Source organism: Pinus tabuliformis, chromosome 2_2, assembly GCF_031772625.1.
Source record: "Pinus tabuliformis cultivar Carrire ecotype Pingquan chromosome 2_2, CPIR1, whole genome shotgun sequence".
Lineage (NCBI taxonomy): Eukaryota > Viridiplantae > Streptophyta > Pinopsida > Pinales > Pinaceae > Pinus > Pinus tabuliformis.
Genome location: NC_142300.1, coordinates 704,068,724 through 704,140,812, shown reverse-complemented (window position 1 = coordinate 704,140,812; position 72,089 = coordinate 704,068,724). Strand labels below are relative to the sequence as shown.

At 38.1% G+C, this 72,089-nt stretch overlaps 2 pseudogenes; both read left to right on the top strand.

Moving 5' to 3' along the window:
• Positions 1-40,065: 40,065 nt before the first annotated feature.
• LOC149194619 (phenylalanine aminomutase (L-beta-phenylalanine forming) pseudogene) lies at positions 40,066-42,179 on the top strand (annotated as a pseudogene).
• An 876-nt stretch (positions 42,180-43,055) lies between these two features.
• LOC149194618 (phenylalanine aminomutase (L-beta-phenylalanine forming) pseudogene) lies at positions 43,056-46,375 on the top strand (annotated as a pseudogene).
• The last annotated feature ends 25,714 nt before the right edge of the window (positions 46,376-72,089 follow it).

Sequence of the window (72,089 nt, the reverse complement as noted above, 5' to 3'; positions counted from 1 at the left end):
AGATTCAAAAGAAGATTGTGAAGGATTGTCAAGTGCCATATGGAAATTTGAACCTTTAGATTCTAACGAGATATAGGAATTTTCAGCCCATGCAAGGATAATAATGAACCATGAGATAACAGTCATGTTGGTGCAAGGAAAGTCATAAATATTGAGAGGAAAGACATGGATCATGTTGGAAAATTCATGCTACATGCTAGGACAATCATGTACCATGCAAGATAAAACTTGGCCAAGTACAAAGAAGTCTTGGCACATCTGAGGACAAATATGGATACATAAGGAAAGTCATGAGTCATGCGAGGGTGGTCATAAGAATGCAAGGGAATTCATGGAGATGGAAGTGTGAAATACCTTCCTGAATAAGAGGGGGTGTTGGAATTTTGGGTAGCTATGAAGGTATTTCCGATAAGGATACCCACCAAAAGTGGTTGGTTGAGAAATTTACCCAAAAGTGGAGTTTTGGACCCAAAGTGTGGGTTTAGGACCAAAAGAGAAGAATTACTATTCTAATGGGTCAAGAGGCTAAAGCCCTAAGTATATAGGTTTCCTAAGTAACCCAAGGAAAAGGATAATAGAGGAGAGCCAAGGAGAGGCTCAATGTGTGCAAGATAGATGTGACCGCTCTTATGCAAGGAGTGCCCTACGAGGGCCAATTTCTTCCCATGGAGGCCAAGTAATTTTGGGAGAAGGTGAGATTTATTGTTATGAGGGGGTTGAGTCAAAGAATCAGTAAGAGGAGCAAAGTATTAAAGGGATAGAGATCAAACTAAGTAGGGTTAGGGCCTAATTTAGGCTAAGAAATAAGATCCATCCAATATGCTGAAGGGGATCAAGTGTAAACAAATATTTGTGGAAAGCCAAGGGAAATGGTTTCCACATGGGAAAATGGATCTACAACATTATAAATGATCCTATGAAGATTAATAACCCTAGCCGCAGATATGAGGGAGGATGGGTCTACTAAATGAATGGTTATATTGAAGAGAAAAGGGCGTGTTATGATTTTTGTCTAGGTTGAGATCATTCTATGCTTTGGGAGCGGACCAAAGCCCTATTTATGTGTGAACTAGGAGGATATAAGTTTGTGAATTTGATTGAAAGAGGGTCGATCTCCCCCAAACCATACACAAAGGTAAAACTGGGTTACAGGCTAAGGTTAAGAGGTCGCAAAAGGGTTGTTATAGAGCTGAGAGGCCTCAAAATTTTCGTGGAAGAGGGTTAAGTATCCTTAGGCATAAGTAAAAGCCAAGGAAGGGTGTTAGGGCTATTAATTTGTTGAAGGTGTCTGTAGAGGAGTAATATGAGAAGTATTTTCAACAATGGATCATTGGAAAACTAGCATTAGAGGCTGATATACACTGAATTTAAAAGGTTAATTCACAATGAGTGATGAAGTAGTTTTTGGTTGATTATACAATGATTGTAACAAATATCTTTGTGAGTTGTTGATATTTAAGGGATTATGTGTAGTGATTTAGAAGGTTTGGAACACTCTAAGTAGCTGGTGTGTTTCTAGGGATGATATGTAGTGTATTTGATGGATCAAGCCATTGTGAGTAGTTGTGTGTGATAGAGGATAATGTGGACTGAAAGGCTGAAGGAGAAGAGATTCTCCAATAAGTAAGTCAAATTATTTATCCTTGTATCTTTTGGGTATATTTCATATTAGAAGAAGCAAATCATAATCCCTAGTTTTGTATACTATGTATACTAGCCATACCAGTGATCGAGGGCCATGATCCCTGTTACAAGATCCTCGTGATCCTTTTATTCATGTATTAATAAAATAATCAAGCTTTGGGCTGAAATCTATGTGTACTTAATTGATTTCACTATTGAAGATTTTCGCTATTCAAAGTGTTTGTTAGTTGAAGATTCCTAGTGTGTTTTTGTGCGTGATTATCATCAGACCAGATGTAGGGCCTAACGAAAATTTAACACATTGAAACTTATATTATTGGTAGTGCACTATGAATCATGCTCTCTCTCAGTAATTTATCAAGTTCACGATACCTGCACAATCGAGAGAACACGAAGAAGTGAGTGCATGCACAAACACCAATACTCTCAATTGTGTGCATAAGGGAATTTTTTTATATTCCTCTACATGTAGGGCTTAATATACATGGACACACTGAACATAAATAGATCATAGGAAACCCTCTATCTCATGGAGGCTTGCCACTTGCCTAAAGCTCAAAACATTGATATGAAGAATTGAAAAATGATGAAAATTTTAAGGTTTTGATTTAACTGGAATTGAATAAACTAAAATTTGATATTCAACCCCCTTCCCCCTTTTCCCCCCAAAAAAAAAGAAAATTAACATTTGAATGGTGAGGGCATAAAATGCGCAAATGCACATTAAATGGTAAAATGGTAGAAATGGTTCAGTTTTACTCATATTTACTAGTTTTTACCATATCTTTAATGTATATGCTATTTTTTCCCTCCATTTTCTTCCTAGATTTTGACCTTACTTTCTTTTTTGTCAAGATTGATCCTTGAAATGTCTATTTGTAGTTTTGTAGGATATAATTACTATTATTTGGGTCTTTTTCAAGTGTAAGCCTTTTTTTTCCTTTGAGATAAATGATTATGATCTATAATATAGTGGTATGACTCTTACTAGTCAATTTTTTTCACTATTATCCTTCTTCTACTTCATTATTCCTTAGGGTCAACCCCCTAAGTTGTGAAACTTAGCCCACTTCCATCTATAGTTTGTTTTAACTTGTATGCTAAAGCCTACCTGTCATGGGCTACCTTAATTAGCACTTTGCTTGCCATTTGGTTCCCATGTCATTTATTTCTCACAGGATAAGTATCCCAATTAGCCCAACATTTAATCTAAGCAAAATTCACATTATTCTCTCTCATTATTTTTTGGTTAATTTATGAGTGGGCTCCATTTTTTTCTTATTTTCATTTGTATTTATAATTGCAACTTATGTTTGATTCCTAATTTTCTATTTATAGTTTTCTTTCCCATGGTTATAACAATTGCATTTTCATATATTTTCAATCCTTTTTCATCAATTTCTCATGCATTTATACCTTATTTCTTATGAGTGTCTGCATCCTCCACATCCCCTTTTGTTTTTATTCGCATAATTTCATTCCATGCGCTTGGAATGTCATTTGCTTACCTTGTGACACTCAACTCCTCCATTATATTATGACATTATTTGTTCCTTTATAATTATATATATATATATATATATATATATATAGAGAGAGAGAGAGAGAGAGAGAGAGAGAGGGAGAGAGAGAGAGGGAGAGAGAGAGAGAGAGAGAGAGAGAGAGAGAGAGAGAGGGAGGGAGAGAGAGAGGGAGAGAGAGAGGGAGAGATATTCTTATTAAAAAAGAAAAGGGGTAAAGAATCAAGATCTTTATGTTCATATCTTAATGTGGAATAATTAGCATCATCCATAAACAAGGTACGTATTTTGACTTTTAATTTCTATAATTGGGTGTAATATTGCCTTAGGATTTATACCATGATTTTGAGTTCATATTTGGACTCCTATAGTTGATTATTATTCCAATTTTTAAGGAGCATGCATTAATTCCTCCTAATTTGTTGGTTCATATCATTGGTATCTTTTGGCATCAATTGTTCCTTGACTTAGCATTATTCCATGGTAATGTTCAAGGGAAGTTATGAGTTGATAACCTTATCTTGGCCATTACTTAACTATCTTGATCATACATGTCCACCTTTCATATTTCAAGTTACTCATAATATGTAATCATGTTTGGTGTTTTTACTTGTACAAATGCAAAATAGTTTATGATTTTCTTCTCATTGGTAGATCTTTCCCGATCGATGATAATACATTTCTCTATGAGATAGAATTAGAGTTGGTAGCACCCTAGGACTTAGTTTCATCATTGGTAGGTTGGATTCTACTTAGCAGATGACATTCGTCATCAATTGTTGTTCAATGGCAAGACCCTTTTTCACACTTTGAGATTTGTGATGTACCTTAGATTCAATTTTCATCAATGGTGGAATGTCTCACCTTTGGAAATGATTTTCATTAATTGTTGCTACTAAAATGGTCTTTTCCATGAGATATTTTATTTTATTGCATTTGAAGGTCATACTTGGTGTTATGTTCTCTTTAGTTATGGTCCAAGAAATCGAATCAAATCATGTCCCTATTACATCTCATATTGATTGATGGTAGATGCCTGAATACACTCCTTCTAACCAATCCCATCCTATTGACTTGGACTCATTGAATTTTGATTGAGATTTAGGTACATTTGTAGTACTTGGGTCATATCATGCAATATGATTTACTGGATTGAAATGCATCATGGAATGAGAAAGGTTTTGATGTTGCCATGTGCTCATATGTAACAGAAGAGATGCAAGGATATATTAGAGAACATATGTGGGGAAATGTAAGAGAAAACATATGTGGATAAATATTAGAGAAAACATATGGGGTGGAATGTTAGAGAAAACAAATATGTTTTCTCTAATATTCCCCCCCACCCCCTATTTGTTTTCTCTAATATTTTCCCAACCCCCATCCTATTTTTCTTTTGTTTATTTCTTTTTTCCTTATTTTTCCCAGAAGGTGGCTATAACTATAATTTATTTAGTTAGTTTTTGATATTTTATTTTCAATTTGTTTTCTCTAGTATTTCCCCCACACCCATACTCATATGTATGAGCATATGTTTTCTCTAATATTTCCCCACCACCTACACCCTCATTGTCACAAAATAATATTGGCGATGAAGACTTTTTCTTGAACATAGTTAGTCAGTACAATCAAACTTTAACCAAAATTACCAAGTTCTTATTTTCTATTCTCTTGCATTTCTATTTATCGTGCATTAACACAAGGGAAAGTAAGACAATGTTCTATTTAACTATATGTCAGAGACATTCCCGACCCACTCTCTATGGGTTTGAATCCATTATGGTTAATTGACCCCAAATAATTTCCCCTTCACATATTTTTTATTCTCTAATTGTTGATTCCATGCTCACTTCACATAACATGAAGTGGCAAATTACCAACTATGTAGTGACATTTCAGGATCTTCTTAAATCAAAATTTTAGTAGAGATGAAAGACCACACTTGTTATCATATTGATAAGAAAAAAAGTAGGTATACCATTGTCCTTCATTGAGGATGTTGATATTGATATATTTACAAAATTACATCAAACCTAAAGTATATTAAATTTGGCCATCTTTCTTGAAAGTCTTGATTTCTACATGTAAATGATCAAAAAATTCCATATAAATATCATTTCTTGAACCCAAATGTAGTTATGGAACCTATGTTTCTCATTATATTAGTTTAACCATTAACAATATAATACTTAGTTATTTTGTAGATTCAATGAACCTTAATCCTTTGCTTGAGATTAGCTACAATGAGTGAAAAAGCATTGGCTAGAAAAGCAATATTGATTACAATGAGAATGACTCAACTCCTCCCTAATAGGAGAACCAATAGTGTTACCCAAAAGCAAACAGAAACTAAACCCCCAAAAATATCCATTTAGCCCCCATACTATACCATGCCTCCATCTAAACATGGTTAATTTTATCTCCAAAAAATGCAATACATATCCAACACTCACTTCCCTAAAGAGGTCTTTAATGTTCCTTATGACAAAAATATGGACGAACCCTCCTTTTCCTTTAACATTCTTTAAACAAGCAAGGAAAACTTTTGGGTCTAAATTTCGCTGATATATGAATTTTCATACTTTTTCCCCAATAAAAGTTTGCTAATTCATTGTTTGTGTGTTTGTTTTTTTAAATATTCATTCAAATTATCTAGGATAGAATTATTTTATCATAAAATTCCCAAAACTTTATAAAAGAGATAAAAAATTTAGATTTTAAATATTTTACAAAATTATCACCAAATATTTTAATTTACATATTAAAAATTAATAACAAACCACATTATTACCCTCCACATAAATTTGCATCTTTATAATTTTCTATCATTAAAATAAATAATTTATTTACAATTACATCCACATATATATATATATATATATATATATATATATATATATATATATAAGATAAAAATGAGAAGACAAACTAGAAATGAAACTCGCAGCTCACAAGTGAGACAAGCTACACCTGGAGACTTCCCAAGTAGTATTTCTCTCACTCTATTGCATTATTCATCAAATCCAAAATAAATAAGATCACATTCAATTTAGGGAGATCAAAACTATCTCCTAGAAAATAGGAACTAAATCTAAACTAAGACACACACACACAACCGTGAAACAAACTTTCTCCATTAATTTAAAGTCCCCCCTTAATGGAGAAAGGACTTACATGCACACCTAACATCTGCCTAAATAAATCAAATTTGATCTTCCCAAGAGGCTTCGTGAAGATATCAGCTGCATTTTCACAAGTGTTACAAAATTCAAGAAAAATCTCTTTGGATTGGACCTTTTCTCTAATAAAATGAAATTGAATATCTATATGTTTTGTGTTTTTATCAAAAATAGGATTATTTGCTAGCTTGTTTGAACTTTGGTTGTCACATTTAATCCCCTTAGCATCCTTTTGTTCTTCTCCTGCATCTTGAAGAAGTCTTCTCAACCAAATTGCTTCACAAGTGGCTGCACATACAACTTGATACTCTGCTTCTGTTGATGATAAAGATATAATACTCTGCTTTTTACTGCTCCAAGAAATGACCCCGAACCCAATATTAAAAGCATACCCAGTTATAGATCTTCTATCGTCCATATTTCCAGCCCAATCTGAATTTGAATAGCCTGTCAGTTTAACATCAAAAGAATCAATGTATTTAATGCCGAAATTTATGGTTCCTTTAAGATACATTAGGACACCTTTTGTTGCCATCTAATGATTTTCAAGAGGTTTTGTCATAAACTGACTCAAAACACTAATTGAATATGCTAAGTCAGGTATGAGTTTTGTCAAATAAATCAAACTTCTAACCAATTGTCTGTACAATGTAGCATCCACCTCTTTAGAACCATCATCACTTTGAATTTTAACATTCTGTTGTATAGGTACTGAAGCAGCTTTACACTGATCCATTTTAAATTTCTTCAACAATTCCCTAACATACTTTCCTTGAGTAACAAAAGTTTGGCCAACATCCCTCCAGACTTCAAGACCTAAACAATAATGTAGTTCTCCAAGGTCCTTCATTTCAAATACCTGTGACATCTTCACTTTAATTTCTTCAACCAATTCATCAAAATTTCCAGTAAAAATTAAATCATCAACATATAAGGAAATCAACACAATCTGCCCCTTTGAATCAAATGTGGTATACATATTTAGATCATTTTTCCTTCTCTTATAACCATGTTGAAAGAAGAAAGAGTCTATTTTCTCATACCAAGATCTGGGATCCTATTTCAACCCATACAATGCCATTTTAATTTATAGACCAAGTGTTCCTACCCATTTTTAATCAACCCTTCAGGTTGTGTTAGATATACTTCTTCCTTCAAATGTCCATTTAGAAAAACATATTTTACATCTAGATGGTGTAAACTCCAATGGTACTTTGTAGCTAAAGTTATTAACATCCTAATAGTATTTAACTTAGCTACAAGAGAAAAAGTCTCCTCATAATCAATTCCTACTTTCTGTGAGTACCCTTTAGCCACCAATATAGCTTTATACTTGTCCACACTACCATCTACTTTAAGATTAGGTTTATATAGCCATTTACAACCTATGGGCTCTTTTCCTTTTGGCAGTTCAACTAATTCCCAAGTTTTATTTTTAATTATAGACTCATACTCTTCTTTCATGGCTGAGCTTCATTCTTCATACTGATTTGCTTCATTATAATTCATGGGATCAACAACATTTAAAATAGTAGTCATAAGAGCATAATATTTGTACCTTTCTGGTAAGTGAGTCTGTCGTCCTAATCTCCTTGGTAGCGGACTTCCCTCAATTCTGTTTTGTGTGATTTCTTGCTCACCTCTGAGTGGACTTCGACTGCTGAATGTGTCTCCATCACTAGATTCCTATTTTTGTTGTTGCTATTGTAAATGACTATCTTTGGCTTCATCATTACTATCATGAATCACTAAAGGCATGTGCCACTCTTCATAACTTCTATCCTTATTCCCTTCATCAAAATGTACATGGAAGATAACATCTCTACTTGCAAATACCTTGTGAGTAGATGGATTAAACATCTTATATGCTGTGAAATTAGAACAATACCCTACAAATATGCATGTTATAGCTTTAGTATCCAATTTCTTCCTATTTTCCTTAGGAATGTGTGCAAACGCTCTAGAACCAAATACTCTCAAGTGATGGATTACAGGTTTAAAACCATACAAAGCCTCAAATGGAGTCTTGAGGTCAAGACACCTAGTTGGACTTCTATTCTTTAAGTAAATTGTAGTATGTTGATAGTGCTGGACCCACCAACATGTCAGGGGATCTCCCCAGTAAGAAGTCGCAATTAAACCTCAGATCGTTTGGTGTAGGAGTCCTAGCAGTGGGTCGTACGGTATCGCCTTGACCATGGTTTCACACAAAGGCAAGTAAGATGTCCCTATTGGTAGCAAGGATCTGACATATGTGGCAAGTCAAGGAAGGTGCATGAGCGGTTCTAACACACGGAGGGTGAGGTGAGTGTGCCCCTTGGAAACATGTGATAGCATGGAGTTAAGAACAGAACACACGAGCAAAGATGCACCACAACATGGAAGGAAAGTTAGCTAGAAATCCAAAGTGATGGTTAAACCAACAACACGTTCCGGTAAGATTCATACATACAAATATAGAAAATAGCTACACATGCATGCGTAAGCAAACAGATAGCTGAAATACAATATGACATATGCATGAAACGTGATGGCTCTGTTATATTAATAAGTTTAAGTTCTAGTCATACAATCCAACCATGACCAACCACTAGTTCCAATAGTGGAACATTACAGTCACGGTCGCCTGCTCCTCCAAAGAGATATACTAGCTCTGCACAGTGGAGAAGCCAAGGCTCATTACAATATTGTCCAAGCTTTCTCTAAGATACTCCTATCGGAAGCTTAGCTAACCAAAAGCCTATCAAATGAGTTATGAGGGGCTATATATAGCAAAGGGTGGGGTGGCCCTTGACATTCTCCTTTGTGACAGTTCAACTACCCTCATGACTCTTCATCTACCCTATGACTATTACATCCAACTATCGACATTTGAACTTACACTTAACAACACATTACATACAATCTTCACATGTTCCCATGTGAGACAAAATAGGCTTGAGCAAGCCATGCAAGACATCACTATAACTTAGACAAGTATTGGAAGACCATGTCTTTGACATCCTCATGGTGGTTGACAGCAGCGAACTAATGTCAAGCTCGGTAGTCCGTGATGGTGTCCGTGTACTCTAAGGTGACATCTTTCTGGAAACGAACTCTTGCCTCCACAACATCTGGGTACACTGCTTGGGCTTCTTTGTCCAACTCGTCTGATAGCATGAACATCATTGTCTTGAATGCGGACAGACCAGAAACATACTTGTGCATGGTGTCTGCACTAATCAACAAGTCTAGGCTATTGGCTATGCGCATCAACTTGTCAAAGTACGAGTCAAGTTCCATTCAGACCTGTGCATTTGTCTTCGCCTGGGTGAGTGTCCCAATCGATGGGATCATATGTGCACCCACAACAACATCCATACTATTGAATACTCGTGCATGGGAAGCCTGTAGACTAGTAATGAGCTGCAGGAGATCTTCATAGTTTCGGATCTGACTCCGGATGTGTGCCTTCAGCTCGACCACTCTAGACTTCATCATCTTAGGCAAGTGTAGCGGGGCTCCCTTATATATCATTTTCCATGTTTGCATGTAATCAATAGCAACATGCATGTTCGACAAGATATGTGCTCTCCTAGCACATCGTTGCTGGCAACCGTTGAGATGGACAACTGCCTTATGAAACATACCAAACTTGGAATACAACGCCCGCATGACTATGTCAAGGGACAATACTTCATCCAGTATTACCTTCTTCAACTCTGCTCGGGTGCATGTTGTAACCAATTCTCCTCCTTGCTTGGTCATCTGTAACTCTTTAGCCATTCACTCGTTCTCATCTATCAAGAAGTGAACACTCGAGCTAGTGGCTTTGACATATGCTCTAGTAGCATCGGCCAATGTTGTTGGATGTTTGTGCATGCCTGACACGATCACTCATTCCTCAATTAGTACAAGAGATGTATGATCATCCGAAGTCGACACTCTGCAAGATTTCACAACTCTATGTTGGGACTCATTGAATGAGATGTTGTGCATCTCTCCCTCTGAATTGTCTCCAAGGATTTCAGTGTCTCCTTGGTCGCTTGGGACTTGCTCCTCTTCTGGATGTGGTGAAGTTGGTCGGTCGACCTCTTGGTGGTGAGGCATGATGTTGATATCTTACTCTAACTCCTATTTCTCCATAACCGTATCCATTTGTTCAAGTGCTTGCTCTATCTCCTGAGTGAAGTCCTGCTCCTGCGATGGTTCACCTTGTCTGCTTGGTGCCAGCTGTTTTGATGAGTATACTACCTGTACGGATGTAGTTTCATCTATTTGTGCATGTTGTGCCCCCTGATGTACATGTTCCTGTTGTGCCTCCTTCTCCTATCTGCGCAACTCATGTTCCTTTCGGAGCTGCTCCTTCAACTCATGCAACTCCTTCTCTATTTCCTCCATTCCCTCTTGTCGCATTGTTGCCTCTTCACCTCAATTCCCAACGCTACTTTCTGGAAAATTAGCCCTGCTCGAAACTTGCATCTTTTCTTTTCCTTCATGTTGTTGAAAATCTTCCTCTTTCCCTTGTCGTGCACTGGTATGTTTACCTCTGCTGCTGTTGCTGCTTCTGGTGCTCTCCAGGATGCTTCTTCATGCTACTTCACTACCCATTCCACAGTGAGGCTGACGGGTTCATTGGGTTTGGAGAAACTGTAACAATATCTCCATGTGTCTTCTTCCACCCAATGACATGCCCCGTGGATCTAATTAAACTATACTCTCATGCAGTGGTATTTCACAAGACAATGCGGGTCATACGGGTTGTAACTTCAAGCATTGAATGGATATTTCTTCATCTCCTCTGCTTCGACATCTGCATGATTGAAACTCTGTATCTTGTATAACTTGATGCATAATGGAAGAGCAGGCCAAGGTACCTTCTTCTTCCGGTGCAACCTAGCTAATAATCCTGTCGAGATGTGATATGATACTTCCTGCATGACGAGTTTGTCCAAGGCAAACTTCGGTAGAACATGCAGAGGCTTCTCTACGTTGTACATCCATATGAAGGTGTCGGACGATGAGGCATACCAATATGCTATGTTGATCAATGCCTCCATTGTTGCCCTCGACATGCAGGGTGGATCCTGTTCAAATATCATCTTGTACACTAGGGTGACAAAATGATCAGACAGTTGTGTGATAACTCCTCTGAAGTTGCATTTGTACAACATGTTACAATAAGTGTTCACTGAGGTCTTCGCTGATGTCCATGCCCACTTCAAGCCCGGGAACTCCCGACGGGCACAAATTGCATCCAAGATGTAGGCAGACATGTAGATTTATGATTTCATACCTTTAGGCGACTGTCGAGCTCTTGTTACCTATTCCTTCAGTTGGTGATCCAACATGTCAAACCAGTTGTATGCTTCTCCTCCTCTGACAAGTTGTCACACGGAATTGGTCAAGGGTGCGGACACAGCTGACCTTCCTAGAAGTCTAAGACATTCTAATGACAAACAAGACAAAATGGAGTGATCTTTCTCTAAATACACCTTTTACAACATGAAAACTACAAGTGTTTAGGCTTACCTTATTCCAAAACGCTGTTGTTGAAGTCCGTTCTTGACGATCCGGATGAGCTCCTCCTTCAAGTCAATTCCTGCAACCACAAACAATCAAACAATTACCAAGCACTTGCATTTCATATAATAAAACATATATTCAACATGCAGACCAAGGAACACATGAAATAACTCATTAACACAAGCTATTGAGAAAAATAAACCAGTTTGTATTAATAACGAAACAAAGAAACTCTTACAACCTGGCCTTGGTGTTGTGCAAGTTCCTCCCAGGGTCCATCAAGGGTTTTCCTCTACTTTGACAAAGCTCACCCTCTTCCAAGTAGAATCAAGTGAAGACAATCTCTCCTCACAAAGGCTCTAATGGAAGACCTAAATCCTGCAGCATTTACCCAAAGAAAATGTATAGCTCCAACCTCCTCTCCCTCTGGCTCAATGCCTTTATTTATAGTGCTGTAAAGAGGTTATTCAGGTCCACTATCAATGGGATCATCCCCCTCTTTGGGTGGGATAGCTCCCTTATTGATGGGATAAGTTCCCCCTTAATAGAGATACATGAACCAACTGGAGGCGCATCCATTTCATCAAACCGACCTCTAGAATGTTCTAGAAGTAACCACAAGTAACTTTTTCAAGATAAAACTCGCGCATTTTGCCTTTTACAGAGGGACGCACCTGTCCCTTAACATACAGAGCGTCCATGGACGCAGATTTTGTGAACATGGTCAGCGTCCCCGCAGGTAAGGCTAGAGAGAACCTGCGACCCCAGAGATAAACATAGTTTTTACAAGACTTTCTCTCTTCTTTGAGTTTGAGATGGATAACAGAGGCATGAGACTTGCCTAAGAGGGTAGCATGACTGTTGATTTGAGCCATACTAACTGTAAGTAGTCAAGGTGACATTTTTTAGTGTAACAGATTGCCCCCTAAAGTGCGAAGCCTGGAATAGAATAGGGTTTTGTAATTCTAGGAAGGGTGAAGCGCTTTATCATTTCAAGGATTGTCTTGTGGATGGCCTGGTTGGAACCTGCAATTTTCAACACAAAATACATGGATAAGATTATATCATCACTGAGGTAGGCATTCCCATACTCAGATTCAAAACTTTAACTAATGGACTAACTATTCTGATACAGGAATGATCTTGCAGTACATCATTTTTATAGACTTTTGTAGACACAGTATGGACGCAGCCATCTGTTTATGATTAGTCTACATAGATAATGAATACAAAACTCCTCGCAGCCTGGATGGTAGAAACTAGATCCAGGGTCTTCACTTCTACTTCCCGAATTGGTACGATTCTAGCCATGTGATTAAATGATTCGATGTCGAACATGTTAGAAACCACTTGATTACCAGTCGATGATGTAAACTGTTAACAAGCGTGAGAGAAACCACCAGTAATGTCAATGGTTCTCAAAGTACCAAGCACAACCCGTGAAATGTGAATAGATGTTTTGATGTCGAACACTTCACGGAATCCTTTGATCGAAAGTCAATGATGTAAACTGACGTCAAAGGCGAGAAACCTGCCATTGATGCATGCAGACTTCAAGGTACTGTCGATTCCTAAGTCATCTTTCTAGATAATGTGTCGATGTCGATAGAAAGCGACCCGTTGCAGGCAAGCCCGCAACACGAAATCATTGTTCAAGTTGAAGAAATGTTGCTGTAAGGACTGACTCAGGGATGGTCAAATGGATGACAAGTATTTTGCAGATGAAAGTTTTGCTTGCAGACCTCTTGAACACATAACGACACAACAGATGGCTTGGTGACGAATAACTCAAAGTTAATCCCCGAACCCGGTTAAAGACTTTCAAAGTGGTTTGGTCAACTGTGAGGTAAAAGATTTCCCAACCCAGGTGAATGAAAAGTGTCGTGTTCAAGAGTGGTAATAAAGTTTCTTCTGAGACAAAAGGTGACAAACAGGTTCATTCTTCTCTCTTTTCCCCCACCATTTCTGGCAAGTACCTCTTTATTTTTAACAAGCTTGAGGAGGATAACATATGCTTGATTATAAGCTCATCCTTCGGACGAGTCCAACCTAGTTTAAATTCGAACCCTAGGAAGGAGTGGTTCGTTCCTGTTTGTAATTGAACAGGTCCTCTACTGTAAAAGTTTAACGAGCCCAGTATAGGAGAAACTCGGCGTTTTTCAATTTTAGAGAGTCTGAAAAAACTAAAGGAGACTCCACGTTGAACTTTTTCGTATATTTGTGTCCCTCAAGCCCGAAAAAGTATAAAATAATACCTGGGGGAACCGCTTGATCTTGCGACCAAGGAGTACTTTCATAATAGTGTCGTTGACCTGAAAAGTAAAAAGCGATCAAGGACACGTCGTTTTATTTCCTTATCGAGTTCGAAACGACAAAAACCCGGCAATCTTTTCCTGATTTTGCGGTCAGAAAAGAGCTAAAAGGGGACCGTCTTTTAATTCCGTTTTAACGAGTGAAAAAGAAACACTCGGCGATCTTTTCATGTTTTAGGAGTCAGAAAAGGGCTTAAAAGATGACTCTGATATTTTTGTTTGTGAAAAATTACAATTTCCCTCGAAATCCCTTTGTCCTGCACAAAAGCAACACATTACTCATACCTGTTTAAAATAGGCAAAAATACATTCAAAAACATCTTTTCATGGTAAAAAATGAACTAATTCATCCAAAAAACCTATAAAAAGACCTTTTACCATGTCATTTTTACCGTTTCACTGTTGAGGTTGAAAAAGGAGCTTTTGACAAGAAACTTCCCGTGGTCGCTGCGGAAAATCTGACCGTCGGAATCGAACGCCGTCTCATCCAGGTATTTTACACATCCTACTCTGCATTTCTATCCGTTTAGAATTAATTTTTAGGTCTTAGTTTCATTTTTTGGGGGGTTTTGGTTTTGGAATGCGCCTCTCGGCGGACGCAGGTGCCCTTCGGGTGACCTGCGTCCCCCGACTTTTTCTCATACGGGAAAACGGTCGGAAGACGCAGCCCGCCTTCAGGCCAGCTGCGTCCGGGCGCCCTGTGCTACAAAGCCGGGGTGCGTCTTCCGAGAAACGCGCATTTCAAAACCCCAACTCTCTCAAAAAACCACCAAAAATTCCCAAATCAATTTCTAATTGCTATTTTTGATATGCAGGGCATTAATCATGTTAGACTGGAGAGAAAGAGAGCATGTAGAGGAAGATGAAGCTGCAATAAATCATCAACCTTCCCTGGATGCCCTAAGAGCATGCGGATTATACAAATATTGGACCATACCGGGCATGAGGGGCCAGGTAAGATTCTTGGAATGGCTGGTTGAGCGATGGAACGTTCAAGAACAATGCTTTTACATAGGAGGGCACCAGCTCGAGATAGAGCCCTCGGATGTATACTTTCTCACTGGCTTGCCAAACAGAGGTGAGCAACTCAGTCTTGCGGGGACTAGGCCGGGTGGCCAATCCCTTGATAGTCTCCGCGAGGATTGGTGCACACGTGGGGCTCACCATTCAAAAGGCATAGAGATAAAACACATCACTCTACCGGAACTCAAAGTCATAGCGTTCACGGTTACCAGAATTTGCGGCGCGGCCGCTTTACACATTGCTTCCGGATCCCAAATGCGGATGGCAATTGACTGTTACCAAGGCACCATTTTCAACTGGTGTGAAGCTGTGTCGGCTCATATGAAGAGCCAACTGACCAAGGCAAAGAACGGACGACTAAAGACTTTTGGATATGGGCCTATAGTCGTGAGCTTTGCCTTGGAGAGAATTCCAATGCTGATCCCTCAGCAACTCACTGTTGATATCTTGGGTCCTCGGCAGCCAAAGCTGATACGATGGGTTGCGGTGATGGCCCGGCATCCTGACGAGGGCGCGACAGTAGTTCGATTCTCAGATAGTTATTTTGACTGGTTAGAGGGCCAGCTTTTTGTGATACAGGACTTTCCGTATGCCGGAATGGATTTCAGAGGTGATCCGGACATGGTTCTTCCACAGGGAGAACAATGGGACGACAGAGGTACTTTTATTTTCACAAGTTTTCTAGTTATGTATTTTTTGTATTTTTTATATATATCGTCTCAAAACTAATAGTAAAACTTTTAAAATGAAGATGTTGGTCCACAGCGTCCAGCCAACCTCCGGCCTTATGATAGACTACATCCAGCTGCACCGGTACCGGCCCCACAGGATGCGACAGCAGAAGTACTAGCTGAGTTGGAGCATGATCTAGAGCGTCTCACGGCAGATATACCTGAGACTACTATGGACGACATTCCTATCAGGCTTCAGCGCTTCGTAGTCGCGGTCCCTGGACCGTTTAGGAGATTTTTGCGTAAGGTAGCCCGCGCAGTGGTGTCGTACAGAGAGCACCACCAGTGATTGACTAGTCACTTTTGTAGTCACATGTGACATTTTTGACTTTTTGTACTATCATTTTGCCGATCATAAGGTGTTTTCAACCTATGATCGAAGACGATGTATATATTTTTTGACACACTTCTATCTATATATATCACTATTACCGGCTTATCTTGTTTAACATGTATGATGAAATGTTTTTAAATTTACTTGCATGATTATTATAAATGTCTGTCCAACACTCGAGAAGCAATTGCATCTGCTAATGTATTCAAAGACCTTGGAATATGTTGATATTCAATGTAATCAAATTCACGTTCCAAGAGACGCACTCTCAAAAACAACCTTAATAACACAGGATTTCTAATGGCATAAACTCTATTAAGCTGTAATACAACAAGTTCAGAATCTAACCTCACTATCAAACGTCGAATTCCAAATGAAATAGATTCGGATAATAATTCAACCACTGCACTGTATTCTGCAATGTTATTCGTTGTTTGACCGAGGCTTACCCCATGCATAGAAACTAACTCGTCAGAGGGCGAATAGATAACCCAAGCTGCGGAAGAGATATTCCGTGTATTACGACAAGCACCATCAGCAAATCCAATGTATGTTTGGAGAGGCGTCGACATCTACAATATCAAGAGTAAAACCAAGATAAGCCAGAATAATGACGAAAAACCACACTCGCTAAGCTAAGCACACTGACTAAACTAACACACTTGCTAGCTAGAAAGGAAATCTAACCTATCTAAAAATTTCTCCATACCCATCATTTTAAGCATAATACCTCTTTAGGTAAAGTCCATTTCTGGGTTTACCCAAAGAGTCCCCATCAAAATCAACTAACTCATAAGCCCCTTTTGCTAGCTTTCGCTTTACAATGTAGGGCCCATGCCACATGGGAACGAATTTTCCGGCACCTAGCTTATCGTTAGCTTGATCATATAATAGTACTAGGTCTCCTTCCGAAAAACTTCGAGGGGTTACATTTTTATCGTACTGAGCTTTCATTCGTTTCGCGTGAGTCTCGATAGCTAAAGTAGCGTCACGTCGAGTCTCATCTAATTTAGCCAAGTATAATAACCGTTTCTCCTCTTCGGAAGTAGCTGGAAGTAATTCGACAGCCATTTGAAGTGATGGGATTTCGCATTCAATAGGTAACACAGCTTCTAAGCCATAAACTAGCTGGAAAGGGGTGAAACCTGTTGAATTTTTCACTGAAGTTCGATATGCCCATAGCGCCGAAAATAACATGTTATGCCAATTCGTTCGATGGATACCAATGATCCGTCGAATCATGATGACTAGAACTTTGTTGATTGACTCAACCAAACCGTTGGCTTGCGGATAATAAGGAGTAGAGCTATCGTGGCGCAAACCAAGCTGGCTTGTAAGCTCAGTCATCATGACGTTTCGAAAATGGCTCCCATGGTCAGTAATGATTGCTTGTGGGACACCAAACCTAGTTATGATATGATTGAATACGAAAACTGCAGCTGTCTTGCCGCTTGCGTCGAATGTAGGCATCGCCTCGGCCCATTTTGTAAAATAATCAACCGCGAGGATGATATGACGCATCGCCGTCCATCCAACCGCGAGGATGATATACGCATGCCCCCCGGCCGAGTGAGGGTTACAAGTAATAAAGTCAATGCCCCATTTGGCGAATGGACCAGCGGCAATTATAGGGTGGAGAGGAGCAGGTGGAGCGCGCATCTTTCGATCAAACACTTGACAGTTGTGGCATTTTCTGACGGCAAGGATACAATCTTTAAACATAGACGGCCAGAAATAGCCAGCGCGCAACACCTTCTGAGCTGTGGCATACCCAGACATATGACCGCCACATGCTCCAGAGTGACAATCATTCAAAACTCTCTCAGCCTCTTCGTGAGTTAAACAACGTCGAAAAACTAAGTCTGCCCCCCGGCGATAAAGTGTATCTCCAATAATTCTGTATTGCTGGGATCGAAACCGAATTTTTCGACGGTCTTCCTTGGAAGCTTCAGGCCGAAAGGTTTGGGTTTGGAGATAGATGATTATATCCCCATACCACGGATCTAAAGTGCTAATAAGAAACAAAGATTCGTCCGCAATGGACTCCTCTGCCACAGTCTCTGTGTCAGCACTCGGGAAATCACACATCAATTCCGCAAAAACTAAAGATTTCTTAGACTTGGACTTCTCGAACTCCAAGTCGAACTCTTGCAGGATAACAATCCATTTAGAGTACTTGCCCCCTAGCAGTTGTTTTGTCAAAATATAAATCATAGGGTTGCAATCCGAAATAACTGTAGTTTTGCGGAGAAGAATGTAGTGACGAAAACGCTGGACAGCTTGAACGGCTGCCAGGGCCAATTTCTCCACATGCGAATATTTTAACTCAGTGGGATTTAAGGTTCTACTAAGATAATATATCACATGCTCTGCTTTGAATTCATCTTCTTGAACTAACACCATTCCAATGGTGGAATGCGAAGCTGCGAGGTATAAGAAGTAGTCCTGGTTGTAGTTGGGAGGATGCAATAACGGTGCATGGGTCAACGCGTGTTTAAGTGCATCAAAAGATTGTTGGGCAATCTCGTCCCAAAAGAATTGTGCGTTCTGTTTCAACAACCGTGTAAAACCTTTAGTGACCTCGGCGTAGTTTGGGATGAATCGGCGTAAAAAGTTCGCTTTCCCTTGCAAACTTTGGAGTTGGCGCAAACTCGAAGGAGGAGGCAATTTGATGATAGCCTCGACTTTCGAGGGATCGACGCGAATGCCGGCTTTTGAAACAACAAATCCCAGCAATCGACCTGTTTCTATACAGAAAACACACTTGTGGGGATTCAACCGAATTCGATAATGCCTACACCTCATAAAGATTGCTCGTAGGTGGACAAGGTGATCAGCTCGATGTAAAGAATGAGCAGGCAAATCATCGAGATAGGGTTGCACAATGTGCTTGATGTCATGAAATGCATAAGACATCGCCCGTTGAAAAGTGGCCCCGGCATTCTTAAGCCCAAAAGGTAATTTGCAATAAGCAAATGTCCCCCATGGACAAATGAATGCCGTTTTTGGTTGGTCGGCAGGTAGAATATTGATTTGATTATAGCCTGAGAAACCATCCATGAAGGAAAACATCTCACTTCCGGCACAATCATCAATAATTTGATCGATATAAGGCGTAGGATAGTTGTCTTTTGGACAAGCTCGATTGATATCCCTATAGTCGATACAGATTCTTATTGTTCCTTGTTTTTTATTGACGGGAACAATATTCGATACCCAATCCGTTAACGGGATCGGATAAATGAAACCTGCTTTCAACAGCTTTTCGACTTCTGCTTTAATCGCAGCCGCTTTTCGAGGGTGAATCTGACGCAACCGTTGCCGAATGGGTTTAGCATCCGGGTAGGTTTTGATTTCATGAACAACAATGGCAGGATCAATTCCTGGCATTTCCTCGTAAGACCAGGCAAACACGTCGCGGAATTCTTGGAATAGGGCCTTGTAAGTTTGGATTTCTTCTTCAGTACATGCGGCACCTATATGAATGTTCTCCTCGATTCCGGGCTTCACTGAAATATCAATGGGAATAGTACGAGAAATATTCCCTAAATTCAGCTCTGAATCAGAATGTTTCGTTGGATCCTGAGCGTCTTTGACATATTCAGCGGTAAAGATAGATGAAAAATCATTTTCAAATGCATCATCCTTAGGTAAAAACGAAGATCTGTGATGGAGATCTTCCCATGGTAGATCATCTACACTTAGGATTTCGCGAAGTTGTTCGTCAGATGACACTTCTTCGGGAAACGTTATCCGTTCTAAGGGTGAGGTGAAAAGTGACTCTTCACTGACCACATTCATTTGGTCGGTTTCGGTTGAATGAAAGTCGGTAAAAGACATAAGAGCTTCATAAGCAATCTCATACGGACTCAACGGCATAACATCACCGAGTGAGTCTAGCTCAGAGTCAGATGGAACATACCAAGGATCATCATAAATAATGTTTTCTGACGTGATCATATGAATTGTTGCAAACGAAGGGTCTGCATTGAGTGGAGGGAGAGGAAAAGTTCCCAGTAAACCGGAATCCTTAACTAAACCTACACCAATGTCCCTATAAGGGATTGTCGTTTTACCAACATGCTGGATAGTTTCTGAAGAGGTTGGGTCGGATGAAAAGTATGTCAGCTGATCAATAGTCACGATCTTACCGTTATGTGGAAACTTAATGACTCTGAAGACCGATGAAACGACCGCTGTCATAGCATATGACCAACTTCGACCCAAAAGAAGGTTGTAGTCTAGAGGGGCATCAACCACTTCCACATCCAGACTAACGGTTTTACCTTCGACCCCTATAGGCAATTCTTGTAGAATACCAAACGGACGGAACCCACGGCCATCAAAGGCCTTAAGGATGGTGGGGGATTGGTTCAACGAAGGAGAACCAAGCGATCTCCAACATTGAATCGACATAATACACGTAGAAGCTCCCTCATCAATCACAGTCCGATGAATAGGCCTGTTTTTGACTATCACTGGAATTTGGAAAGCCATTTGATGGGGGAGACGCGGTGTACTATTTTCTAGATCAAAGATCATTAGGTTCGGGTCCTGAACATCGACAGCTCCAATAGCCGACAAAAGCAATTTTCGTTGCGCTGGACATGATTGCAGCACTTCGAGTGCCGACATTGCTGAAGGTGAAACAGCTAAGTCTTCAACAATGTTGTAATTCTGGGCTGCTCTCGCATGTGGATTGAAAGCAGACCTTCGAAGTACACCCTTGGCGGGCGGCTTAATCACTAAGTCTGGGTTAGGTTTTTCGATCTGTAGTGGATCGGAACCAGGAGCTGAGGTTGATGGGTTAGAGTGAGAAGATTCTGCTTCCTTACCATCAACAGGAGCCTTACTACCATAATCTTGCGATCGAGTCGCAATCCTGACATGAGACATCATCAAAATGGGTTCTTCACTGGCATTCGAAGAAGAACCTATCATCTTATTCTCCTGCTCTGGAAATGGATTTTTTAACACAGCAGGAGTGGGAGAACCTTTGACTATTTTCACTACCTCGGCCCGATGAGGGCAGTCTCTCGTAAAATGATCTTCTTCACAAATGAGACAAGGATATCGAGGTTTGCGCTTTTCGTCATTGGTTTCCGACTTTTCCGTTTTCTCCTTTGGAGCCTTGTCTGCTTTAGCCTTCTTCTTTCCTTTCTTCTTTCCACCGTTTTTTGGTTTGGCCGTAGATGACTCTACAGCGTGAATGTCGGCGGTAAGTTCAGGAGAAGACTCTCCTGTCGGAGAATCAGGCAAAGTGATAATTGGAGTATTGAAGCCTTGGAAGACTTCTTCTTACTCTTCGTAGTCACGATACCAATCATACCATCAGCGGCATGAGATCCCGAAGGAGCAGCAGCGATTTGGTTTGACTTTGGAAGATCCGGAATTTTCTCGTGTAACGTACCCGACTGAGTGTAAACTAAGTCAAGGTATTGTGCCTGAGCAATGACTTGCTCCTCAGTAACTACTCCGGCCTTAGCTACATCTTCAGTAATTCTTGGTAATAATGATTTGACAAACCATTCAGCTAAGATTTGGTCCGGGATAAAAACTTTCACTAATCTTCTTCGACGTCTCCACTCATGGATGTGATCAGAAATGTACGTGGATGTCGATTGTTTTAGCGAAGTTAATAATTCTGTACCATTATCGTATCTGACTGGTAACTGAAAATGAGTTAAGAACGAGGTAGCTAACTGGCTAAAGTTGTAAAAAGAGGCCCGTGGTAACTCAATGTACCACTTGGCTGCGAGACCAATGAGTGTACGCTGGAAAAGACGTAAGCGGATGGAATCATCTGAGATGGAATTTGATGCACACCAGAGGTGGTAAGTCATCACGTGATTAGACGGATCCTCTCCAGACTTACCTTCGAACTTGGGTATATCGCTGGGCAACTTATTTGGCATTGGCGGCCAGAACTGAAGATATTGAATTGGATCGTTCGTTAGGCGCGTCAAGTCGGGTAAATCTAAAGTCGCAATAAACGGTAACTGCCGGTTAGGATCTCTAAAACTCTGAGTCACAATACCAGCCCCAGGAGGAGGATATCCAGGATAACTAGGAACAGGAGTCGCATTTGGGATATTATATCCTCCTGGAAAACCAGGATTAACCGGACCGTACTGGGGTTGCTGAGGTTGTTGATAAGTGTACCCAGGATACGGTTGATACTGGTAAACCGGTTGTTGGGCAGCTTGCCCAGGTTGATACTGTCCCTGGTACGGAGGTTGAACAAATTGAGGTTGAGTAGTAACAACCGTACTTGTACCAGGTTGGCCTGCAGGCATCTGGACTGTGGTTTGAACCGTAGGTCCAGACAACGGTACAGATGTCTGAGGAGTGGTTACAGGGACAGTAGAAACCGGAGCTGCCGATACTCCAGAAGTAAGCATGGTAGATGAAGCGGTAGTTGCTGCAGCCGTGTGAGGTGGAGTACCAGGTGCAATTGGCGGCTGAGTAACTACGGAAGTTACAGGGGTCTGAACACTTGACTGGACAGGTTGCGGTTGCTGGGGTGGACCAGGAACTGCAGGTTGTCCTGCTTGAGGTACCGACTGTATACTTGGTTGCGACATCTGTTGACCCTGTGACGGATCCCATGTTAACATTCCAGGGTATTGACTCGTAACAGGTTGAGGATACTGAGATCCATAGCCGTATTGAGGATAGGGTTGATAACTGTAAGGTGCAGTCCCATATGATTGCCCTTGAGGTGGTTGATAACCTTGACCAGGGTATTGACCCGTAGGTTGATAACCTTGAGGTAAATACGAATACTGGGGTTGACCTTGACCTTGAGGTTGGTATCCTTGAGGTTGATACCCTTGGGGTTGATACCCTTGGGGTTGCCATCCTTGAGGTTGCCATCCTTGAGGTTGATATTGATACTGAGGTTGACTTTGGGGTACATATTGAGGCTGGGGTTGATACCCTTGGGGTTGATACCCTTGAGGTTGCCCCCCAGTCACGAATGAAGTACCTTGAGGTTGCCCCCCAGGCGGTAATTGGCCACCTTGAGGTTGGTTAATGGGAGTTGAACCTGACATCATATAAACGTCACCTATACTCAATGGTACATTACCACTGTTTCCAACTAATAACCCATGATCAATGGGTTGAGGAGATGCTCCCGCAAAGGTACCAGAAAGTGATTGATACCCAGTAGGAACAGAAGGACCGCCATGTAAAAATGATTCAGGACTTTGTGAAAACACAGATGACTGACCAGACATATTTACAGGAGAATGAATTCCTCTAGGTGGAAAAGGAGTACGAGGTGTAGAAAAACCTACTGAGTTGTCTAAAAAATTGGTTAATGCAAGGTACCAAGATTCACTTCTAGGAGGACTGTAAAAGATGGATTCACGCTCCCTTAGATCAAGGGTAATTAGATCTTCAGAATCAGAAACGCCTATTTCTTCCTCTGGAACAAGTTCTTCTATAGCAATTAATCCAACAGGAAGATTTTCGGTGATAATTCTTTCTATTCTTGGTGAATCAGGAACACTAGGAGTTGGAGTAACAGGTTCGGAAATTTCAGGTTCTTCGCCTGTTTCACTGGCAGATGAAAAACTACCAGCAAGCTCGGAAACTGTAACAGCTTCGGGATTGTAACCTGTTTCTAAACTTTGGTAATCTGGATGGACTACCAAGGAAGATTCTCCTTCTTCAGGTGAACCTACTCTACTGCCACTAGGAGGAGTTACAAGGACCTTTAACCCTTCTAAATTACCTGGGTCGTCTCGAGGAGGGGATCCCCTAAGTCTACGGGATCTTCTCAACAATTCGGCCACAGAAACAACTTCAGGAGACTGGCCCGCAATTCGACGGGACCTTCTCGGTAATTCCGCCACAATTAAAGATTTTTAACTACAACACACGAAAACAAAGTAAAAAATTTCAAATCAAACCACCTAAAGTCTTCTAAAGAACCAAACAAATTTGAAGCACACGCCTAAATAATCTAGAGCGTCAAACCACACACAAACAGTAGTCTTCCGGACCAAAAGCGCTAGTTGGTGATTAGGCCCAACCTCGCAGGATTCAGTACAGAAATGGCGGGTGGAACAGTTACCCCGGCAACCTGCTTAATGAATAGACTGGACAAGTTCCTCCACTTTAACCGTCTCGAAGTGAAGCGAACCCCCCAGAAAATCCAAGTGAGTATAACCGACGTCTGCTCCAGGTACAGTGGGACCTTCCCTCCACCGTCACCTTGGGTAGAATCCTAGATATTATGGCCACTAAGGTTACCAATCACAACAATTACACCTGGGGGAACAGTCTAAACTCCGACAGCACGCAAGGGCAGAGTAACAAGCTCCAATCCCCTTACCGGCTCCTTGACAACAATCCAAGGTTTACCGATAAGTGACCCCTGGCTCCTCGACAATGGTTAATCCGAGGTTTACCGTTTGTAATACGTACTGCCTGGCGTCGTTCCCAACGAGGGAGGAATGATCCCCTCACTGGTTCGGACACGAGCTCGTGCTTCTCCTTTAAGAGGAGCTTTCCCAGAATGTAACTGAAACAATTGGATTTGTTCTACTCAAGATAGACTATCTGTTTGGTTTTGTAGTCTTGGAGAGTTAAGTACTCACCTACTCCAAGACCCTAGCCTAAGCTATGTTGGTGCTTCAGAGCCCTAGAAAAATAAAGATTACTAGATTGATTTTAATTTAAGCGTTACTTTTAAGGTTGTTTCTTAAGTCAAAAGGTGATGGAAGTGAAACCAGTGGTGTGTTGACTCGACTCGAAACCACTACAAAATGCACCTAGAATGATTTATCCACTACTTTACTTTTTCGATGAATTGCTTAACTAAAAAGTTGAGAGAATGCAATCTTTATAAAAGCAACTTCTTAATTGAAGACAATCAAAGAAACAATTCGTTTTTCTTTTCCAAGCATAAAAACATAACCTCTCTTTACATGCACGAAAAAACTCTTTTCTTCTTTCAAAAACAAAAAGCTACTTGAAACAAGACTTTTTAAAGAAGATGTTTTTGTATTTTTCTTTTAATAAAGCAAATAAATCTAATATAACCAAAAATCAATCTTAACAACTATTAAAATCTATGAAAATCCACTCATAAGCAAACTAAAGGCAAATTTATTCTAAGCAATCTTAACGAGGCCAAAACTAACAATGATTATTTCTAAGGTGTTTTACTTGATCACAATCAAATCAAGGACTAGCTTATTGCAGAACCAAAAACTAGCCAAAACAAAACTCTAATCTTTTTGTTCTTTTTGTAAAATGGAAATCAATACTTTATAAACAAGCAATTCGAAATTTGACCCAAAACAACTTAAATGGCAAGTTGCTCACACAAGGAGACTTTACGACAGGCCCGACTTCTAAGAAGGTTGACTAACCAGAGAGATCTAAGGCTGGACAACTTTCTACTATCAAAGTCACTACAAAACCTATCCAAAAATCAAACCCTAGGTCTAAACTTCGTTGAAAACCACTAAAACACTCAAAGCTCACAAAACAAGTTCAGGTGAAAATTTTTGACAGGGTACTAAAGGATCTGGGCAGAAAACACTAAGGAAAATCAAAATCTAAAAGCAATTTAAAGCAAAAATGGAATTTTCTTAAAGTTTACAGGAAGACGCAGGCAACCCGTTGTCACAGGTGCGGGCCCGCTCTGTGCAAACGGCAACAGCGCGTCCAAAGACGCACTGTGCAGTACTCAGAGGGTGCGTCCTTCTGGAAAAAGGAAGAAAAACCAAATCTAACTAAATCTAAAGCTAAGCCACCCAAATACTAATTCTCACAGTCAAAAACCAGAAAATAAAAATGATTTTCTCAAAGCAAAGTTCATATAAAGGAAAAGACTCTCTCATTAATGGATTCCCCAGCGGAGTCGCCAATTTGTCACACGGAATTGGTCAAGGGTGCGGACACACTGACCTTCCTAGAAGTCTAAGACATTCTAATGACAAACAAGACAAAATGGAGTGATCTTTCTCTAAATACACCTTTTACAACATGAAAACTACAAGTGTTTAGGCTTACCTTATTCCAAAACGCTGTTGTTGAAGTCCGTTCTTGACGATCCGGATGAGCTCCTCCTTCAAGTCAATTCCTGCAACCACAAACAATCAAACAATTACCAAGCACTTGCATTTCATATAATAAAACATATATTCAACATGCAGACCAAGGAACACATGAAATAACTCATTAACACAAGCTATTGAGAAAAATAAACCAGTTTGTATTAATAACGAAACAAAGAAACTCTTACAACCTGGCCTTGGTGTTGTGCAAGTTCCTCCCAGGGTCCATCAAGGGTTTTCCTCTACTTTGACAAAGCTCACCCTCTTCCAAGTAGAATCAAGTAAAGACAATCTCTCCTCACAAAGGCTCTAATGGAAGACCTAAATCCTGCAGCATTTACCCAAAGAAAATGTATAGCTCCAACCTCCTCTCCCTCTGGCTCAATGTCTTTATTTATAGTGCTGTAAAGAGGTTATTCAGGTCCACTATCAATGGGATCATCCCCCTCTTTGGGTGGGATAGCTCCCTTATTGATGGGATAAGTTCCCCCTTAATAGAGATACATGAACCAACTGGAGGCGCATCCATTTCATCAAACCGACCTCTAGAATGTTCTAGAAGTAACCACAAGTAACTTTTTCAAGATAAAACTCGCGCATTTTGCCTTTTACAGAGGGACGCACCTGTCCCTTAACATACAGAGCGTCCATGGACGCAGATTTTGTGAACATGGTCAGCGTCCCCGCAGGTAAGGCTAGAGAGAACCTGCGACCCCAGAGATAAACATAGTTTTTACAAGACTTTCTCTCTTCTTTGAGTTTGAGATGGATAACAGAGGCATGAGACTTGCCTAAGAGGGTAGCATGACTGTTGATTTGAGCCATACTAACTGTAAGTAGTCAAGGTGACATTTTTTAGTGTAACACAAGTTGGTACAACGCAATCACCCAACTTTGCTTTCTGTGCTTTCTTCACCATACAGACGACATGAAAATATGACCAAGTATTAATACGCCTTCCGCAGTATCTTCGTCTTGTAGACCTGGTTGGGTGTCATCTCCTTCACCCAGTTCTTCAAGATATCTTTGGAGTTGGCATTATTGTTGGGTATGCTGAAGGGAGTCTCCATGGTGATCATGGGCTTCGACATATGATACATCTATTCATAATCATGTGCCCTGAAGGTAGCAATCTCCATCCCATTGACACTTCTCAATGTCATCATCTTATGATCAGTGTGCGAGACGACCCAATGTATCATGTCTGCACATGGGAGCATGAGATACCTGCATGAAATCTGGTACAAGTCGGACTTCTGGATGTTCACATAGACTTGGCGGTCTTCGAGGTCTTCTACAAATGCATCATTTACCTCTTGCCATTTCAGCTTGATGTCCTTGTCTACAATCAGCTTGGTATCTTCATAGATCGGAAAACTTGTGGACACTCGCTCAATTATTGCTCTAGTTTCACTTCTGTAAGTGTCCTTTCATCCTGCTCTCTTGGAGGCCATTGATCTTGAACTGATAAGAGGCGGATGAACACCTGCTAGATCTAGAGACATAGCAACATGCATGGAAAAAAATATTTTAGCTAAAACCAAAGCAAACTTGAGGAACAACATGCAACATATCTGGGGATTGGCTAGAAAGGATTACGAATTTCTCTTGGGAGGCTGGGAGACTGGCTGCCAGAACTGCACAAAAGGTAGTCTGGGTTGTTAGGGAGGCTGGCTAGCTGCTAGAATTGTGCAATGCGCAATCCAGGCTGGCCTGCTGGCTGCTAGAATTGCACAATGCACAATTTCAACTGGTAATGGTTGCAGGCCCAATGTCTGCATTGCGCAATTTTCTGGGCCAACAGTCACTGTCCCTCAGAATTTCACAATGAAAGACTGGAGGACATTCACTTGGAAGAAATGTGCATTTTCTGAGAGGAAGACAGAGCCTTCCCTCTCAGGATTGCGCAATGTTGTTATGGTGAGGCTGAGTCCGAGCCAAGGCTGCCCAGACCCGCCGACGGGAAACTGAAAGCAAATTTGAATGTGAATGCATGGAAATATGGAGTGTAAGTAGGAGTGAATGGTCTTGCATGAAAACAATGAATGAAAGATTCAGAAAATGGAACAACCTGCATGTGGGTGAAGCGAGTCGCTGAATCAGCGATCGTTCATGCAAAAGAGTTTCATGCATTCGACAATAGTGAGATGCTAACAAAAACTGAAACAGTGCTAGTACAAGCTATTATGCATGTAAACACCAACAATGGTTCACATAAATCAAGCAAACAACACTCACACAAGCGAAACAAAAAAGTGATAAAAATGCTGCAAAAGACAAGTTAAGCCGACTTACCTGGAAATAGCTGAGTTGGATGTGTCGAAGACTCCTGGATGTGTTGTGGGATGTCAGAGCTCCAAGATCAATGTGAAGAAATGATCTCTGAAGTGTCGAATAAATAAGTTTGAGGCTCATGACGCGCATGCCACAAATCTAGGAAAAAGCGACACTTCGAGGAAAGATTCTAAAATGATCTTTGCATGTTACCTCCAGCTACAAAAAATAGCTCCCTAAAATCTAGGGATGTTTTTTGCATGTTTCTTCTTGCTATTTCAGGAAAAATAACCCCATCCATGCAAGTCAAGTTTTCTCGACCCCAAGTGGAACCGATCAACTTAGTGGCACATGAAACAACTTGCTTGACTGAGGGGAAAATTTGTGCATTTCTGGGAGGGATTTGGGCTGGATGCCCAAAGGGATTGCGCAATTTCTGCGCTGAGCAGCTGATTGCTACCCAAAATTGTGCAATTTCTGGGCTGGATTGCACAGTTTTTCCAGTGAAGGTTGACAGGCAGGATTGCGTAATTCTGGAGCCCAGCAAGATGCTTGACAGGATTGCGCAATTTCTGGAGGGAAGGCTGGTTCCCATCTCGAATTGTGAAATTTATTGAGGGAGCTGCTTAGCCTGCAACTAGACCGTGTCTAGAGAAACAACCTGTGAGGGGGATGCAACAAGCTATCATGCATGGGCTGGCAATCTGCTAGGAAACCACTGAAGCTTATGTACTTGACAGTGCAAGACATGCTGTTGAGGATGGCTGGTAGGGAGGCTTCAAAAAAAAGCTAGGGCAAAATTTTGGAGGGTCGTTGTAGCCGCTACAACACAGTACTAATAGCTTCTACCCAAAATCCATTGGATAGGTTCTTACCTTTCATCATGCTATGTGCACACTCCACCAAAGTTTTGTTCTTTCTTTCTGCAACCTCATTATGTTATGGAGTGTGGGGTTGATCTGGATATAAATAGGAATGCAACAAATTATAGATATAACCATAAAGATAGAGATGCAGCAGAAATAACACTTCATTTAATTAATATCAAACACTGAAATATGCTTACAAACAGAATGGAAATAAGACTAGCTCGGGTAATGATAGCTTATCTCTGAGAAGAGATGTGACGACTACATGCCTATGAACTATTTTACAATGAGGCTCAAAGGCCTATTTATTATTGAGAAACAATGGAAAACCATAAACATCCAAACACCTAACCCTAGGAGATGAAGCGCAAAACTATGGGCCCCGTTTGGGTAAATTGGTACATCAACTTCCTGGGGTCATAACTTTGGCATACAATCTTTGTTTGATGCGCAGAATACCTTGTTAGAAATATCTATCTGAGGAATACAAATTTTGAATGGTCAACATTGGTCATGAAGTCATGTTGGCACCGGTTTCCCCAAAAAAACGTCGTTTAGGGCCTCAAAATGGCTCCGAAAGTTCAGGACCCGAAAAACTGCCAAAAATAGTAAATTGTGCTACAAATAAGGAAACTGAAAAACTGAAGGAAACCATTGGGGGGGGGGGTCAAAGTGGAATAGGTGGGTGGCCAACAATATCGACATAGATTATTCCTCCCCCCTTAGGAAGCGATGGTCCCAATTGCGTTGAGTTCCTCCATGAGATAAGGAAACTTCTGCTAGTGTGAGATGTTCTGCAATGTCTGATGTGTCCAGCAATGGTGGGAAGCATGTTCGAAGACGGTCCACATTGAACACTGGGTGCAGGCCAAGGAATGGGGGAATGTTGCGCTCTAAAGCATTGTCTCCCACAACTTTCGTAATGGTGTAAGGAACATATCAGAGTGGTATGAGCTTCCGATGGGCTCCAGTAAGACCTTCTTTTTGCAAGTGCAACCAAAATTTATCACCCACCTGAAACTTGTGTGGCACCTGATGCTAATCATGTCATTGCTTGTACTTGGCATTTTCCATAGTGGACTGACAGTATATCATCCTGTTGGGTAGGGGTGCTCCGGGAGTCTGATCAAACGAATGCTTGACCTGACACTGTAACAATACCCCTGTGGTCAAGGAGAAGATGTCCCTGTGTTCTTCCACAATCGTATCCACCTTCTTCTGTTGCGTGGAGGAACCCTTCCTAGGGGCCTTGGATGTGGCTACGATCATCCCCTTGCTTTGAGATCGAACCAGAAAGAAAATAAATTTCCTAGTCCAGGAGATGATCTTATTGCATTTCTTAGCAGAGATCAAAGAGGTGGTAGTAGGTGGGGCTACCTCTGGTGTTCTATATAATGTATTACCTAAAGAAATAAGCATAGAGCAAGGTCTAGATTCATATACAACATGTCTCTTCCACAAGTATGTTTGTCCTAATAATACATCACAAACGTCGAGAGGAGCAACATAACACAATACCTCATCTATGAAGGGCTTGATGATGTAGGGAAGGTGACACTATTGGCTGACTCAAAGATCTCATCCTTGGTGAAGCCACTTGAGGTTGTACGGATGTGGGTGTGGTATGGTCAGTAGGCCCAGCCACTTCACGACCTCTGTTGAAATGAGGTTCTTTTAGCAGCCACTATTGACAATGAATTGCAGCAATGAACTCTTCACCCACATTTGTGAGTGGAAAAGATGCTCCCCCTCCTTTGGATCTTCGGGATCATTCTTCTGGATCTTGGCAGTGGCAACGGTGGCGCTGGGCTCCACATTAATAATATGCTTCCCTTTGTCATTCCTTTTGTCGGGTTCTAACTCAGGGTCGGAACATGCATTTGATTCTGAAGCCTTCAACTTGGCCAACAGCGACTACTTGGCTCAACACTCACTGATGTTGTGAGTGGGGCTTTTATGGAATTCACACTACTTTCCTGTGTCCTTCTTTGACTTCATGGTGGTTTTCTTTTCTTGCAGCTTCGATGGGTTGTCTTGGGTCACCCCACCTTGGCTTTGTCCTTTGTTCTTCGGATTCACAAATCTAAAATCTCGCTTCTTCTATTTAAACTTCTTCTCAATCTTGACATAATATCGTTACGTCATGTCGAGCGAGAGATGTCCAGGAACTCCATCTTGTCCTAGATGTACCTGTGTAGGCAGCCGCAGTACTTGAGTACCAAATGTTTCTCAGAATCCTTGATACCCAACTTCGTGCGAAGGGTATGAAAAACATTGGTAAATTCTAGCACATCTTGGTCCCTTCCCTGCTGCAGCATGGTCCACTTTATGTATTAATCCTCATAGCTTCTGACAGGGTAGTATTGTTCCTTGATCACATCCCGTAATGAATTCCAAGTGGGTGCGGCTGAAAATAGTGAGGTCGTACTTTCATCCTTCTGCTTGCAGTAGGTTTCCCACTAGTCCTTGACGTGGGGGGCAGCTTTGATAAGTGCAAAAGTGAACTTTTCCCGACTGGAAAAATCATGAACAGAAAAATATCCTTCTAGCAAATTTAACCATTTATTTAAGAAATCTACATTTATCTGACCCTCAAATATGGGAATGTCAAAGTTAACTTGTACCTTAAACGTTGTGGCACTTCCAGAGTGTCTATTGGAAGTAGATGCATCGCCCTTGGGTAGCCGCTGAAGGATCTAGATGCAGTTGTTCATCATCGCATTCCTTTGTTTCTCGAGGGCTTCTTCGAGCAAGATTTTGATAAGATCTCCTACCCCCTCGTCTTTCTTTTCATCTGCCATGGGAGGCCGTCGGGATTTGCATGGCTGGTCTTGCAAAGGTTCAACCAGTTCAAGCCCTAACTCCTTATATCTCGACCTTGTTGGGGACATGCAAAGAAAAACAAAGAAAGAGCAGACCACTCTGATACCACTGATTCATATTTAAATAGGAACACAACAAATTACAGATATAACCATAAATAGATATATGCAACAGAAATAACACTTCATTTCATTAATATCAAATACTGAAATATGCTTACAAACAAAATGGAAATAAGACTAGCTCGGGCAATGGTAGCTTATCTCTGAGAAGAGATGTGGAGGCTACATGCCTCTGAACTGTGTTACAATGATGCTCAAAGGCCTATTTATTATTGAGAAACAGTGGAAAACCATAAACATCCAAAAACCTAACCCTAGGAGATGAAGCGCCAAACTATGGGCCCCATTTGTGTAAATTGGTACATCAACTTCCTAGGGTCATAACTTTGGCATACGATCTCTGTTTGATGCGCACAATACCTCGTTAGAAATATCTATATGACGAATACAACTTTTGAATGGACAAAATTGATTAACAACCCATGTTGGCCCGGTTTCCCAAAAAAAAATCATTTAGGGACTCAAAATGACTCTGAAAGTTCAGGACCCAAACAACTGCCAAAATTAGTAAATTGTGCTACAAATAAGGAAACTGAAAAAACTGAAGGAAATAATGGTGGGGGTCCAAGTGGAATAGGCGGGTGGCCACCAATATCCACGTGGATTAGGGGTACTGTTAACTGTTGTACTATTCCATGATCTCTGCAATATTTGATGAAGTTTCCAAGCCTGTATTCTCCCCCTTGATCTGAGTGGAGGATTTTAATGGATTTCCGTGTCTTCTTTTCAACCATGTTTCTAAATTTTTTAAAGTACTCAAAAGCATCACTTTTCCTTCTAAGAAAGTATACCTGGGTATACCTTGTGCAGTCATCAATAAATAGAAAGAAATAGTAAGCTCCACCTAAGGACCTTATCTGCATAGGTCCACAAATATCAGTATGCACAAGTTCAAGTATATATTTCTTTCTCCTATTTAAGTTAGATTGAAATTCATCCCTGTGCATTTTTCTATGTGCACAACCTTCACAATCAATATGTTCATTTCTTAAAATAGGAAGTCCATCAACCATACCTTGTTTCTGTAGCAACAATAAATCATGAAGGTTGATGTGACCAAACCTTTGACACCAAATATTCTCTATTGTCATCGTTGTTGAAGCTAAATATTGATGTGGCATGCTTGTAACATTCAACTTATATAGGCCTCCAACTCTTACTTTTGATGCAACTGGCTTCTGATGATCCAACAAATCCTTTACAACACAGTAAGTTTTGAAAACTTCTACCTTTAAATTATGATCTATAATCATGGATACAAAGATCAAATTATTTTTAATTCCAGGAACATACGTGACATTCTGAATGCGCCCGATATTACCATTAGGCAGTATCATAGGAATGTCTCCATACCCTTTAATTTGATATGCTTTTTCATCTCCCACATAGATGTTAGCACCATTACTGGTCTCCTTAAAATTTTCATACCATTGTTTATTACATGTCATATAAGTGGATGCTTCAGATTCCACAAACCAAGTTCTGGCCTCATCAGTCTTAGCATAAAGAGAAACATCAGACACAAATAATTTAAGATCATGATTCATATCTTCACCAGGAAAATGCTCTATATGCCTCTTGTGTCTATGTATGTTTTCATCTTTCTTTTTCTTATAGCGGTCTCTAGCAATATGACCAATTCTGCCACAGTAAAAACACTTAATTCCTAAATAATTTTTGGCGGATGACATACCTTGAAATAGATTTTTTGAGATGGAACACCGCTTTTATGTCCTCCTCCTAGTTTCCCTTTGAAGAACTTCTTCTTTTGCACCAATGCCATATATGCATTCTGAGGCTTTAGATTCTTACGTCTCTCTTCTTCTTGCATCAAAATCCTTGTCAACTCTTCAAAGGAGGGAGCTTTCTCCCTTGCTACAAGCCCTGTAATGAACATTTGATAAAACTTTGTCATGCCATTTAAGGTATTCGTGACAAGATCAGTGTTGGATACTTTCTCCACTATGTCACCTAACTTGTCTTTCAGTTCTTTAATCCGTGAGATGAATGCAACAACAAATTGATTCTCTTCCATTCTAATGGAGAGAATCTTACTCTTCACAAACAACACATGATTTCTATTTTTTGTTTCATACAAATCCTTGAGTGTCATCCAAATCTCATTAAAAGTTTTGTAGTCTAGGATATGAGGGATTATGCTATCTTTTACTGACATCTTAAACAACACCTTCACTTTATTTTCCCTCTTTTCTGAATCTTGAACTGATGCGGTTATGGCACCTCCGGCTGCAATCGTCTTTGCTTCATATTCGTTTATAATTTTCCACGCACTAGAACCCTCGAGCAACCTCTGCAACTTGAACTTCCAGTTGGCATAATTTGACACATTGAGCTTATTTCTCTTCTTAAGTTATGTCTCTGCAATGTTATTATTCATTGTGACAAAACAATTTCAACAACGCCCTGCTTTTTTAACTCACGAGCACCACTAGTAACTCGTATGATCAATAGATCCACTGATCCAATCAATAAATCTAGTGATCCAACAACAAATCTATGGATCCAACACCAGGTCCTCCAATAACCGATCTACAGATCCAACTCTAGATCCTCTAACAACTGATCTACGGATGCAACACCAAATCTTCTGATCCACTGATCCAACAACTGATCTACGGATTCATTCAACCCATCCAGACAAGAGTTTAAAAAAAAAAAAAAAAAAATTCACAGAAATAGTCATCTGCGCAATCTTACTTCAGACACAACATGCAGGAGGAAGTTTTTGTTGGTTTATGTTATATTCTTTCCATGACTAGCCCACGTAGTTAACCGGGGGGTTGGAGGGGGGGGTACAGCCCCCCTTCGTTGTGCTGATTGTGTAGCAGGGGGGCATCACAGGGGGTTTGAGGTGTATCTGTAACCCCACTTTATGGGGTCTGGGGCAGCTCTCCAGAAAATTTTGGTTTTGGTCCCTATGTTAGGTTGGGCGGATCCACCTATGGTTTTGTGCATGATTTTCGCACATGTTTTTTGGACGCGATGGTTTTCAGTCCATGGTATTGGACGCGATGGTTTTCAGTCCATGGTATTGGATGCTTCGGCATGTATAAATATGTATTATAACATTGAAAGGCACATAATGAAAAATCAAGCTGGTAGTCTCGGTTTTGGGATCCAGGAGAAATCTTTGTGTATATGTGTTTTATGTGTTATGCTCTCGCATTGTTTATTTTCTGTGTTTTAGAATTCGTATGCAGGTAATTTCTGTACGGGGTTAAAACCTACATTTTTTAACTGACGAGCACCACTAGTAACTCGTATGGTTAATAGATCCACTGATCCAATCAATAAATCTAGTGATCTAACAACAAATCTATGGATCCAACACCAGATCCTCCAACAACCGATCTACGGATCCAACTCTAGATCCTCCAACAACTGATCTACGAATGCAACACCGGATCCTCTGATCCAGTGATCGAACAAATGATCTATGGATGCAACACCGGATCCTCTGATCCAGTGATCGAACAACTGATCTACAGATTCATTCAACCCATCCAAGCAAGAGTTAAAAAATAAAAAATAAAAAAAAAATTCACAGAAATAGTCATCAGCGCAATCTTACTTCAAACACAACACGCAGGAGGAAGTTTTCTCTAAGTCTCCCTGATCGCCACAGTTTTTCTTCTTACTGCCTGCGCAATTTTCCTTCGATAAAACTGCGCAGTTCTGCTCAATTTTCCCTCAATGAAACTGCACAGTCTCCTTCTCTACACTCTGAAGCAAACCCTATAGCTTTTGCCTGAAAAAAGATCCTCGACTTAACTTGTTCTATTGATTCGCCACTCCACTTGTTCTTTGATGGAGCCTCCTCCGATCCATGCTAAAATTCACTATTACACAACTTTGCAAACAAGATCTACACACCTGCATTCACTAGCAAAGGAGACTTACTCACTCTCTAATCTCAGCCACTAGGGCTCTCAACCACAAAGGCTCAACTCACCACAGAGCCAAGTCACACAGAGCTCCTTCTCTGCCCTCTGGCGCTCTAATACCAAGATAAAAATGGGAAGACAAATTAGAAATGAAACTTGCAGCAGGTGAGAGAAGCTACACCTGGAGACTACCCAAGCAGTATTTCTCTCTCTCTATTGCATTATTCATCAAATCCAAAATAAATAAAACTAGCATTTGCACCAGATGTTGCAAAGGAAACGCCGTAAGGCATAAATTGAGGAACAATCATGACACGGGAATGGGAAAAATGGGAAAATCTAAATAAGATGCAGAGATGGTTAACGTTTTTTTGTGTTTCCTCATACTGTTGATGATGCTGGCAATTTTTTTGACATGATGAATATATTGGGCTTTGATAATAAAGCATCTGAGCTATTTAGGGTGTCATTGGTCTGGAGTATGCAGATGGTAAGAGTTGTAAACAAAACAAGGTACAAAGGCTAGCCAGTCTCCCACAGACAACCAAGTTACTGTTCTTGGTGAAAATTTGCATGCCACTTTAGAAAGTAGGGTTACAAACGGAAATCAAGTCGGAAATCAAGTCGGAAATCGCAGATGGACAGAATCATAAAAGAAAAGCAGGTACAGAGGCTAGCCAAGCTCTCGCAGACAACCAAGTCACTATTCTTGGAGAAAATCTGCCTACTACATTGGATAATGGAGTCAAAAATAAACAGCATGTCAGATATGCCCAGAATAATGTTGTCTTGCTCATGAATGCACACCAACATCATATAAAGAATGTGAAATCTAAGCATGTCCAAGTAGAAAGAAACACCTTCCCACCAACTAATCTTCCCCTTCTTCCAAATGATGCTTTAAGAAGAAATCTGGACATTGATCTAGAGATCGCAGATGTACAAAATTATAATAGGGAATTTTTGCGGAATTTTGCATTGCCACCGAATTTAAGTACAACAAGTGTTAATATAGCTGAATCTTGTGACTATGATATCACAAGCCATTGTTCTCACTTTACCTCGTTGACTAACAAGATTATTCACAAATTAAATTAAATTTAATTTGATTATAGATTCTAAAATATTCTGGAAATCAGATAAATCCTGAAATATTCTCGGAATAAGATAAATAGAAATTATGGTTGAGTCCAAAATATTCTGAAATCTGCCATCTAAAAAAATGAGTTACCCAGATTAATATCATCTCAAATCAATGAAACAATTCCTTTTCCTCTCCTTCAGATGGAAGATTTGTTCTTCATAGGTTTGATCAATCAAGGTACAAAAAAATGTGGATTTGGACTGAGGTGAAAAAATAGGCCTCTAGAGGCTAACAGAAGAATCTTTCACTGCCATCATATCCCCCTCATGGAACTTGGATGCATTCTCCTCTGATAGAATTAAGGAGAATATTAATGGGGAACCAAATCCCAATTGGGAGATACCACTGTACTAGTAAGACTTGCAACATTGTGGACATCACCACGGAAGAGGCAACCTTTCTCTCTACCTAGTTCATTGAAATGGGATAACATGGACATTCCTTAACAACAGCATATTTGGCAAGATAAACCATCCCTCATTCAGTCCAAATTCAAAAGGTTTGATCTTTAGTATGAAGTTTTAGACTATGCAGGGGTTTAAGTAGGGCCTATTGTGGTTCTTAGCCAATTTGGATCCTACGGCGAAATATTCATAGCTGAAGTTGATGGGTTTTCTCTCTACTAGTTAATTCAAATGGGACAACAGGGGGCATTCCTTAACTGCGACACAGTTGGCTAGGTAAATCATCCCTAGTTCAGTCCACATTCAAACGGCCTGATCTTTACTATAAAGTTTAGACTATGCAGGGGTTTAAGTAGTGCCTATTTAGGTGCCTGGCCAATTTGGATCATAGGGTGAGATATTCACAACTGAAGTTGATGACTTTGATTTTCCAAGGCTTATAAGATATAATAATAAAACACAGGTTTTTGTGGTTATCCTTATTACATTATGTCATACATTCAGAGAAGAATTGAAATTAATTATCCCAACCAGCTTCTAAAAGTTCAACTAATGAGGCAGTGAAAGACTCTGAGATTAAAGAGTCCTAGTTAGCAAATCAGAACCTAGTTGATGTTATGGACTCTAAAAACTGTGTTAGAAACAAAAATCAAGTCAGATATGGCCAAAATAATGCTATCTTTTTTATGAATGCTAAACAAACTGATGGTTTGAGCCAAAATATGAAAACTGGTCTGGAGTATGCAGATGGACATATTTGTAAAAGGAAACAGGATACAGAGGCTAGCCAGCCTCCCACAGACAACCAAGTTACTGTTCTTGGTGAAAATTTGCATGCTACTTTGGAAAGTAGGGTTACAAACGAAAAGCAAGTTGAATATGACCAGAATAATGATGTCTTGCCAGTAAACACAGTTCAACATCAGATGAAGAATATGGAAGCTAAGGAGGTCCAGAAAGGCAACAACATCTTTCTGCCAATTACTCGCACTCTTATTGAAACTGATGGTTTGAGCCAAAATCTGAACATTGGTCTAGAGATCGCAGATGGACAGAATCATAAAAGAAAAGCGGGTACAAAGGTTAGCGAGGCTCTCGCAGACAGCCAAGTCACTGTTCTTGGAGAAAATCTGCCTACTACATTAGAGAATGGAGTCAAAAATTAAAAGAACGTCAGATATGCCCAGAATAATGTTGTCTTGCTCATGAATGCACACCAATATCATATAAAGAATGTGAAAGCTAAGCAGGTCCAAGCAGAAAGCAACACCTTTCCACCAATTATTCTTCCCCTTCTTCAAAATGATGCTTTAAGAAGAAATTTGGACACCGATTTGGAGATTGCAGATGTACAGAATTATAATAGGGAATTTTTGCGGAAATTTGCATTGCCACCGAATTTCAGAACAACAAGGGTCAATATAGCTGAATCTTGTGACTATGATATCACAAGCCATTGTTCTGACTTTACCTCGTTGACTAACAAGATTATTCACAAATTTAATTTAATTTGATTATAGATTCTAAAATATTCTGGAAATCAGATAAATCTTGAAATATTCTAGGAATAAGATAAATAGAAATTATGGTTGTGTCCAAAACATTCAGAAATCTACCCTCTAAAAAAATGAGTTACCCAGATTAATATCATTTCCTTAAATACAAAATCTTCGTTCAAGAAACTTGCAAATCAATGAAACGATTCCTTTCCCTCTCCTTTAAATGGAAGATTTGTTCTTCACAGGTCTGATCAATCAAGGTACAGAAAAACGTGGATTTGGATTGAAGTGAAAAAATACCTAGAGATAGAAACATTTCTTCAAGTTTCACATTCAATAAAAATTTGCATAATAAAAAATGTAGATTTAAAAACTGAGTAACTCTAAATTTAAATAAATTTATATTGATTTATTAAAATGATTATATTAATAAATGTAAATATAGTTGATATAAGTCGAAAATGAAAACGTAATACTAATATTAAAAATAATAATAATATTTTGAATAATAAAATTAATTCGATTTTCCAACCATGGCTGGGTTCCCTAATCCATGGGATACAATTTGAATTTTGTGTATCTTGGTGCAATTAACAGCACCATGATGGTTATAAAGCCATGGTGCTGTCTGTGAGAATTCCATGGTATGCTTTCAGGATTCTGAATTTTGCGTCAGTCTGTAATCTTTGAGCTAGTCTGCAATGGAGTACTTCCAATTAAATAGTAACAGTTGTATAACTGCCCGTTCTCGTTCTTGTCACGTGGAGGACATCATCCTTCTTATCAAGACGTTCAACGAAACCAACTGCATCAATGTCGATGGCTCCCGCATCAGCGTTGCCCATGTCACAGCCCTGGGCCGGAGGCCCCAAGTGAAAGTGACACTAGATAATCATGTCGGGAATTGCAGAGAACGGGCTGAGAGGTGTTCATTGTGGGTGCAAGAGAAAGCGAAAGGAGGAGCTGATATCTATGGCGTGACCACTGGATTCGGCGCCTGTTCAAGCAAGAGGACCAACCAACTGAGCGAGTTGCAAGAAGCCCTAATTCGATGTCTGCTAGCTGGAGTATTCACCGGCCCTTCTTTGTCACCGGGGGAGCTCTCCCCCATCACCACTCCATGCGCCATGTTTCTGAGAATGAGTAGCTTCATCTATGGCTGCTCTGGGATTCGATGGGCGATCATGGAAGCGCTACAACAACTTATCAATTCTCATATCACGCCCAAATGCCCCTTGCGAGGCTCTGTAAGCGCTTCAGGTGACCTAATTCCCTTGGCCTACATAGCAGGTCTGCTAATTGGGAATCCCCAAGTCAGGGCTCGAATTGGGGCTCATGGTGAAGAACAAGAAGTGCCTGCACCAGAGGGCTCTGGTGAAAGCAGGTCTGCAGCCCTTCAAGCTCCAGGCCAAAGAGGGCTTGGCTCTGGTCAATGGCACTTCGTTTGCCACTGCCCTCGCTGCCACCGTCATGTATGATGCCAATGTTCTGCTCTTGCTCGTGGAAATGCTCTGTGGAATGTTCTGCGAAGTCATCTTCGGGCGGGAAGAATTCGCGCATTCGCTGATCCACGAGATGAAGCCGCACCCCGGCCAGAGAGAGTCTGCGGCACTTCTTGAATGGCTTCTCAGAGACAGCCCCTTCCAGGAGCTTTCAAGAGAGTATTACAGCATCAATTCTCTGAAAAAGCCCAGACAGGACCGCTATGCTCTGCGTTCGAGACCCCAGTGGCTGGCCCCTCTGGTGCAGACCATAAGAGAAGCCACGGCCACAATTGAGACAGAGATCAACTCTGCCAACGACAATCCCATCATCGACCCTGTCAACGGCAAGGCCCTCCATAGCGCCAATTTCCAGGGCAGCGCAGTGGGATTCTACATGGATTATGTTCGTGTAGCTCTGGCTGGACTGGGGAAACTCATCTTTGCACAGTTCACAGAGCTCATGATCGAATTCTACAGCAATGGGCTCCCGGGCAACCTTTCCCTGGGTCCCGACTTGAGCTTGGACTATGGCTTCAAGGGAATCGACATAGCCATGGCTGCTTACAGTTCGGAGCTTCAATTCCTGGCTAACCCAGTCACTACCCACGTTCACAGCGCCGAGCAGCACAACCAGGACATCAATTCTCTGGTCCTCATATCTGCCAGGAAGACTGAAGAAGCTCTGGATATCTTAAAACTTATGCTGGCATCGCACTTATACGCTCTCTGCCAGGCAATAGATCTGCGACAACTGGAACAAATTCTTCTAAATATTGTGTTAGGAATCATCTCAAGCGTTTCAGACGAATGCCATCTCCCGGAATCCATTAAAGAACAGCTTATTAGTGTTGACAGGGGTATTCCAGTGTACACATTTAGAATCCCCCTGCAACCCTTCCCTCCCACTTGTCTCTGCCCTCAAACAAACAATTCTTGACACCATTGTTACATTCCACGATATTAAAATTGTAGAGCAGATAAGAGAGTTCGAATCCCACCTCAAGCAGCGCCTTGAAGAGGAGATAACAGCAATCGTGCTTTCATCTGAGGAGCGCACCAACAATCACATGCTGGAAGGCTCCTGTTGCAGAACGTTAATCCATGGCTCTAAATTCTTTCCTCTGTATGCATTTATCCGGGAGGAACTCAACGCGATAATGATAATTCCGAGGACAGACCACACGTCCCAAGAGGGCACCCAGAAGGTATTTGATGCAATTGTTGATGGCCGAATCACTGCATCGCACGAAATACCGTCTCAGTCCCTCGCGCATGCCGAGGTTTCTGCCAGTCGAACGATCAATCATTGCCGCAATTCCACGACTCTTTAAAAATGTGAACCTGAGAAATAGTAAACTTGTACACTTGACGCAGGATATGCAAAACTAACCTGTGTCGCTTTAGACCTCAGGGCGAGCGACTCTTCTGTGTCGCTTCAGACCTCAGGGCGAGCGACTCTTCACTGACCAGAACGTTTTTCACCGATGATCTAATGGCTGGAGATGATTTAATCGTCTAACAATTCATTTAACGGCCCACGTTGAGACACGGTGGCATGGAGGGGAGTTCGTCTCAGAGGGAACGCCTTACGGCGTAAAAATTGAAATACATAAACATAAAATTACTCTTAAAAACCCTTTTCTAATATAATAATTTTAAAAGAATATATTAAAATAGAGTAGTAAGGAAGGTATCATTGAGGGGAGTGTTGTTTTTCTCCTCCTTGCATGATCTGAGGAGGATGACAAGTGGAAAAGTGGTTCTCTGCATAAATATAATTGTAAGGAAGTTCTTCCAATTTTGAGTGTAGTTGTCTAAGTAAATTTAATAGATGTAAAATTAAACTATTAATAACAAAAATATTGTGTAAGTAAATAGACATTAAATGTGAATGTAAGATAATATAATCATTTTTGAGAAGCCATTAAACAAAATATAACTTTTTTTTAATAAATTAAAATAATTCATAAAATTAGGAAAAAATGACCTGAAAGTTTTTTTTATTTTTTACTTTCAAAAAATTTTACAATATAAAAAATAGTTTAAAATAGTCTCTAAAATGTGGTTTAACATTTAGGTGAGGAAATTTAGTCCCCACAGATTTTGTAATCCAACTATGAACAAAATTATGTATACCTGAAAATTGTTCCAGGCACAATTTCTACAATTGAAATAAAAAAACGTGATACTTCAGATAAGATAAACGGATGGAGGGCTATGGACAGCGTTATCAGGTTTTCTAACGTGATACTTCAAATAAGATAAACGGATGGAGGGCTATGGACAGCGTTATCAGGTTTTGATAAGAATATCAGGGTGAGAGAATTGGGCTAACGATGGATGTAACAAAATTTATAATAGGTGAAATATATTTTACAGGGGAAAAACAAATTTTATCTGGGCGGAAGCAATAAGCGCTAAATAATTGAAACAACAAAAGTCTTATTAAACCGAAATGCCATGGAACAGGGACAACCTCTCTACAGAGTGAGGAACGAATTAACATGACCCGACCTACCCCGTCGTTCACTTCTTCTCAAACTCATTAATTAGTGTTGATTATTTCGAGAATTAGACGTCCCTGTTAAAATAAAATTATTCTTAAAAAAATTCATAGACACTTGAATATGACAGCTATATTAAAACTCAATTATCTTTTTCATCTTTAAATTTTAAATCTAGGCAACCAATGAGTAATACGAATCACTCTAACACTGAATGGGAAATGGTACACACCTGGAAAATGTTGAACCTAATCTCTTCCTTTGCATTATCTCCATACAAGGGTTTATGTTGTTTTTAATGGAAGAGATGAATGCCGGAGTCGAATCTCCTTATGAAACAGTAATTAGACCAAATCTAATTGCTTATGTGGAATTTTTCTTCGATATATTGTTGTCTGTCCCTATAATAAATGCCATAAACAAATTCCTCAAACTCTAAAATCTCGCTGGCATAAAACTGAATCAGATTTCATGGCACACTTCTCAATTCTCGTAGAATCCGCTCTCATAATAATTATCATTCAAGCAACTGACTTTTTTTTTCTTTAACCTAAGAAATCATCATGTTTGGAGCAACTATCAATGCTACTCATTATTGGACCACAAAATCTATGGGACCAAAACTCCTCCTCTAAGCACATTTTCTCAACTTCTGATCTACCTAGTTGACACTACTACAGCAAGGACATTTCAAGAGATTTTTTTAGACAAAAAAAATCTTTTATTTTAAAAAATCACTTTCTGTTTTACTTTTTAATATCAATTGAATTATCTTAAATATAAAACTTGACACAAAACAGTTTGAGACAAAAATATTTTAAGACAATTTTATATTTAAGACAAAAAAATTAAGACAACTTTAAATTTAAAACAAAAACAGTTTGAAACAAAAATATTTTAAGAAAAAACATGACAAAAATGGTTTAAGATAAAAATATTTTAAGACAGACAAAAACAATTTGAGACAAAACTATTTTAAGACAAAACTTTATATTTAAGACAAAATCAGTTGAAAGCAAATTTAGTTTAAGTCAAATTTATTTTAAGACAAAATTTTATATCTAGAACAAAAATAGTTTGAGACAAATTTTACAATTAAGACAATAACCACTTAAAATGAAACTCATTTAAGACAATTAACAATTAAGACAAAATATATCAAGTTAAGAAGATATTCTCGAACAAGTTCATCTTCTCCTTATACCGATGCTGTTATTTTACTTACCATTCACATTATGTTATATAAAAACAAAGATGTGTCATACTCTTCGTTTTGCGGAGTAGCCAACTCTAAAAAACTTTGACAACTTTTCCCAACAAAATCTTTTGCACATCGATTCTTATTCTCTCCCTTCCATCTCTACTTATACATTTAGAGACAATTTGTGTATAGTTGCATTCAATGATAATATAAATATTCGAACAAACTACCTATCTAACTTACAAATAATATTAAGGCAATTTTTAATTACTACAAATTATTCTAACAAGCTGCAAGATTGCAATGCAAGGTAAATACAATGTAGAGGTTTAGTAATTACCCAATTTGATGAAAAGCTTAATCAGGTCGCCTGATGGAAGCTGTGAGGTCGATCATTGTCTGAAAACATTGACGGAAGAATACGGGAGGCTAACATTGATGGTTAGCTATTCGAAAACGGGAGGCTCTGCACATTTCAGTAATGTGAAAGGAGGAGACTGAAAAAAAAAATCTAAATAAAGAACCGATGGTGGAACACAATCGCTCACGCATTCAAACAACTTTCAAATTTCTTTATTCACGAAGCCACTCTGCTTTATATCGAACGCAGCCTTTTTGCTTTATATTGAACGGTTATACGCTTTTTTCAACGGCATAATATCTAAATGAACGGCTAATTTTCAAATTTTACCTGCCAACTCACAGGACCGCTATGCTCTGCGTTCGAGACCCCAGTGGCTGGCCCCTCTGGTGCAGACCATAAGAGAAGCCACGGCCACAATTGAGACAGAGATCAACTCTGCCAACGACAATCCCATCATCGACCCTGTCAACGGCAAGGCCCTCCATAGCGCCAATTTCCAGGGCAGCGCAGTGGGATTCTACATGGATTATGTTCGTGTAGCTCTGGCTGGACTGGGGAAACTCATCTTTGCACAGTTCACAGAGCTCATGATCGAATTCTACAGCAATGGGCTCCCGGGCAACCTTTCCCTGGGTCCCGACTTGAGCTTGGACTATGGCTTCAAGGGAATCGACATAGCCATGGCTGCTTACAGTTCGGAGCTTCAATTCCTGGCTAACCCAGTCACTACCCACGTTCACAGCGCCGAGCAGCACAACCAGGACATCAATTCTCTAGTCCTCATATCTGCCAGGAAGACTGAAGAAGCTCTGGATATCTTAAAACTTATGCTGGCATCGCACTTATACGTTCTCTGCCAGGCAATAGATCTGCGACAACTGGAACAAATTCTTCTAAATATTGTGTTAGGAATCATCTCAAGCGTTTCAGACGAATGCCATCTCCCGGAATCCATTAAAGAACAGCTTATTAGCGTTGCCAGGGGTATTCCAATGTACACATTTAGAATCCCCCTGCAACCCTTCCCTCCCACTTGTCTCTGCCCTCAAACAAACAATTCTTGACACCATTGTTACATTCCACGATATTAAAATTGTAGAGCAGATAACAGAGTTCGAATCCCACCTCAAGCAGCGCCTTGAAGAGGAGATAACAGCAATCGTGCTTTCATCCGAGGAGCGCACCAACAGTCACATGCTGGAAGGCTCCTGTTGCAGAACGTTAATCCATGGCTCTAAATTCTTTCCTCTGTATGCATTTATCCGGGAGGAACTCAACGCGATAATGATAATTCCGAGGACAGACCACACGCCCCAAGAGGGCACCCAGAAGGTATTTGATGCAATTGTTGATGGCCGAATCACTGCATCGCACGAAATACCGTCTCAGTCCCTCGCGCATGCCGAGGTTTCTGCCAGTCGAACGATCAATCATTGCCGCAATTCCACGACTCTTTAAAAATGTGAACCTGAGAAACAGGAAACTTGTACACTTGACGCAGGATATGCAAAACTAACCTGTGTCGCTTCAGACCTCAGGGCGAGCGACTCTTCTGTGTCGCTTCAGACCTCAGGGCGAGCGACTCTTCACTGACCAGAACGTTTTTCACCGATGATCTAATGGCTGGAGATGATTTAATCGTCTAACAATCTATTTAACGGCCCACGTTGAGACACGGTGGCATGGAGGGGAGTTCGTCTCAGAGGGAACGCCTTACGGCGTAATTACATTCAATTTACAGAGATCAAAACTATCTCTTAGAAAAGAAGAACTAAATTTAAACTAAAACACGCACAACCATAAAACAATTTTTTTCCATTAATTTCAAGTATATATATAATTTTCCATCTAAATCATTAAAATTCTTCCTTATTATACAATTCCACTTATATGATACCATGAAATGACATAACCATGAATGCAAACTATTACAATCACTATTATTATAATTTGTCTCACACTTCCCAAGTCACGACAATAGATGCCTTTTCTGAAGCTCAATTGTTTTGGTTATGGTTACTTAGCCTAAAATCCAAACAATGTTAATCTTTGATTTATTTCCGTGATATTGTACTCGCGAATACTAAAGTTCACTTGAGAACTCATTTGAGAGTTGAAAAACAACAATTTATATCATGAACTTTAACTCATTTTAGAGTTGAAAAACAACAACAATTTATAACTAAATGATAGTAAATAAATAAACAAACAAATTGAAGATAGTTATGAGTTTTACGTCCAATGAAACAAAAATTATGATCTCGAGGGCTATTGTATGGTATGGGAGGGAACATTCTGGGAGTCAAAGAAAACTTATGATTTCACAAGGGCTATTATGTGGGAGGGAAAATTCTGAGAGTCAGAATAAATGAATGAATTAATAGGCTTTAATATAAAGGAGGGCTGCAACGCAGCAAGTCCCTGCTTTGAGCGGATTGATTGGGTGAAGTGTGTGAAGGTTGACTAGGTGAAGCCTGTGAATTTTGACACCGATGTTCTATTCCCTTAACCTTGGCTCATTCGAATAAGGGTTGATTAGAAATGTATAGATCGTGCTACAGAGATGACCATCATTGTTATCCTAGCCACACAGAAAAAAAGTTGCGGGAAGCTCCATGAACCATATTTCCATGCTAGATTCAATCATTGCCATCCTAACCATAGAAAAAAACAAGTTGCGGGAAGATCCATGAACCATATCTCCACGCTAGATTTAATGCATTATACAGGCAAAGGCACCATGTTTGTAATCATGGCATCAATTATCTTAATGATGAATTGAATGGAGTCAACTTCATTACATTTAAGTAGCAGTGATCATAGTCATGGTCCTAACCCATAGGACCTACCTAACCGTCGCTAACGATTCACTATTTTGGTACAGGGGCCTAAAAAGACTATCTACAAATTACCCAGGTACCTTATTTAGAAGAAGAAAAAGAACATATGGGCTTGATTGAAGGCTTGTAACTAGCTCTTTCCACCGGCCAAGCAGTAAGGAATGAACCTTCTTGCCAAGGTAAGGTTTTTTCACTTGCTTTCAGGCTGGTCACGCTCGCTTCTAATTATGCTCTAAATAAAGCTCGCCCTACTCTTCAGCGCGCGCGTGATTAAGGGGAAGATACTCATAAACCAACCTCCCAGAACTAGAACTATTTTGAACTAACCAACCCTAACTTGAAGGCTTGATAGTGACAAAAAAGCGAGGAGAGAAGCTGTTACGTTGACAAATAGTTACAAATAATGACAAAAGGGGGACGCTGGGATAAAAGTTGGTCTGTAGTGTAGGAACACCTCGCGCAAGGCAATTCAATAAGAAATCGGTTTCTTTCGTCAAGATCCAAGCTTGCATCCCGACTATTTGTGTTAGCAATGAGCTTACACGCGGAATCAATTCTTCCAATCGTTTACAATCATGTTGAATGTCTATATGCCATTTACTTTATTCCATCCATGAATGACGGATGGCAGAGCGTGCAATTGATCTCTGGGATGTAGTGTTTTCTCTTTATGGTCAGGCGGGGCACTTATTTATGATTCTATCCATTCAAGGGCATATCCACGTTCAAATCGTGCCACTAAGCCAGTGGGATGGAATTTGACTAGTAAATTGGTTATCACTGGGTGATTTTCTTATTAAATATAGTTAATTTTGTTCAAATCGTGCCACTAAGCCAGTGGGATGGAATTTGACTAGTAAATTGGTTATTACTAGGTGATTTTCTTATTAAATATAGTTAATTTTGTTTGGTCCAGTCAAAATTATCTTAAATAAATATAAGAGTTGCTCCTTGCTCCCCACACACAAGATGCAACAAATGTCTAAGGCACAAGGATGATTTTGTCAGTTGTAGGCTAATGTCATTTTAAGTGGTTGTTCTCTTCACTGCTAAATAAAGTCATGGTCTATTTATTATGAGTTTTGATAGGTTTGATGGTATATTTTTCAAGTGTAATTTGGTTATATTTTAGTAAGAATTTGTTCAAATTATAAATCTAAATGAATGGGGAACTCTCCCAATCTAAATGCCATAATTTTTTCAGCTAGCTAAATTTATATAAAGTTAAAAACTAATTCTAAATAATTATTATTATTTTCTAAATTACACTAAACTTCCAAATATAAATATTATTTTCATGAGAACAAAACAGTTTCTTTTCATTGATAAAAAAAAATACATTCACTAAGTTTTTCTCACATAGACATCAATTTTCATGAGTTTTATCTATATATTCCATTTTATATGCTTCTATTATTCTCCTGTGCATCTGTGACAAAAAGCTAGACTAAATCCACATATAGATAGTTTGTTGTTGAGTTACTTTCAGTTGGACAAAACATGAATAACCATCAAGAAAATAGGGAAAAGAATGTACCCTAGGTAAAGTTAATGGATCAGGAATTCATAAGAGCTTCTTGTACATAAGTAGCTAAGAAAAACTTGTCTGTCTTTGTGTCAATTCCCTTCTTTGAAAATAAATCTGCAATTTGGTTATGTTCTATGTAGATGTGCATGAAATATATGTTCTGAAAATTACTTAACAATAATTTTACTAATAACCTTATGCGCCCATCCAGTTAGATAAAATAGAAATAGAAAAGTATATATTCCATGACTCAATCTATGATCTATGATACTCTTAGCATTTCCATAAACATATATTTACTCACACCTTAAAAAACGCCACAACGCCACAAGAAGATGACAATGGATTTTCCCTCCTTAATGGTACAGAAAACGTGAAGCGTCGAAGAAGGTGAGCGCTGTTAGGTTAAATTCCAGGGCCCACCGTCCCCGGACATTGAATTCGCAGCACGATAATTGCTTAAAAAGATCTTTAAATAAGAATCGCATTAAGCACTCTATTCAATCACGGGGTGGAGTATTATTTGTTGGGTGGAGTATCATTTGTTTTGTGCAGTGTATATTGTTTTTGTAAGATTTGTAAAATATTTTGGAATTCAGATAAAGAGCTACTTAAATTAAAATGTTTAACTTTCTTTCTATCTATCATATATCAAAATATTTCAAATTATTATTTGAATCTGATCTTATACGATAATGTTGTTGGTGAATTAGAAATAAAAATAGGAAAGAATTACACACATTCAGTTATATATTGACCAAGAAAATACCATAACTAACTGGAAACCAAACACACACATAGACACAGGATTTATGTGGTAAAACCTCGACAATGTGTCAAGGAAACATCCACGGGGCAAGGGATTGGAATATATTATTCAACAATGATTCTCCACTCATATATATTCCATGGGCATTCACCAGTTTTATATCATCGACCTCCGTTACATAACTGACAATTCGGTATAAAACTGACTAATTATATTTTATCCAAAATTACTAATTCGTTGTCAAACTAACAAACTCCACCTTGACAACAATTTTCCTAATCCCTTGCCCATGCCCATTCATCATCTTTTCTGCAAGCCGAGAGAAGCTAAACACCACCGCAGCTTCTCTACTGTAACTGGCTTTGTGAACATGTCTGCACAATTCTCTCGTGTATGGACCTTTTGAAGAGCTACTTTTCCGCCATCGATCACATGTCTCAAAAAATGATACCTTACATCAATGTGCTTGGCTCTACTGTGATAGGTAGGGTTTGTAGCCAAGTGAATAGCACTTTGACTGTCACATAGTACATTCACTTTCTCCCGCGTTCTTCCAATTTCATTGAGCAGACCCTTTAACCAAATTGCTTCTTTACTGGCATCTGAAGCAGCTATATATTCAGCTTCGGTAGTGGACAGCACAACTGTTTCTTGAAGCTTTGACATCCAACTAATTTCTCCACCTGCAAGAGTAAAGACATAACCTGTAGTAGATATTCTTTTGTCCAAATCACCTGCATAGTCAGCATCTACATATCTGCAGACTGATCCTTCACTACCATTAAAGATGATGCAATGGTCACTTGTGCCTCTTAGATATCGAAGCACCCATTTCACTGCTTGCCAATGTTCTTTACTTGGATTTGCCATGAACCTGCTGACAACCCCAACTGCATGTGAAATGTCAGGTCTTGTAGATACCATCGCATACATTAAGTTGCCTACAGCATTTGCATATGGTACATGAGACATATACTGCTTTTCTTCATCAGCTCTAGGACTCAAAACCGAAGAAAGCTTAAAATGGGAAGCTAGTGGAACATTAATAGGTTTCACATTATTCATAGAGAACTTTTCAAGTACTTTCTCCACAGACTTCTGCTGTGATAACCAAAGCTTACCATTTTTCCTGTCTCTGTGTATCTCCATGCCCAAGATATGTTTTGCTGCTCCAAGATCCTTCATATCAAACGTCCTAGAGAGTTGAGCCTTTAACCTGTTGATCTCTTCCATGCTTTTGCTTGCAATAAGCATATCGTCAACATACAAAGCTAAGATAATGAATATGCCATTGAAACTTTTGAAGTACACACAATGATCATACTCACTTCTTATAAAGTTCTCGCTCACCATGAAGGAATCAAACTTCTTGTACCATTGTCTAGGAGACTGCCTCAGACCATACAATGATTTCCTGAGCTTGCAAACTAATCTTCTGCTGCGACCTCGTACAAAACCTTCTGGTTGTTCCATATATATCTCTTCGTTCAAATCACCATGTAGAAAAGTTGTTTTAACATCTAACTGTTCTAACTCAAGATTAAGCAACGCAGTTAGTGCCAACACAGTAGGTATAGAAACAAGTTTTACAACTGGAGAAAAAATCTCATGAAAGTCTATACCTTCAACCTGAGAATACCCTTTTGCTACTAGTCTCGCCTTATACCTTTCGATACTTCCATCAACTTTCCGTTTCAGCTTCAAGACCCATTTGCATCCAACAACACTTCTCCCTTCAGGAAGCTCTACAAGATCCAAGGTATTGTTCTTGGCTAAGGAGTCCATTTTTTCTTCCATAGCCATTTTCCATTTCTCACTATCTGTATCATCTATTGCTTCCTGCTAACAAGAAGGTTCCCCATCTTCAGTAATCAAAGCAAAAGATGAAGCAGAATCTTCATACCTTTTGGGAGTTTTCCTTTCCCTTGTAGACCTTCTTAGAGCGATTGGTTGCTGAACTGGTTCAGAAACTTGCACTGGTTCAGAAGCTTCAACGGCTTCCTTTGTGTCATCAACACCTTTTTCTCCAGAAGTCTCTCCTTCCTTTCGACTGTCACCGAAAGGTCTAGCCTCCAACTGAACTTGTTGATTCGGCGATACCTGTTCCTGTTCAATTCTTTCAACATTTGATTTTAACAGAGAGGATTCATCAAATGTTACATCTCTACTGACTATCTTCCGCAATGTAGGATCCCACAACCTATATCCTTTCACTGCATAGTCATACCCAACAAAGACATAACATTTAGACTTTGGATCTAATTTTGAATGCTGATTTTTCGGAATGAGAGAATAAGCATCACAACCAAATATCCTCAAATGTGAATAGTCACAAGACTGACCTGTCCAAACTTCTTCAGGAATTTTACAAGCAATTGCTACTGAAGGTGATCTGCTAACTAAATAACAAGCAGTAGACACTACTTCTGCCCACAACTCCTTTTGCAAGTTAGCATTGTTGATCATGCTTCTGGCTCTTTCCATAAGAGTCCGATTCATACGCTCAGCAACACCATTTCGCTGAGGAGTATAAACAGTAGTTTTGTGCCTAACAATTCCCTCATCCTTACAGTATTGTTCAAATTCAACTGAAGTGAACTCACCACCATTGTCAGTTCTTAGACATTTAATAGATTTGCGTGTTCTTTTCTCTATCATTACTTTAAATTGTTTAAAGACATTTAATACATCAGCTTTCCTTTTTAGCATATAGACCCAAACTTTACGAGAGTAATCATCAATAAACGTTAAAAAATACAATGCACCTCCATATGACACAACAGGGGATGGTCCCCACAGATCAGAATGAATATAGTCTAAAACATCTTTACTATTATGATTTCCAACTTTAAATCTCTGTTTACACTGTTTTCCATACACACAATGTTTACAGAAATCTAACTTCAAGGATTTCAGATCGGGAAGAGATTTACGTTTCATCAGTATCTGAAGACCTTTCTCGCTCATATGACCCAATTGCTGATGCCATAGACGAGTACCTGCTTCTTCCTTTTCTGATGCAACCGCTGCTTCACTGACCTGAGTACTTCCTTTTAACCTGTAAAGATTTCCGACTTTTTCTGCCTTCATAACCACAAGGGCTCCTTTAAAGACTTTCAAGATGCCATCCTGACCTGTAAACTTATAACCATCTTAATCCAACACTCCCAAAGAAATCAAATTTTTCTTCAAATCAGGTACATGTCTAACACTAGTTAATGTCCTAACTGTGTTATCATACATCTTAATCCTAATATCTCCCATCCCAACAGTCTAACATGACACATTGTTACCCATAAACACAGAACTACCGTTTACATTTTTATATGAAGTAAACCAATTTCTATGTGGGCACATGTGATGCGAAGCACCAGAGTCTAACAGCCAGCTATTTAAACCCTGAGAGACATTACATTCAGGTGAAGTTTCATCTATCATACATAATTCTTCAGCAGATAAAACTTCGTCCATCATACCTGAATCGACCTGATTTGCTTCCTTCTTCGGGTTTTCGGATTCCTTTTGTTTCCAACAGTCCTTCTTCAAGTGTCCAATTTTACCGCAGTTCCAACATTTTGCCTTACACTTCTTGCCCTTCGATTTCGACCTAGAAGACCCCCTTGGTTTTTCTCCTCTTTCCTTTGAGCGCCCTCTAGCGACCATGGCTTCTGATGTAGTTGTTTCAGTGCTGGATTTTCTTCGTACTTATTCAGACAGGAGAGCTCCCACGACTGATTCAAACTTCAAAGAATCAACAGTGCTCAAGCTGATTGAAGTTACGAAGTGATCCCACGATTCAAGCAGAGAACACAACAAGGTTATGGCTTTATCTTCTTCCTGTATTTTGACTTCCATATCTGTTAATTGACATATTAGTGTATTAAAAACATTCAAATGTTCTACAACGTTTAAACCTTCTTTCATTCGAAGACTGTATAACTGTCTTTTCAGATAAATTCTGTTGGTTAATGACTTTGTCATATAGAGTTTTTCAAGTTTTTCCCACAATCCTGATGCTGAAGTCTCTTCAACAATGTTGAAGAGAACTTCATCCGCTAGGCATAACCGGATGGTACTGGGAGCTCGGGCATCCAAGTCCTCCAAGTCTGAAGTAGTCATGGTTGCAGGTTTCTTAGTTGCCACATCCCATGCCTTGTGCAAGCATATCCCTAACCTTCAGTTTCCAAAGAGCAAAATTGCTCTTTCCGGTGAATTTCTCCACCTCGAATTTTGCATTCGACATCTTGGCCATTTTATTCTTCTCCTAGGGTTTCAGTCTTTTCAGCAGAGGTTTATATTTCCTTATTTTCTCAAAAAAAAAAAATTCAATTTAAATAAAAAAACCCTTAAAAAAAAATTTCTCCTTTCCTTCAATAAAAAGAAATCTATCTTCTTTTCCTTCAATTTCACACATTCACTCCTTTACTTAAAAATTTCTGAAACAATTGTTGAATATTTTTTTTCTTTTTTTTTTTTTCGATTCAAAGGAAAAACCTTTAACAAGCCCAGAATTTATTTAGCATTGCTGGAAAAAAAATAATACCCGGTCTTTCACGCAGCTTTGACCAGCACAGAATTCTTCGATCTCTGTAACAGCGCCACAGTTCCGGCACCCTTCCTCTAGCACTTCCACGCTTTGACCAGCACAGAATTTTGCGATCTCTGGTACGTAGCACCACAGTTCCGGCACCCATCCTCTAGCACTTCCACGCAGCAGCACGCAGGGACGCAGGCAGACCACCCTTCACTTCCACGCAGCAGCACCTCTAGCACTTCCACGCAACAGCACGCAGGCAGGCAAACCAACTTTATTTCCTTTACGCAGACTCTGGCCTCACGCAGACAGATTCCGGCAGGGTCTCACGCAGATTCTGAACAGTTCACGCAGACTTCAGATCTTCCCAGCCAGCCTTCCTATGCAGCGTCTCTTCAACTTAACTCAAGCTCTGATACCACTTGTTGGTGAATTAGAAAGAAAAATAGGAAAGAATTACACACATTCAATTATATATTGACCAAGAAAATACCATAACTAACTGGAAACCAAACACACACATAGACACAGGATTTACGTGGTAAAACCTCTACAATGTGTTAAGGAAACATCCACGGGGCAAGGGATTGGAATATATTATTCAACAATGATTCTCCACTCATATATATTCCATGGGCATTCACCAGTTTTATATCATCGACCTCCGTTACATAACTGACAATTCGGTATAAAACTGACTAATTATATTTTATCCAAAATTACTAATTCGTTGTCAAACTAACAAATGTGACCATGTATAATTCTGAATTTCATGGCGTCTCGTTGAATGTTGGTGGCGGGAATCTTAAATACGATGGGATTCTATTCAATAATGTTTATGATCGTAGATTCGAACATTCAATGCATCGTCGTTGGATGGTTAAACACTGACAATAGGGAAACATTATGATCATAGCTGCCAGGCATTGCTGGTTTACACGCTGGTAATGGATGTATAAATAAATGCATGGTCTAAACATTCCAGTTTTTTTAAAAATTCTGGGTCACATTTTCCAAGCAGTGTACCCATGATCCGTTTGAATTAGGTCAACCTTCCCTGACAACAAGTGATGTCACCAGTCCTGGTACCTCGGGAGTCGGAGCATACATGCTTGTGCACCGCATAGACAATAACAACAGGATGCGCTGATTCGTTGTTGGTGCCATAGTTTTTTAGCACGAAAAAAAGGCTATATTTCTATTAAAATTCCAAATTGCAGAAAAATAGTACATCATAAGACTATATGGTGATCCCAAGATAAAGCTGATTTAGCAGAATAAACCAAAACTAGAGGGAGATCTCATATACCCGATACTACAGACCTTCATCAGAATGTACAGAAATTTCAGCATCCGTATAAGACAAAAATATGGGGCATCAACAGATAAACATGGCTGTATATTGATAGTAAAAAAAATACCTGATAAAATAAGTTCTAATTTCAAGGGGCCAGATGCATACCAGATTGTCGACGAGATAAAAAGAGAGTTATGTACTCGGCATGATAAATTCTTGAATCTGGAAAGTTTTGTTGTCAATTAAGATATTCTTCATCCAAACTCCATGTTGAGATGAAAGTCCTTTCTTCGATAGAGCATCCGCCACCTTGTTTTTTTCTCTGTCAATATGGCTTATAGAGTAATCCTTTCTGAAATTTAATATTGGCTCAATCCTGTTCAGTCATTCTGATAATTTGATGGTTTTTAAGACATGATTTGACAGGATATAATGAATAGTCACCAAATTCGCCCGAATCAGGACAAACAGTTCGGAAATTCGACGATTCGATTCGATCAGCGAATAGTTCGTAGGAATTCGATTCGGTGCCTTCGCAGTTTTCTTTGTTTGAATAAGTTAGAAGGCCAGAGGAATTCGATTTGGTTCCTAACCAGTTTTTTTTGTTTGAATAAATTAGAAGGCCAGGCAAGTTAGGAATTATGGCTTGACTTTCTAGGCCTAAATGATATTCAGATATATTCTAAATGATGTTAAGATATATTTTAACATTATGAGGGATCGCTTTGCTCAGGATTACTGAGTAAAATTGGTTGTATTTAAAAATGAAAATAATTGTGAAATTAGAAAAAAATATTTTTTAATTTTATTCTTATTTTGGAAGGTTGGAAAGCGAAAAATGCAAGATTTTGGAGCGCGGGAACACTAAAAAAAATAAAAGGAGGAAGTGAAAGTAGATTATTACTCATTTTCTAAATATATTTTTATTTTGACAGAATTTACATAAATAAATAAGTTTAGAATAGTGATTTTCTAAATATGTATTTATTTATTAAATAAGAATTTTGGATATACTAAAAAGCCATGTTATAGTTTTTAGAATTTTTAGATTTAAGTTTTTGGAGAGAAGAATAAGTTTGGATTTGTAATTTTTTTAAGGTGAATTGTATTTCTAAAGCTATTATATGATATAAAATTATTAGAAATTCTTCAAATTTTTAAATAAATTAGGAAAAAATATCAGAATATGTGATTGTTAAAAAAGGGAAAAGTCTATATATTTAAGTTTTTTTTTCCAGAAGAAAAAGCAATATAGATTATATTAAGTCAATATAAAGAGCTACAATTGGAAGCATATGAAAGGGACTTGAGAGGATATCAAGTCAAAATAGAGATGGATCATGTAGATAGGATGTCATATAGCACAAATCTCAGAGTATGATGGATTCAGAAGAGGAAACATATGATACTAGATGGGCTGGAGATGTACATATACTTAGACATTAAGTCAAAATAGAGGGAACAGAAACATTTTAAAGCACATGTATTAGGCTTGTATGCTTGAGATTGCTTCAAAGCTAGTGCAGATACATTGCAAAATGGCAGAGAAAGGAGTCTTGGAATATTATCATGATAATATTCAAGTTAAGATATATACGATCAAAAAATTTTCCAAATTAAAATTTTATAGTTCGAATTTTCATATCGAATTAGCGATTACTTGGGAACTACTGGGAATTCGAACTTGATAACTATGGTCGGTGGAAAAGGGAGATGGCGGAGCATGAATTTCGGCCAGGCTTATATCTCTGGTCATTGACCATTAATTCCTGGTGGCAGTATATGTCATCCTTTAAATTATAAGTATATAATCCATAATTCAATAGGTGGCTTATGATGTTGACCACTTAATTTCTGGTGGCAGCATACGCCATTTGTTAGATTATGAGTATATAATTAAATAAAGACATTAATAACTCAATGGCCCAGGATATATTAGTTGCTTAAATTTTCTATAAAAAATTAACCAAATTGGAGCCTCCCGCGAAAAAGTAATTTTCTCTGAGCCAATGGCGGAGGTTCGATTTGAAAGAGTAGACAATGAACATACAACCAGACACATCGATCAGCAAACGTAGCCATGCCTTGTGCCATTCAAGTATTTTATAAAGTTTGGTAGTATTAAGATTTATTTTGTTTCACAATTCTGTTGTTTTCCATAATCTTGTTAAAAAAAAAATGAATTATAGTGGCTGGTTTGAAATGAGTCAACAAGATTTTTAAAGATGTTGTTACAATTATTATAGATCACAAAAATCTAAATTTTAAAATTTTGAAAGCATTTAAAATTTTTTAACATATATAAATAGATTTTAAAAATTCTGTGTTTAAAATTTTTTAAGTATAAATAATTTTAAGAGATAAAAAAATTTAAAATATTTAATTATTTTATAATACAACTATATATAAAATACACTTTACCTATCTAGTTAGAAATTTACTTTTTCCTCTTCAAATTTGACTAATATCATATCACATTTATTTATTTAATGTCATTCACAATAATTTATATCAAACAATTTTGTATTTAAAAATACTCCTTATTAGAGATTTTATGTCATTCACAATCATTTCTATGAAACAATTTTGTATTTAGAAATATTATTTATTAGAGGTAATATGTACCAGTACCATTTTGTTAGTGATAAAGTTTCTGCTTATGAATTTGATAATTAAATATATAATATATAATAACACTATATATTATAAAAGTTTAATATTTTAACTTTTTTTAATGAAGATAACTATTACTATATGTTATTTGGAAATACAAAGTTATTTATTATTTTTATTTAACAAAAATCATATTAATTAAAATAATTCACTAATAGTTTTTAAATTGGATATTTTTTTTGGATAAACATATGTTTTTAGCTTATTAACTTGTTCAATAATATCTAATTTTGTTTAATTCTTATATTAAAAAAAATAAAATAAATATTAAATAATATTAATTTTTATTTTGAAATTGAAAATAAATATTAGTCTATGGTGTAGCGTAGATAGTAACAAGGTGTTCTATAAAGATGCTCCGTAGTGTAAATGTTACTGGTTTGAAACTTTGGTGGCAAAAATCCAACCATGCTAATTAGACCTTCAATTTCCTTAAGATTGCACAGTTTGTGAATTGTTCCTTTAATGTTACTTGGACTGAATTCTCTATTCCCAAGTTGTTAGAGGCCATGGAGGGAGATTCCACTAATTGAGAGAGCATTAAACTATGTACCCTATTGAGTTTATCTCAAACTCTTTGTCTCTAGAGAACATTGTGCTCAAAACAATGGTATTATGGGAGGTGTCTCTAAAGCACATTGTGCTCAATTACATTGGTATTATGGGAGGTGTGAACTTGTTATAAATAAGAAATTTTAGAGGAGAATATCATCAAGGCATTGTTGTTGGCTTGACTGATCTCCTCATGTTGACAAAGGACTCAACAAATTTCTATAATATCTTCATTGTTTATAATTTATCTTTCCTCGCTTTTGAAAAAAGTGAAATCCAAGGAGAAAACCAAAAACTTGTGAGAGAATAAATGAATCCTACAAATAGGGACCATAGACCTTAAAATAGAGGTGAAAGGCATGCTAGGAGAACCTAGACTAAGAGAGGAATCCCATCCACAGGAAATAGAAAAGGTTTGGAAAAATAAATTATCTTAAACCATTCTAGAAGCTCCCAAAATCACAAACACTAAAACCTCCAATAGAACCACCAAAGATAAGGGGCCAAAAAACCAAGACTTGGCTTACTAGAACTCTAAGTTTGAAGAGGAAGGTAGAAATTCCAACATTGAGGAAGGAAAACTTCCCATAACCACAAATTGAGCCCCTTTAATTCCTTTGCAACTTACAATTCTTGAACTAACTCCAATCACCACCAATCAAAGTTCGACACAAGCACCATAGGAGCAAAAATGGATGGAAGAGGAAACAAACTTCCATCACCAAATGAGATCTAAAAGAGAATACTTAAAAAACACAAAGATCTCCATTGAGACCATAAACTAGAAAATTTAAAACCCAAAGAAAGGAATTCACCCCTGTTGAGAGCCTAATACTGACATCTTCCCACACTTGTTGAGATAAAATGTCAAATGGCATTGATTAACCACGTCTCAAAATTGCCATCACATATGGAAATGGGAATTTATCTCCTCATGTGATCCTTTTCAATGCACAATTAGCTCGGTTGTGTTGAAGGATTTTTGTATTGAATAGTGTGCACATTTAAAAATCACTAATTGATCAATTGCATTTGTGTATTGAATAGTGTGCACATTTAAAAATCACTAATTGATCAATTGCATTTGTGTATTGAATAGTGTGCACATTTAAAAATCATTAATTGATAAATTGGATAAAATAATAGTTTATCTCTACATTTTTTAATAATGATTCAAGAATTAGTTCTATAGTCAACTTAGCTCAGTGATTTCCCTCCTCATTCATCTCAATTTTGACTTGAAAGAATACACTTGTTTTTCAAATAGAGTGAATTAACAATCGTTGGAAATATTGTTGTCATCAATGCCAAAGTCATGGGGAGACTACATATGTCCAAAATAAAGATTAGAAAATGATAATTGTTCGAAATTTTGTTTTGGACTTTTGATGCCAAACTTGGATACCCCATCTTTGAAGGATTTTTTACTCTAATTTCATAGTTCAAATTGGAGCATAAGATATATGATTGGAAATCTTATTCTAATACTTTTAAATGGTATATGGCACTCCCTCTAATTCCATACGAATGAGGAGATATAAAAAAATTTGTCATGATGACCCATCCAAAGTACAAGCAAGCCGACCCAACCAATTTTACAAGTCAACCTCATAAGTGAATGTGTAAACACTATAATCTACACAATCCAAATAAGAAGATATTTGAGGTCGCAAACGGAGCTTGAGATTTTTTTTTTTTGGGTGATTCTTGGTGTATAAAGGTGGAATAAAAAATGTGAGATATAGGATGAATGAGTCATCTTTTCACTATAACTTTCTTCTGGGATGTTTCATAGTGTGAAAATTAGAGAATATAGATAGAAGATCTTCATGTTCCTTTTGTTAAAATTTCAAAACTTGGTTTGATATAATTTCGGGGATATGGTCTAAGTTAGGCTTTTGAATGCTCATCAAACATGTCAGCTTAGCATTTTTGTTACAGCTTTTTCTTTTGGATGATTCAGAACGTGAAACTTGGAGTATATAGATAGAATATCTTCATATGCACGTGGTTAAAATTTTAGACCTTGGTTTACTATAATTGCAAATATATATTTTTAAGAAGTTAGACTTCTTAAATGTTCATAAAATCTACTTCGAATAGGTAAGGTCGGTATTTTCCTATAACTTTATTTCTGTGATGTTTTAATCTATGAAATATGGAAGAGACAGAGAAGAGATATTATTTTACTTTTGGTAGAAATTCCAAACCTTGTTTCCTTGTAATTTTAGAGATATGATTGGAGGGAATTAGTGCTCCTAAACTTTCATGAAACATGCTTCAAACATGTTAGCTTGAATATTTTTCTATAACATTATTTCTGAGATGCTTCAAACCATGCAATCTAGATGATACAAAGAATAGATCTCTAGTACGTACGTAAAAGTTTCAGCACTAGATTTGTAGAATTAGATATGTGGCATGTTGTGCAAGTTTGTTCTTGTGAAGAAGCCAAAAGTAACAAGTTTTGGGAGAAGTAGATTTGGTGAAGGAAGAAGCAGCAAATAGACCTAGTGAATGCATAAGAAATTAATAAACCTTGTGAAGGAAAAGGCAGCAAGCAAACTTTGTGAAAGAAAACAAAGTTACCAACTTAATGATAACTGTGTAAAGTTCTCAATTTTTTAGAGGTCACATCAAATCATGATTTTCAATTCCATTTTGAAAAGTATTTATGCAACATCAACCTTTTTTTGAAAAAAACATATTTTTTGACATTTTAAATTTTCTTATGTTAAGTATGGACATTTTTTTTTTAATATTGGTGATTTTTATGACAATTCTGAAAAATGTTGATGCAACATTAGCTTTTTTTTTTTGGCAGGGGAGAGGGGCAGGCATATTTTTAACACTTTAAATTTTCTTATGTATTAAGTATGAACATTTTTTTTTTAAAGGTTGGTGATTTTCATGTTGATTTTGAAAAGTGTTGATGCAACATCAACTTTTTTTGGGGGACATATTTTTTACACTTTAATTTTTCTTATGTCTTAAGTATGCACATTCTTCTTTAAATGTTAGTTATTTAACCATTTTTTAGTTGCCTTCTGCTTCTCCATTTTCTTCCCGAGATACTTGGTTTTTAAGTGTTTTTCAACTTTGTGGTTTTTGTTTTTATTTTGCAATATTTTTTTGTAATGAAATTTTCAATGTTTTGCAAATTTAAATTATAATAATAATAAAATTAATATTCTAAAGTCAGTATGTTTTACATATTTATTTATCATTAATTAATAATTTAATATAATACGTGTTTTGCATATATATGACAAAAAAAATATGTGTTTTGCATATGGATATAATTAAATAAATACACATTTTGGGACCTTTTCGCTAAAACTAACATGTTTAAAAATGATTTTTATCGAAACAATTGAAGACAAAAAGTTGAAAAAATAGCAAATTTTACAAATTTTATGTTCAGTATGATAATAATTGGAGGGGTTTTTTTTTCCAAAAAATAATGATTCACATAAAATTTTAAGTAAAAAATAACAAATAAAATGTTTCAAATAAATTTAAAACAACGTTAACAAAAAAAAGGTTAAAATAAAAAAATTTAGAACATAAAAATGAAAATAAAAATAAATGAAAACAAAACAAAATATAAATAAAATAAATTTCAAACAAAAATTTATAATTTTTTTTACATATATATATATAGATTAAAAAAAAATTATAAACCAATTCAAAAAATTTATTAAACAAGAAAATGATGATGATGATGATTAATGTCCACTAAGACCAATATGGTCTATGAGACATTAAGAAAGTGAGAGGTTAATTGAGATTCCTTAATATTTTATTTCTATGATAAAAAAGAAGGGAGAGAAGTGTTCTTAGATCATTATAGTTTTGCTCACTTAACAACTCAAGAAGGTTGGTAGTGTGGAAAATGTTTTGGAAATGAGAATGGATGTGAGTAAGAGTTGGGCAATCCAAGAGAAAGTGTTTTTCATATTCAACCTTCTTAGTATCTGAAAGGTGATATACTCTTTCATCTCAAGTTGTTTTGCGATCAACACCCAATTTCACTTCGAAGTTCATGAGAATTAGTTCTTATCTTCGTGATGTTCATTTTCTTCTTAGCATTGGTCAAGAAAGAAAGGTATTTCTGGTTAACAAGATTGGGGTTGATCACCTTCTTATAATACCTTATCTTTATTTTTCCTTCTAACTCCTTATCATCCCACAATTTAGCCTTAAATTTGGAAGTGATGGTATTTTGAATACTATCCTTATTCTCCAAAATGATCTCCTCCTTTATCCCCCAATGGTCAAGCCAAGACTAGGTATCCTTATGCCAACCTTGCTTGAGCCAAAGGTGCCAGTTTTGCTTAGAATTAGAAGTACTTTTGGGGAACCTATTTGCTTCCATGTTGTAAAGCTTCTTCTTATACATCAAATACATAAACATATTCATGCTTCCAATGGGGGAAAGGCTAGCTTCAATTAAGAAGATAGGGTAAGGATTATTTCCTTTAATCTTGAGGTTTTAGGTTATAAATTACTTTGGATCAGCTCAATCTTCCTCGACAACTCTCTAGATATATTGCAACCCCAAACATCACATTGATATAATATAACAGGGATGACAAAAGTCTCAAAAAAGAGATTTTTTTGACTTCATACACAAAGATATATCAACTTACAATTGTTTTCAAGCTCATAATAATTTTTCCAGCATCATATTATCCTTTTCTCAATGTGATAATTCTAGTTAAGCTAATGTTAAATGTCAATAATTAAGTAATTATATGAAGAAAACTTCTCCAAGTAATTGCTACCATTAATAAAATTATCATAGTTGATCCTTTTGGATTTAATTATCATGACTTTAGTCCTTTTTGTATTAACAACGATACCGATCTTCGAACAGTAATCATGGAGGATTCTAAGCTACTTGTCAAGGTCACCATGGCTTATGGCTAGATGAATGATATTGTCAACATAAAGGAGAAGAGTAGTGACCATACCAACAAGCTTGGGGCCATTACATCGTATAGTTTCCAAACTCTATCTCTCTCTCTCTCTATATATATATAGAATAAAAACAAAAATAACAAAATGTTTTGAAAATCAATATATATATATATATATATATATATATATAGAAAATTAAAAGGTTATTAAAAAATTAAAAATTTAGAGAGCTAAAAGACACGAAACAAAATATGAAACAACTTGGAAAAAAAAACATTTAAGAAAAACAAAAAAAAAAAAAAAAAATATATATATATATATATATCTATATATATATATATATATATATATATATATATATATATATATATATATATATATATATAGATATAATATTTTTTTTTAAATATTTAAAAATAAAAATAAAAATTATTAAATAATAAGAGAACATATTAAAATATAAATTAGTAAATATAAAACATATAGTAAAGTTAACTTAAAAAAACATTAAAAAAATATATTAATAAAATAATTAATAAAATAAAATTTGGGGTAGCCTAATGGTGTATTTATATACTTTTTATTTCAATTGAAATTTAAGATACATTGTGCACTTTATTTTGTCAAACCAGGGTCAGTAAGCTTGTGAGGCACTCTGTGCAATATACACAAGAAAGAGGATCCTCACCAAATTTCTAAATGACCTATGTTGCAAAAAGGAAATCCTAGTAGTAAAACACACTTGCATAGAAGAAACACACTTGCATGAAATCAAAAGTAAATTAATCTAGGAAAACAGGAAACTATGATGCTTTTGATGCAACACTAAGTGAGAAGTTATGAGAGAGTTAGGGCCTTTTCCACCAAGAGAGGTAGTGGATGGCACTCCTGGTCCTTTGCTTAGCTTATCAATCAACTTGTCTTCAAAAGCAACAACTATTCTATGATAATATATTCATGAACAACACACGAGTATAAGAAGTAATATGCAAAAAGTGAGATTACATAAAAAGAAAATATGCAATGGAATAAAATGCTATCATGATCCATTTTGAGTGAGCTCATTTCTCCTAAGAACAAAGAAACAAGGCAACCCATAATACTAAACTAAAGCACTGTACATCTAAACCAGAGAATGGAAATATGAGAAACAAAACTCGATATTATTCCATCATAAGTTGGACAATTGCTCTAAGATTCCTCCCCCTTTGAAATGGAGATGGTACTCTCTTTTATACACAAACTTGCTTGAAACTAACAACCCACTTGAGGATAAGAGATTCTCAAGTGGTTACAACAACTTTCTAAATATAGATCCACTAGGGAATATCCTCAAATGGTTACAACAAATATCTAAATATAAATCCCTAGAGTATATCCTCAAATGGTTACAACAAATATCTAAATATAGATCCACTTGAGGATAAGAGATTCTCAAGTAGTTACAACAACTAGAATAGTTCCAAGATTCTTGCTAACTTCCCACATATTTTGGGATGCCCCTACTTGTCAAATTCGAATTTAGTCATTAGGGTTAGAATAACATGCTCAAAATATGCTCAAAAATTATTATTAATGGTATTAAACTCCCTAGGTCCATAGTAAATATATGGAGGAGCTTAGAATCCATAATAAAAGTGAATATGCACACTTGAGAACTTAGAAATATGCCTTTATATTTCATTGTCTTCCCAAGTAATTGTATGATTGATAGTCCATCTTGTTGTATCACTTTGCTAATTATACACTTTGAATCTCTTCCTGCTTTAGGTTTGATTTTGCAACCATTGTAGTTGTATTAGCCAACAAAATGACTTCAATCTATGGAAAACGATGTGCAACAATCATGATTTATGGCGAACATGATCTCGTAGCATATGAGGAAAAATCATATAACAAATTTTTGACACATGAGTAGTCACTTGAAAAGTAAATACACAATATACTAATTATTTCTAATGTTAATAAGAAATCAAATGAAATACTAAGAAATGTATTGAAAAACATCTTGAGCCTAAATCTCACATTAGAGAATTAAAAAAAAAGGGGAATACATGGTTATGGGTAAATGAAATGGATAAAAGGAAAGAAATAAAGGTTTCAAATGATGGTAATTTTGTGACTCATCATCTCCCCCAAACTCAATATGTTGCATGTCCTCATGCAACCCTGTACCTCTATATCAACCAAGATGTAAGGATAGATACTTAATGAAGCTTCATTTTTCAATGCATACCACTTAATGTGGTGGCTCCACCTCCAAGCATAGGCTGAGTCATGAAGTCTCATTCAAACTTTAACTAGGATACAAAAATGCCCCTTTTGTTGTTAATTAAGTTTCTTGATTATCTTCAGAAACCCCATGATTTATGTTATGTGTCTATGCTTGGTCCAAGTATTTATGTTGATACAAATTGTCATGGACCACCATACAAGAGGAGATATGTAGATATAGTAATATGTTTTCTTAACTAGATTTTAATCCTTCTCATTGCTTGGATGACTAGGGAGTTGTTGAGATGGATATGAAGCATGGAGATAAGGTAAGATGATGTTATGATTTGGAAAACTCGGATTAAACGAGGATGGAGATGATATAGACAGGATAAGGTGTGGTCATGAATGGTAAAGGTGAAGATGTCCATCCTCCCAAACTCAAGACTTTTTCCATCCTCAGAAAGAGATAAAATGGTATGGAAGTAGAAGAGGAAAAGGCTTAAGTGATTTCCAGATACAAATATAAAGTATTCAATGAATCTGATAAACAAAAGGAAAGAAGAAGCATACATGTACCTACCTATGAATTTTGCAGCATGTGTATAATCTTCTATAGCAGGTTCTTCACATGTCCTCCACGGGTTCTCAAGGCATAGAGAAAGCATCTCTAAAAATGTGTACCAAGGATTATCAACAAAATTTCCTCTTGGTTTTGAGATATCTTCATTAAAGCTTTGTGGAAATTATTGGTACTGGTACCAATGTCATCCTTAGAACTTGTTTTTTTTGTTTCCTTTGTAGCAATGATAGATCTGAAAAGTATATTGAGAGTAGAAACATAATACAATATTTGAATCACATTGAAGATGTAGGAACAATATTAATAGTAGGAAAGTAGCATAAGAAACTTCTGATGGGTTGGTAGCAGCAAGCTCTCTTTATTCAACAACTAATGAAACTGAAAGGGTAACTTAGCATTGTAAGTGAACCAAGTTACTTTATTGGGTGGATTAGGAGTGGGTGGAGTAAGAAGTTATGGAGGTCTTATGGGGGAAAGAAGTAGGCTAAAGTTGTGACATGATAGTAGTGGTTACATGAATGATATTCTAAGGCTTTCAGAGTTAACCACATAGGCAAAGAAAACTTCAACGGTAATTTGAATTGGGAAGATGTATGGGCATACCATGGTACTTCATATTTTCTTGAAAGGGCTTGTGCATCAATGTATCCACTGATGTAAGAATGGAGCTCAACTCTACAACACTAGTATTTAATCAATTCTCCATTTTCCTTGTACTCTCTTCATCTGAAAATTTATTCAATATCCTTGTAGGTCGATAGTTGGAACAATTATGCAACACGTCCATAGGGACTTGATCTTAAAACATGGTTCATTCAAGGAATCAACATAACATGATAGAATGCTTATCCTTGAAAATCACTTTTTCATGGATTGACATCCATGGTCCTTCTTTAACCTACAAAACTAGCAATTTTCTTGCAACACATGGTGAGATTATGAAGGAAAAGAACTATGAGGACTTTCTTTCTCCAATAAACATCAAAATGCTTACAAGTAATGCATATAACATAAATTTCTTGAAGGAATTATTGAAAAAAAATAAAAATCATTGTTACCTGCTAGGGAGTGGTGGCCACCTAGACTACCTGGCAGTAATTTGATGATATATTTTCTGTCTGATGTCCAATTAGAGTGATTCCAAAGCCAAATTGAAGTATATTCATAGGGTTATTTCCATGGGCTATGTTTCTTGTTTTTCTTTTATCAATAATATAATGAGGGTTACATCAACTCCAAGATCTGGCATGCATAAAACTGATCCTCAACCTTATACAAAAAAACCATACTTTTTAAACATAAGATCAATTATTTTCAAAGAGTTGTCAATGTAATTATGGTATCAATTTGAATGAATCGACTACTCCAAAATTATTATATATCTGAGGTGAATGTTGTCTCAGATGTATGATGACTGCTCGAAGAGTGTATATGGGTTGGGGTGCCTCTAATCTTCCCGAGTGACAAGCCAGAAACACAATCCAAAAACTAGTTTTACATCATTATATAAATCATATAAGCTTTCAAATATGCATACTGTTGGGTTGTGTTATATTCTTTCCACAACTAGCTACCCTAGTTAACCAAGGGGTTAGATGGGGGGCGGAGCCCCCCCCTTCATTGCGCCGATTGTGTAGCGGGGGGATCACAGGGGGTTTTAGGGGGGCGAGTAGCCCCCCTCTATGGGTCCAGGGCAGCGCCCCAGGGAATTTTCTTTTGGACCCTATATTAGGTTGGGCGGACCTACCTATGGTTTTGTGCATGGTTTTCGCACATGGTTTTGAATGCAATCATTTTCAGTCCATGGTATTGGATGCTTTGACATGTATAAATATGTATTGTAACATTGAAAGGAACATAATGAAAAATCAATCTAGTAGTCCTGGTTTTGGGATCCAGGGGAAAATCTCTGTGTATATGTGTTTTATGTGTTATCCTCTCACATTGTTTATTTTCTATGTTTTAGAATTTGTATGTAGGTAATTTATGTACAGGGTTAAAACCTACATTTGGTATCGGAGTTGTTTTGGCTTCAAGAGGACGCCTTTGCTGCTGAGGGGTTTTGCTCGGGCCTGTGGTAGACCCTGTTCAGTGGGAGATCTGCGGGATCAATTTTGGTGGTGAAAGAAGATGGCGAGTAGTGGAAAGATAGCGATCGAGAAATTTAATGGTCAGAGCTTTGAGTTGTGGAAACTCAAAATGGAGGATCTGTTGGTGGATAAAGATCAGTGGATTGCAGTAGATCCAGGTACTAAACCAAAAGGAGTTTCTGATGAAGAATGGAAGAAATTGGATCGGAAGGCAAAGATCACAATACGATTGTGTGTCTAAGATTCAGTATTGCTGAATGTATCAGGGAAGCTACAGTGAAGGCTTTGTGGGACAAGTTAGGGACTTTGTACCAATCTAAGTCTTTGGTGAATAAACTGTTCCTACGGAAAAACATGTATAACCTGAGGATGAAAGATGGAGACACGATGACATAGCATCTGAAAGCATTTAATACTGTGTTAGGTTAGTTATTATCTGTTGATATAAAAATTTCAGATGAAGATAAGTGCATCGGTTTGTTGTGTTCTCTACCATATTAGTGGGATAGTCTGGTTATTGCAATAGGTAGCAATGCAACTGCCTTGCAGTTTGATGAAATAGTCTCATCCTTTCTGAAGGAGGAGATGAGATGGAAAAATATGGAGAGCCAAAATGGTGATGCCTTGTCTGTACGAGAACGGTCCCAGAACAAAAGCAAAAATAATTCATCGAGTGGGAGATCTAAATCTACAGGGAGATCTAAATCTCCAGGAAAACCTGTAAAGGTGGTGTGCTGGAAATGCAGAAAGGAAGGGCACTACAAAAGGGACTGTAAATCTAAATCTCCTAACAAAGGAAAGGGATATGATAATGCTCCATCTGCAAAGGCGAAAACCACCTTAGATGAAATTTGGGATGTGTACTTGGCTTCTTCAAGTACACATGTAGATCATGAGGCATGGCTGATTGACTTAGGTGCATCCTTTCACTTTACTCCCCATAGAGAGTGGTTCTGCGAGTATGAGAAATAAGATGGTGGTGATGTCTTCTTGGGGGATGACAGGAAGGCTAGAATTGTTGGTCGCGGAAAAGTCAAGTTGAAGTTGCAAGGTGGAAGGGTTAGAACACTTTCGGGTGTTTTGCATATTCCTGCATTAGCCAGAAATCTGATGTTTGTAAGAAAGATGGATGATGCAGGTGTAAAAACAGTGTTCGAGAAAGATACTTGCAAGATGGTTTGGGGAGCACTGTTATTGATGCGAGGATTTTAGATTGGAACTCTGTACAAGCTGCAAGGTATCACTGTTGTTGATGGGTGCAACAGTTCTATGGTTACTGAAAGTGGAGCAGAAAATCTAGTGGTCTCTGGAGAAAAGACCATGCTATGGCATCAAAGGCTTGGACAATTGGAGAGAAGGGCCTTTGAATACTTCAGGGTAAAGTTATGGTAGAAGGTATGACTAATAGATCTCTGGATTTTGATTTCTGTGAAAATTGTGTATATGGGAAGCAGAATCAAGTGAGTTTCCCCTCTGGTGGTAAGAGGGAGAAACATATATTAGAGCTTGTGCATAGTGATGTGTTTGGACCTGTGAAGGTTCCATCACTGGGTAAGTCTGTGTACTATGTATCATTTATAGATGACTTCTCAAGGAATACATGGATATATTTCCTCAAGAATAAATCTGAAGTCTTTGACAGGTTTAAATAATTTAAGGCTTTGGTGGAAAACCAGACAGAGAAGAAGATAAAGGTGTTGAGGACAGATAACGGTGGAGAGTTTTGTAGTAAGGAATTTGAAGAATTCTGTAAGAAGTGTGGTATAGCACGGGAAAAGACTACTCCATATACACCTGAGAAAAATGGAGTTGCAGAAAGAATGAACAAGATGTTGATGGAAAGGGCAAGAAGCATGCTTAGTGGTGTCGGGTTAGGACAAGAATTCTGGGCAGAGGTGATGGAAACTGTATATTACCTGGTCAACAGGTCACCTTCATCAGCGTTGGAGGATAAGACTCCACAAGAGGTATGGACTAGTAAGAAACCCTCTCTTTCACATCTGAGGGTATTTGGATGTGATGCATATGTACATGTTCCAAAGGAGAAAGGAATAAAGTTGGATAGTAAACCTGAAAAGTGCATCTTTATTGGGTATAAGGATGGTTTAAAGAGTTATAAGCTTTGGAACCCAGTAACAAGGAAGGTTGTGTACAACCGATATGTGGTGTTCATAGAGGTTAAAGATGTTATTAAACATGAATTCCAACAAAAGGAACCTAAGAAGATAGAGTTTGAGCCTAAGGAGGAAGAATCAGACTCTACAGCAAAAGAGGAATTAGAAGATGAAGAGCCACAAACTCCGGGTGTGAGAAGATCAGTTCGAGAAAGAAGGCAACCAGAAAGGTATAGTCCATCTACTTTCTGTTCAAATTTTTCTTTATATATTACTGATGATGATCCCAAAACTGTGAAGGAAGCAGTGGATTCAGAGGATGGAAAACTATGGAAAGAGGCCATGGTTGATGAAATGGCATCTTTGCACAAAAATGAGGCTTGGGAACTGGTGGAGTTGCCAGCTGGAAGGAAACCCATTGGCAGCGAATGTGTGTTCAAGAAGAAGAAAAATGCAAAAGGAAAGGTGGAGAAATACAAAGCTCGGTTGGTAGCAAAAGGTTATTCCCATGTGCCGAGAATTTCTTTTGGTGATATTTTTTCTCTTGTTGCCAAGGTAGATTCTATTAGATTACTTTTATCTGTTGTTTCTGCTTTTGATTTTGTGGTAGAATAGATGGATGTGAAGACAACATTTCTTCATGGGGATCTGGAAGAGGAGACCTACATGAAGCAACCTGATGGCTTTGCGGTGAAGGGTAAGAAAGAACTGGTATGCAAGTTAAAAAAGTCTTTGTGTGGGTTAAAACAGTCACCAAGGATGTGGTATCACAAATTTGATACATTTATAGGGGGACTTGGCTTCACTGGAAGCAAAGCAGATCACTGTGTGTATTTTAAATTAATTGGTGACCATGTTATTTATCTGGTCTTATATGTGGATGATATGTTGTTGGTTCGAAATGACAAAGAAATTATTCAGGATTTGAAGACCCAATTGTCCTCCAAATTCGACATGAAAGATCTTGGTGCTTCAAACTATATTTTGGGCATGGAAATTAAAAGAGATCGGGCAAAGAGGAAGCTCTGGTTAAACTAGAGGAAGTGTGTCAAGAC